The sequence below is a fragment of the Physcomitrium patens genome, chromosome 3 (assembly GCF_059467195.1).
Source record: "Physcomitrium patens ecotype Gransden chromosome 3, ASM5946719v1, whole genome shotgun sequence".
Classification (NCBI taxonomy): domain Eukaryota; kingdom Viridiplantae; phylum Streptophyta; class Bryopsida; order Funariales; family Funariaceae; genus Physcomitrium; species Physcomitrium patens.
The window spans coordinates 14263377-14335465 of NC_143412.1; the positions used below are offsets into that span (position 1 = coordinate 14263377).

Here is a 72089-nt window from a genome sequence, read left to right on the forward strand (position 1 = left end):
GTCAAAATATAAACAAGTAGGTATATTAAAAGGAAACTGGAATGGCTATTGCCACAAGACAAGAAACTAAAGACTCTTGAACCTGGACTAGAAGCAAGAAAGGAGTTGACAAGAGTGAAGAAGCCTTCACTCTTGTCTCTATATATACTATCTAACTAGGGGCTACGTGGCGACGTTCTATAGGACCTCCAATATGTGTTGACTTTGTAGGACACATGCCTTGACTTACAAGGCAAGTTTTTCTATGTGTGGGCCATATAGTTAGCTTGATCTTCAAGCTAACAACATGTGTGGCACATGGCCAACTTGTTGACCACGTTTCTAATCCAAAAAGTCAATTAAAGACACCTATGAAGTCAAAGCAGCGTCTAGGAAGTTTCTAAGAAGCTTCTATATTAAATATTATAGAATTAACTTACTTTTATCTACTTTTACTTACTTCTACCTATTTCTATATGTAATTATTAGCTTACATGATTATGGCCGTGACAATAAAAGTAGGTAAAAGTAAGTTAATTCTATAGTATTTAATATGGAAGCTTCCTAGAGGCTTTATAGACGTTGCTTTGACTTCATAAGTATCTTTAATTGACTTTTTGGATTAGAAACATGGTCAACAAGTTGGCCATGTGCCACACATGTTGTTAGTTTGAAGATCAAGGTAACTATGTGGCCCACATGTAGAAAAACTTGCCTTGTAAGTCAAGGCATGTGTCCTACAAAGTCAACACATATTGGAGGTCCTATAGAACGTCGCCACGTAACCCTAGTTAGATAATATATATAGAGACAAGAGTGAAGCCTTCTTCACTCTTATCAACTCCTTTCTTGCTTCCAATCTAGTTTCAAGGGTCTCTAGTTTTCTTATCTTTTGGCAATAGCCATTCTAGTTTCTCTTTCAATATACATACTTATTTATTTATATTTTGTTACCTTTCTTTGAGTGAAGGCTCACTTGTCTAAATTGCTTTTTTATCGAGTTCTTGTCCTTGACAAAAATCAATCTTCTATAGAATGTGATAACAAACTTCTAATATCTTTTCATAATAATTCAATCATATAATACTCTTATTATATACTCAATATCTCATAAATCAATCTTTGATTTATTCCATAGATTCACTTCACAGTATTCAGAAACTATCCATTATTCATCAACTCCAAAAAAAAAAAAAAAAATAGCACACCAAGCTTACCTCGACTCATGACTATCACAGTCTTGCCCCTCCCATATCTTCTTCAACTTACTTATGCTTTACTTTTGAAATTCCAGATTTTAATTGTTATTCCTTATTTAACCATTTTTCACAACTAATTCAATTATCTGACCTATTGAATTGATAATCCTATGATTGATTTATCTACTTTACCTATATCTTACAAAAACAAATTTCTACCCATTTTACATAGCTCCATTCTTAAATGTACAATATCCTCGTAAATATAGCATTGATATATATCTAAAAAAAAACTACTTAACAAAACTCTACAAAATTGTTATCTCTCTGGCGTCCCAAATTATTCAATTTCCACATTATATATTGTTGGTTCTACCAATTTTGGTTCCAAATGCAAACCCTCATCCTCTTCTAATCCTTCCATTGGCTCCTTCTTCAATTGGGTTGAAAGGTCTTTATTATATTCTCCGAATTCTCGGACTTGAGCCTCAAATTTTAGGATCTGGGCATCTTTCAATTCCAACTAGTTCTGATACTGATTCATTCCTTCTGAAACTTCAAAAACTAGCAACATCAATACTTGGGATTGACCATTATTGACTAAAACATCTGCCAATTTTATCACCTCAGGGTTCAAAGCCTCAATTTCAACCATCAACCGCTCTATTTCACATCTATATTGGTCACTTAATATTGCTTTCTCTTACCCTAATAATTCTACCTTTTTTCATTCTACTTGCAATTGGCACTTAATTTTCTTCCATTCCAAATTCCATATATAGCAATACTAGAGCAATTCTTCCTATTGACCTTCTATAATCTATAAGATGTGTTTTTTTTTTTTTTTTTTGTCCAAGCTTTCCGTTTTTGGAAAAACCTCCACTGCAATGTCAACTTGGACTCTGCATTCTCTTGGATGATCCATTCTTTCTCTGCAATTCTTCGGTTCTGCTCTGATATCACTTTTTTGCTTACTTCCAATTTCTGTTTGTCACTGCCCTCTACATCTAATGCTTGTACCATGTAATGTATTTGTCAAATGTACTTCAATAAAGCATTCTTAAGGTATATGCCTTCCAATAGTTGGCCTTGTAGAAATACCAATTGATTGATATTTAATGAAATTAGAACTTCATTCTCCTCTTCCACCACTAAAAAAATTGGAACTAGTTCTCGTGCAACTTTTGGAATTGCCTCCTATGCCAATGTAGAAATGGATTCTTCAATTTCATGGACTACATCCCCTGAATTGATAGTCAGTACCAATAAATTTTGTTCGCCTTATTGAAGTACTGGCAAGGGTATATTTTTCTCCACTATTGGCATTGCTTAAATTAATGTAAATGCAATCACTGCATATACATAGTTGAAATAGAGCAATGTTGTAAACTTTCCTATTTTGCACTTGGCTCTCATTGTCGCATAAATATAGATTGCTACATAAGTTATCCAATTGAACACCATCCTCTCAAGCGTCCCTACGATTGAAAATAATAACCATCTTGATATATATGTAGTGTGTCGGTACAAGCCTAAATGTCACAGCACAAAGCACAATCATTCCAAGAGCTCTGGAGTAATTACCTCAGCCATCCGCCAATCTTGGTTCTTTTCAAATGACGACATTCTATCTTTGAAAAATCTTCCTGGATTGAAATCGATTGATTCTTTGATCTCTACCGCAAGCTCTCTAATTCAAAGATACAACACTTTTTCTAAGATTTTCTCATCAATACCAATAATGCGCCCTTGTACTATGCTTGATTCATCCTTTGGATCATAGTTTGTAATATATTCTTCTACTAATGCCAAAATTGAAGGCAAGCTATCTAACCTTCACAAAACTTGAAACATTTGCACATTTCAAAAATTTCATATTCTTCTTAGTCTCTAGCAGATCTCCAATTTCATAGGCTCCATATTAGTAACGATTATTATAGATGGTGGTCCCAAATTGTATTTAGCTTTCATATTTCATCCACTTTTTTCTTTGTCCATATTTCTCTTTGCACTTTCAATTGCCATGTTGCACACTCTTCTAAGCTCTAACCATAAATGCTACTCTCCAATACTCCCAAAACATAAGAAATTATAACACACAAAAATAACACCAAAATGCGACACTAGAGAATGACCTTGAATGGTGTCCCACTCCTAATTCTTTACCTAGTAGTGATAACAACATGATATCCATATTGTCTATTTCTTCCACTGTTCCAATTGACCTACTATTAATTATATTTCAACTATCCTTTCAGCTGCCTCTACATTTTAGTCCACCTATACCCATAATTGAAATCCTTTTCAAATTTTTAGTATAATACAGCCTTAAATAATTTTTATTAATACGTTATCTTGTTGTAGTTTGGCTACTATACAAAAATAATGTAATTATGTACTTAATATATAATTTACTAAATAACATGGTGAGAGCCATGTTAGTAGATTTTAGTTGGTTGTAGAATATAATTTGATTATTACCTTGAAAAGACGTTGTTTAAAAAGATTATTATAGAATTTGTATAACTTTAATTTCTTTTGATAGTGGCTTTTAAGATTGGTTTTGGTTGATAGCAACTTCTAAATATTTAGAGTCACCTTTGTTAAACATTGGTGACTTTTGAAAATTTATTTTGGTTCTTTTATTTGGTGTTTAGAGCATAAATTATGTAAATCTTATAAGAAAAAGGATTGAAGAAGGGTTTTGGTAGCAAAAGGAGTAATTAGGGCACCAATATAGATGAATAGAGATGAATGATGAAAATCTCCATTCCTATTGATCAAAAATCATGACCAATAGGCTTTGAGGAGGGTACTTGAGGCCATATTAGAGATTAGGATTAGTTTTTTGGAGCAATTTGAACTTTAAAGGCTAGGATCAACAAGTTTAGGATTTTGGCTATGGTTTTGGTACAAATCTTGTATAATTTGGACTTTGTGTGAAGGAGATATAGGTGCTCAAAGTTAAGGTATTGATTTGGGAGCTACTGTCACTCTTTTTGACATAACGCACGCGTACAAAGGGCAATTGAGGATCGGCGACTGCGACTAGAGAAAGCACTTTTGCAGCTACACTTTTTGTATACTGCTTGCTCGATTTCAAGTTGGAATAAAGGAATTATTGGATTTTGAAGTCAATGCTTGCAATCTAAGAGTAGTAAGTGAGCCGATTTACTTGTGGTTGTGACTTGAGCTATATCTTAAGCAATTTGACAAGGTTTTGGCTCAAAATTTCAGGAAATGTGTAAATTCATGTTAATAAATTTTGTACATAATTTTAATGACATTTAAGTATTGGATTCTTGAGATATTAAGAAAATAGTACTTAGGTGCTTGTAAATTAGGATTTAGAGTATTTACTAGGATTTCTTAGATGCTAAAAGATCAGGAGTGAATTTGCAATTGGTTTTTTTATTAATAAAATTTAAAGGTGAATTCTACTTGCCTTATAATTTTGAAACAAATTGAACGGCTAGATCAAGAGTTATGAATTTCTAAAGTTCAGAACAAGAAAATCCTTCATAGGAAAAATATGTTTTAAAGGGATTTTGTTATATTTTGAGTTTTATGCAAATCAAAGGAGTTTTGGAAGCTAAGACAAGATTCATATAAAGGTTTAAGCTAAAATCTCTATAGCTAGATACCCAACGTATTTCCAGATAGCAAATCATGCCATACGACAGATCTAGTATTGAATTGATGGCCCATAAAATCTTCTAATTGTACTGACCTATTAAAAAATCCTTCAACCACCTAATATAGACCATGCCGTCAGACTTGAAATTTTCCTATAAAATTATTAAAATGGCTATTATAAAGTAAGACCAAATCATTAGGCATAAAGGTCGTAGATCACAGTTTACTATTGTAGTAATTCTTTTGTCGTTTCTGGATAGCTTCCATCGTTAAAAGAGCAGTAGCCCAAATTTCATCCAATTTTTTTAATTTTTTCAATTGATATTATATGGACTCTTTATCACTTAGTCATTCATCTACAGCGATCTATAAACTTTGGACTTCCAGTTCTATAGGTAAGATCTCTTCTTGCCCATAAATCAATTTGAATGTGGTGGAATTAGTTGTCATTTTATACGTTATATGGTATGTCCATAAGGCTACAATTAATTTGGTATCCCAATCCATGCATGCCTCTAATATAGTCTTAGTTAATATCTTGCATAAAATACTGTTGGTCATTTCTGTTTGCCTATTGGCTCTAGAATGATATGAAGTTGTTTTCCTATGCTTAATCTTGTACATGCCCATCAAAGCTGTAATTGTAGAATTAATGAAATAGGTTCTACAATTATAAATCAATTCTTTAGGACATCCAAATCGAGTGATAACATTCTCATATAGAAACGTGGCGATAATGTTAGCATTATCATGTTCTGTAGTAATAGCCTCTGTTCATTTGGTTATATAGTCTATGACAACTAAAATATATAGTTTTTGTTCATGTCTCGACATTGGTGCTATTGGTCCAACAAAATCAATTCTCCATTTCTCAAATGATACTTGGGCCAAAATTAGAACTAATGGCATGGCAGAAGTGTTAGTTGGTCAATCAATTCTTTGACATAGATCACATCAATAAATATATGAATATACATCTAAAAATATTGTTGGCGACTAATATCCGGCCATTAAAGCTTTCTGAGTAGTACTATCATTGATAAAATATCCACCACAACTATCCAAGTAGCAATAGTCTAATATCGATTGTACTTCACTTTGAAAGATACAGCATCATAAAATGCCATCCTATCCTTACTTATATAAAGTATTACCAACCATTGTATAATGTGTACTTTTTAAAATTAAGTGTTTCTTAAGTTTTTCACTAAATGTAAGTGGAAATGTTAAGAATATCAAAAATTGAATTATTTCACTATACTTGGATGAAATCACATCTACAGCAAATAAATCAGTGTTAAGAAGTACATCAAGAACAGGTTCATTATCCAAGATATTGGACAGCCGGTATAAATGGTCAGCATTTGCATGGTTCTTCTCAAGTCTTACGATAATAATAAAATTAAATTTTTATAGTAGTAATATCTATCTGATAATGCATCCACTCAACTGATGCTTATTAATTATGTATTTTAGAGCATCATGATCTACATAAAACATGAATGGATAATCCAACAAATAATGCTAAAATTTTTGAACCAAATATATTATGTCCAAAGCTTCCCGTTCATTAGTAGTGTAATTTTGTTCGGCAACCACCAATAATCGATTGACATAATATATTGAATGATCTAAGTCCTTTTTATCCTTATGACTTAACACAGATCCAATTACAACATTGAATGCATCAACATACACATAAAATGACTTTGTCTAATAAAGAACGACTAATATTGGTACAAATACCAATTTTTGCTTCAATTCTTCAAACGCCATTATACACTCTTTGGTCTAAACTACACTGGTTCCATCTAACAAAGGTTTTTTTGAAAGATTAGTTAGAGGTTGACAAATGACTACAAATGAATGAATAAATCGTCCATAATAACTGACATGGCTGACAAAACCACGAACACTTAGCACTGTCTCTGGTCATAGTATGTTCATTATGTGCTAAACTTTATCTTGATCACTGGCAATACTGCATCTGGAAACTATGTGTTCCAAAAGTTTTTCAAACTAAATACCAAATTGGTATTTATCAGTGTTCAACGATTTTTCATATATAGCACATTGATTCAAACATTTGTCTAGGCATTTCAGATGATCTTATTTTATACTGAAAGTATAAAAGTCATCTAAAAAATATCTCCATAAATATTTGTAAGTAATCCTGAAATACCTGAGTTATCACCCTTTGAAACGTAGCTGAAGCATTACATAACCCAAATGGCATAAAGCAATAAGCAAATGTTCCCCAGTCTGTAATGAAAGTAATCTTTAGCTAACCTTTTTTTATAATTTTAACTTGATTATAACCATAAAATCCATCTAGGAAAGAATAACATTCATGCCCTGCTACTGCATCCAATATACTATCAGTAAAAGATAATGGAAAGTAATCTTTTTTGATAGTCGCATTTAGTTTCCAAAAATCCTGAAAAATTTTGATTTTTCCATTCTTCTTTGGCACCATCACGATTGGAGAAATCCACTCACTGTTTGGTACTAGATAAATAAAATTAACCTTAATAAGCTTGTCTAATTTCTCTTTTATCATAAAAGAATATTTTGGATTAAGTCGATGTTGCCTCTGACGGACAGGTTTAGCATCCTCCTCCAAAATGATCTAATGTTCACAAACGTCTATAGGGATACCTTTCAAATCAGCATAAGTCCAAGCAAAAGTGAATTTACGGTGAATGAAAAATTCTTTCTAACATGTCAATTCCTGATCCTAAATACTTTTGTAAATTTTAATTGTCTGAGGTATTTCAATTGTTGCCAAGTTAATAATTTGACATAAAGATTCAACTGCCTTTTCTTGTTTCAGCTCCCTCATCGATTTTGATCCATTCGTCAAGTCTGACATATTAGAGATACTCAATTATGATTCCAGTGCATTAATCCAATGCACATCATATTTATTCATCCAATCTATAATAACATGATTGAAATTTTCTATATCCAATGGGTATATCAAATATTCTCCTAGTCCTCCACATTGATACACCACCCCATGATACTAAGCTGTCTTGAAGGATGCTTCTTCCTTTGGTACAATGGCATCTTCATGAAAATTGAGCTCATCGTCAGATGTCAATTCAGATGCTCACATTTGAGATTCTCCATGATAGTGTATCAGATACATTTATAATATCATCATGTCTCCGCCTCTCCCAATCGTCAAAGTACCACAACTCCAATTATTCTTGACTTTTGTTTCATAAAGCCAAGGTCGTTCTAATAAAATTAGATATGATAAAGTTGAATGCTCTAATAAAAAATAAAATAGTCTATTTTGTATTCAATACCAGCAATTATGGTTTGAATATTTCTCAAGATATCCATTAGTTTTATCCGGCTATGATCTACCATCCATAATACTAATATCGTGAGTATTAAATGTATTAAGTCTAAAGCATCCATTATATTTGCATTCATTAAATTGATGCTGGAGCCACCATCTATTTGGACTCTAAAAATCATAATATTGTCTATTGATACATCGATGGTTAACACACTTAAGTCAGGGTTCAAAGTAACCTCAAGAACTTTATTATTGCATTGCAATTCTTTCTTTTCATTTGTGTTTGCTTTATTCTTTGAGGTAATATATTTTTTTCTCATAGACTCGGACTTTGAACAACTAGAGGAGCTTTCTTAGAATGTCCGTCTATGAGAAGATCTTTTAATAGATAAGATGTCTCTTGGAACTACACAAAGGATGGAATTGGTTTAGGCTGAGTAAAGACCTTAGTAGTTGGGATCTCATTGGTTTACGTAGACATGCCAAGTTTCATCATTGATAAGATGCCCGAAACTAAATTTGACATTCTCATAATTGGATTGAATTGGTCCTTTGCAATTGGTTCACCCAAGTATTGAATTAGTCCTTTCTCCTTTTGTTGACTCTTGGTAAATATTACTTAGATACATTCTATCCAATTATTCAAGGAATCTTAAGAATCTTGATTAATATCTTTAATCTTACTTTATAGTGGGATCTCTTAATCACGGTTCTTGAATTTCAACGTAGCATTATACTACTAATATATATGCCCTGACTGTTTATAATTTCGACAGACTGGAGCATAATCATCACTAGCTCTTGGATTAGGATATTCACTAGCATAATGACCAATCTACCTGCAACAATAACAATGAAGTAGTCTACTTCTACCTCCATCAGGCATATTGGATATCTCTACTTGTATATATCGAGTGAGCTTGATCTAAGTTGAATTGATAAATGATCTTGATTGTCCTATTGGTATAGAGGTAACTAGAATCGATAGCAATGATGAAAAATATTGGTGATATCGCAATTATTCCTTCATATAGTTATCGGAGTTTGATGTAGAATTCGGATTATAATTTGTACCTTTAAAGTTATTAAAGGTTCAATTTTGCCTATTTGAACGATATCCGTTCTAACCAAAAGTATTTCTTATTTGAACTTGATTGACATCCCACTGAGTAGGTAGGATCATGGTCTGATTACCAAACTATTATTACTTTTTTCAATTCCAATAATTAGCTGTCAAATGCTTTCCTCCACAAAATGTACATTGTACCATCATTTGTGGAGGAGAGGGGCATTCTGTCACAAAATGACCTTGGCCCTTACAATTACTTTACCATATATTAAGCCTAGTATTGCTAGATTTTTGCCTCTTCTCTTTATGCTTTGCCACATTGATTGCCATTTCTTTCATTTTCTTAGTCAAATTTAACAAGAAGATTTCATTAAAATCCTTCGGAGCTGATACTATTGGCAACTCTATTGTAGTCAACAATTGTTATTGATAAGAGAAGTATGGAGACTGAAATGTTGCCATGTTTGTTAGTATAGCTTACAATGGGATGATATTAATTGTTCCATGTGTATTAGCACTTGAATTGATACATGTATTGAACATTCTGGGATAACTAACTATTGCTCCATTCCATGCCAAGATTTCATAACCTCCTTGAACTGGAATTATAGTGGCTTCCATAGTTAAAAATTGGTCATAATGGCATTCTTTCTAAACCTTTGATCGATTAAGAGATGTAGTTACCATATTTGGTTGAGCCTCTTTTACAAACATTTTTAGTTCGGGTAGGTGCAATTCGTTGATTAATATAGATAATATAATAGCCTTTGGCATTTGATAATTTAGCTACTTGTGGAGTATATCTGCTACACGGCCATAGTACAATTCTATTACCTCTCTTCGATTCATTTTATTATTCATTAATCTTTCTCAAAATCAATCCTCAAAACCAATTAAGCAAAAATAGATTAAAAATATATTCTTTAATACCTCCCAATTAGAAAATTGATCCATGAGTTGGCAGTTATACCATTCAAATGCCATGTCTTTCAAGGTCATTGGTAGCCATCACAACCAAATATCTTTAATTCTACCATTATTGGCTACACATGCGGTCAAGAACTGAGACAAGTCTTGATCTAGATCTACACTTGGCAAGTCCCTTAAAGTAAGTAATGGAGCCACGCTAGTTGTTCAATTACCCATGTCTTCTATTTAGATTGCTATTGGAACTGCTAGACCACTCGTTGTCATTGAAGAGGACAATGTACTACTTAATTTCTTATTAAAATAACCACTGCCTTGTCCAAATGTCTTTTTTAAACTTTCTAACCTCCTCAATTTGCTATTATTATTCCTGAATAAGTATATTGATTGAATTGGAGGTAAAAACCACAGATTTTGAAACATGTTGAATTGACCTTTATTGGCAAGAAATTTATGCCATTCTATAGAATTAGTTTTTGCTATTGAGAAAGTATCCAATGGAATACCCAATTCTTCTATGTCTCCTCCACTTTGAGTTAATGACCTCAAGAGGTACGTTGCGCTATTGATAAAAAATTTTACAAATGCTCTTAGTAAATTTCTTAATAATATATATATGTCTAAAATATTAGAGGCCAATCAGCTTTTGGATATGCTCGGATATGCCGATAGGCATGCAACCATGGCTTAATCTAACTTTGTTGATGCTTCTTTTTTAACTTGTATTCTTGCTCAACTTGCAACAATTTTCTTACTTGCGCTCTCTCTTGTCTTTCTTTTGACTTGCATGTTTTGTTTATTGTAATGTTCTCATTCTTAATAATCATAATCTTTCAGTATATACTATTGAATTTGCTTCCTAACTCCCATTCAACTACTCTTTCTCTTCACTTTCGAATCAATTTCAATTTTATAACTTCTTCGTGCAACATCCAAAACTACTTGTTCGGTAGCTAATTCCTAATACTCAATACTATTATCGATCCTCTACAGCAATGTCAAAATGTGGTTGTCGTTTTACTTATTCTACATATTTCTTTCAAAATAAACTTATAAAGGAAGATTCAAACACAAGGAAATACTATCTACACGAGCTTACATATTAGGGTCACACAATTAATTGTATTCCAAACCACTAAAATACCAAAGAATACTACAATGCTTTCTCTCACTAATAATACTCCTTCACAAATTGATAACAACAATGTACAATCCTGTACTCTCAAAAGACTGCTCAAAATACACAAATTCGATCCAATATTGGAAATAATAGTCTTCCACTCCAACCAATCTCGCTTCACAAAATTTTTGTAATCACAAACTTCTTCTGTCGAAACACACATAACTCTCAATTAACAACAATTATAATCTTCCATACAAAATCAATCTTCGATAGAATGTGATAACAAACTTCTAATATCTTTTCATAATAATTTAATTATACAATATTCCAATTATATACTCAATATCTCATAAATCAAACTTTGATTTATTCCATAGATTCACTTCATAGTATTCAGAAACTATCCATTATTATTCAACTACAAAAAAAATAAAGAGGTAGCACCAAGCTTACCTCGGCTCATGACTATCACAGTCTGGCCCCTCCCATATCTTCTTCAACTTACTTATGCTTTACTTCTGAAATTCCAGATTTTAATTGTTATTCTTTATTTAACCTTTTTTATAACTAATTCAATTATCCAACCTATTGAATTGACAACCCTAGGAATAAATTAATCTACTTTATCCATATCTTACAAAACGAATTTCTATCCATTTTACAAAATAATTCTTTATTTTTCAATTTTTATTCCATATTTATATTAAGTTTATTATTTATGCACATTAAAATAGATGAAAGTTTTCATCTTTACATATCAAATTTTTAGAACAATGAAATGATGTATCTTCTTTAGTAAGGCTATAGTTTGTGACTCAAATATTTAATTTTACTTTTAAGGGAGAGTTTTGCATGACTTAACTTTGTTATGTCAAAGGTGTTTGGCATGTATTCAGTAATTTGGTTTTTTTTTGCTTCAATATTTCTAATTGAAAAAAAAAAAAAAACATATATAAAAGTACTATGATATATTTTTTTTATTTTCTATCAAATGATATAAGTTAGAATCAACCATGCTTTTAATTAATCTGCATAAGAGTAAAAAAGAATCAATTTGTGAATATCAAGTTTAAGGTGCTTATTTCAATTCACAAAGCACTCACACAAATTTAACCATTTTTTTTTATTAATTCTTTATCAAATTTGGTTGATAATCTATTTTAAAAAATAAAGTATCAAATTAATAAAGTCTTTATCATTTTTAAGTAGTTAATCTTAATATAATTTGAATTATATTCTAATATAAAATAAGTACAAATATATCAAAGAAATCTTATCATTATATTTATTAATAATCTCATATATATATACATATATGTCTTTTTTTTATTAAAATCCATTTAGCATAAACTAATTTCTTTCTTGAGAAAATATTTCAAGACATCTATTTTTTTTTTTTTCCATTTATGAGTTTTTTTTTTTTATTATATATTTACATTTCATTCAAGTCCAAAATTTCTTCTTCAAAGATAAAAGACTATTTACATACTTTGATAATAAAGACACAATAGAATTTAAATTTGCTTGAAAATCTTTTGTTTCTAATAGAACACTATTTTGGTATTAAAGATTTTGAATCAATAGTTTTTTCTTTATTTTATTTTTTATTTTTATTTTTATTTTTATTTTTTAAAATATTTTCTTCATAAAACTTGATTTTCAAAGAAATTTTTTCATAAGTTTGTATAAATTGGATTCACCTATGAAAATTTTAATTTTAAATTGATGGATTTTAATGACACACTTATAATTTTAGATTTTGATAAAGGATCTTTTATAAGTAAAGAATATGAGATAAATTTATTTTTTATTTTTTTCATTAGAAAAAATTTAATTGATCAATAAATTTCATTCATTATTTTTATTAAAGGAAAATATTGGATCCTCTAATATGCCAATTGATAGTATATAGATTCATCTTATTTTGATTTGATTCCAAATGTCATCTCTACTAATTATTATTTTTTTCTTAATATATTAAATAGTCTAAATATTTATTATTTTAGTTATATTTCTATTTAAAGATATTTTATTCCTACTTTTTTATTCTTTTTTATTCTTTTTATAGAAAATATTTAAAGTAAAACAACCAAAGACTTTCAAAAAAACTTATTTTAAGTTTTTTTTTCATGTAATTTTCTTCAAGTATGATTCTAAAATTTTCTATATTTAAACTTTAGTTGATCAAAGAGTTTGAAATTTATTGCTCCACTTTATAAATGTCTTGGTATACTTTATCTTAGGATATCATATTGCGTATATGTTCAATTATGCTGAGATATCTTTTCTAATGCACACTCATTCGCTTTTGAGTTATCAATCTTAGAATTCCACATATATTACAATAGTTCTTAAATTTAATTAATATAAATTCTATTCTTTAATCTATTCTAATTTTATATATATATATATATATATATATATATATATATATATATATTTCTTACTCAATAATATCCTTTAAGTGATTAAAATTTCTTTAAAGTATTTAATTTTTTTTACAAAAAATAATTCATGATTTTCTATAGAAATCATTAAAATTTCTATAAAATATTATAATTTTTTTAATAATATAAAAAAAATAGACCAAAAAGATTAGAATATATTAATTTTTAAGACCCTCTTAGCTTGATAAGATGTACTTTTTTGGAATTATTCTATATGATGTTATTTTGTAAGACATATGTGACAAATGTCTTTCAATGGTTATAATCCAAGTAATTCTCATGCTCTATATTTTCTTAAAAATATAATAAATTCATATAATTTAATTTGTCAAAATAAAAGTGCAATATTTTTATTGATTCTTTAAATTCAAAAAAAATTACAAAAGAATTCATAGTATAAAGTTTATAAAGTCCATTGCAAGGATTAAACTTCTCAATAGCTAAAGTGTTTTTTTAATCTACATTATTATTTAACAACCAACAATGTTTACGTGTGATTTTAATAACATGTCTAGAGTTGATACAACAACCAACTGATATCAAATTTTATTTTAAATTTGGCACAAAGAGCACTTAAAAAAGATTTATTTTACTAATGAAATATATATATATATATATATATATATAGCGAGAGAGAGAGAGAGAGAGAGAGAGAGAGAGATTAATGTTTCCAATGCCAATGATTCTATAAGATTTTGTTTAAAAAAATTATACATTTTCTTTAGGAACTATATTAACTGATTAAATTTGTCTTAATTTGCAATAATATGGCATGTAGTGCTTAAGTCCAAAATTAAGGTTCTTTTTATTTAAATGACTCAAACATTTAAGTAAGGCCTATTTCAGCAACTTTGTCATTGCTCTTCATCAACATTGCAGACTTTCATCCTTTTTTAAATGCAATAATTTTAAAATTAACTTCAAATAAAAAATTGACATTTTTTACATTTTGATCTTATGTTGGTCAGTTTTTAAAGTGTTGTTGATAATAAGAGACTATATAATTGTGTCATTTATATTATAATATCAAAATTGGATGAAATATAGATGTTTCTAATATTGAATTATGTTTTGTCATGTACACTTGATAAACCTTCTTTGGCTCTTGTAAGATTTTATTCAATAGTTTTTTGGTCATCTTCTAAAATTTTGTCAATCTCTTCTTTTTTTAATATAGAATTAATTGAATTGGATTAATAATGCTTTTTTATCAATAAGTTGCTTGTTTCTAAGTTCTATTTTGTGTATAATTTTTAGGAGTTTGGAAAATACAAATGTGAATTTTGACAATATATTAATTGTTAAAATTGATTGAATTATACCTTCAAAGCTGTACGTATAAAATAACTCTTTAATTAAGATTTTCTTGTAATTGGTGGTGTGAAGTGAAGTAAGCAATTGGCAAAAAACCAAAGAAGAAAAACCACAATACAAGTGAAAGAAATGAAATCAAATAATTATAATACTCAAAACTAAGTCACAATCTGTTTACTATATTTTCACCTAATAAAAAGTAAAAGTAAAAGACTAAAAATATATATTTTTAAATAAATAATTTTTTTTTATCTTTCCAATGACATAAAAATCATATAATTCCAAGTTACTATGAATAAGTTATGATAGATTAAAGATAAAATGTAAATAATAGAAAAGTTAAGTGAATAATTTTTACCTAAAGGATAATTTGCTTAAGAAATCAGGAATTCGAGCTTCACCAAGGCTCACAAGTAGTACATATGGATTGTCTTAAGAGGCTTTGAAGCCTTAGTCTTATCCTCCTACCTACATCTAAGGTACTACAATCCATATGGGAATTGTGCACCTCTCTTCCTACAAGGACTATACTAGCTGCTAGTCCTCCTATTTTCTATTAGTAAAACTAATGTTTTTGCATCTTTGACTTCACCATGGTGTTAAAAAATCACCTAATTAGCCTAGAAACCTTCTATAGCCTTCAAATCTTGCTTCATTTTTTCATAATGGCTCTCAAGGTGGTAAAACTCAATTTTATCAAAGTCTTAAAATTTTCTCTAAAAATTCATAAAAATTCTAAATAAATTCTAAATAAATTCTAAAAAATCCTATAATCTTTCTATAATATTAATAACCACATAAAGCTATATTTTACTATCTTTTTGATTTTTTATAGTAATAAAATCAATTTAAATCCACTAAAAATCCTATTTTCTATATAATTAATTAAAAAGACATGAAGTTCTTTTTTCATGCTTCTTTGAACTATTAATTAATCATTGATAGGATTTTATAAGTAATACATATAGATAGAGAGCCAATAAAGACATTGGTCTCAATAATTAACTCTTAATACTTAACAATAAGAAAAATAATAAACTAACTAAGATAATTGCATCTAAGTCTTACTAAGATTCCATTTTTATAACTTTCCTTCTAATAAAACTTTTGTAACTTATAAATACTTCTAAATTATAATAAATACTTAGATAGTAAAAAAGAATCTCTAATCTTAATATTTTTATAATTAAATAACTTAAACTATATTTTTAATTAATCCACCAATTAAAATCAATTTATAGGACTCACAAAAGCTTTAGAATAATCTATTGAAAACTAATTAAATTAGTATTGTAGCAACATATAATTGCTTAAAATTAGTTAGAAAATTCTTTATGTCACAAGCATTCTTTAGGTTATTTTTTACTGATCTTTCCTTTGATAATCTTATATCATGTAATGAGATAGAGAACTACAAGACTTTAGATATATTATCTTATTAGAATTTGCTTTACAATGCAATCCAAGCATCTATTGGATCATTTTATTTAATTATAATATCTATTATATTATTTTTACTAATAAAATTGGTATCTTTAATGCCTTATTTTTTAATTATTTGAGTTGGAAAACTTATATATTATATTGTATTCTTGGTATATTGTATTCTAATTTGAATTAGAAGTGTAATAAGTAGAATTTTCATTTCTATTATCTCTTGCATGTTCCTACATCTTAGAAAGACCTTGATTTTTAATCTCCATACCTTGTATTTTTTTTTTTGCTTCTAGTTAATTTTTTTTCTTAGAAATACATTTTATTACTTTACCACTATTTTTTCAAATTTTAATTCTTAGAATTTCTTTTAAGACTACTTGAACAACAAAAAATTTCACTCTTTTGTATTCTAAAATTTATAAAAAATACTAATAACTAGGTATATTTACAAGCTTTCATTGCATTGGAAGTATAACTCATAATATGATCATTTAAGTGAATCATGTCTATTTTATATTATGTTAAAGTAAATTTTTCAATATATAAAATCAAGACAAAGAATATATTCAACTTAAAGGACTTGATTAGTACAACAATTAGAAGTGTTTATGTATATTTTTTATTTAAATAAAATTAAAAAATCATAAAATTAAAATTAAGTATAATTAGGCTCAAAGCAATAAGTATAACACAAGGCTCTGCACATTGGTTAATATCTAATTGAGCCACATCAAAACCAATAAAGTGACTTTCATATCATTAGTATTGAATTTCTTAATAAAGTATAGATACGTGTATTTCATTCAACATTATTTTCTAAGGTATATAATATTAAATAAGATGAATCTAGTCACCATATTTTAATTTTTGAATTAAACAAAAAAATATAATTTGTTTTTCATAAATTTGAGAAAATAATTTATCATCTAAATGGCTTTAAATCAAATTGATTGGATGTATTTCATATTGATTGGAAAAAAAAAAAAATGCCAACTTATAGATACAATATAATCAAGAATAATAAAATATAGTGAATTTGGAATACTATTCCACATTTTCTAGATACAAGAAAGATTATTCTTTGTACTCATTACAATTCTAATTCTAATAAAAGTAAAAAATAAATAAGGCAAATAGTTAAAATATCTCAATGAGTTTTTAACTAGTTTAATTTTTATATTTTACAAAGATGCATCACATTAACTAAATTATCTTTTGTAGAAATTATGTGAATATTTTAAGAATTATATTTTTTTTTTCAAAAATTATAGAATTTATTTACAAGTTTTTATAGGTAGTGGTTATGTGATTTTTCACAAAGTTGAATATATAGAAGAGATCTACATTAAAAAGGATAACTAGTTTGAATAAAGAGTGACTAGAAATTGTACAAGAACTGGCAAGCATACTTATAAGTATAAGAAATTAGATAATTTTTGGTCCACCCTCTTCTAGTAACAATAATCATGATGAAATTTTCAAAAAATAAAATCAATTGAAACGATGGTGTGAGGCATTGAAAGACTCAGACTTGAGGTCCACCCAGAGAGAACATGCTCAACCACGATACCCTTTTCGGAAAGCGTCGCCCGACGTCGGGAGGACATGAGGCGCGGTGCTTGTGCGCGCCTTATCCGACGAGCTCCGGCGACGATGAAGTGCTCCTGGCCGCTGGCCATGGACATGATTCCCACCAGCTCCGCCTCAACCCTCAGCTCTGCCCTGCACAATTGTATCTTGCGTGGTTTCGAGGAGCCTCTGCAGCTCTGCAGCATCATGGCGACCTCATGCGGACCCGCCTTCACAGGCACAACGAAAGTGGACTCTCGGCTAGTGAGTTTCTTCGTCGCCCGAACCACAGGGTTTTCGTCATCGTCATGTGGAGTACACAATGGCGCTTTCAAAGCTGTGGAGATGCGGGGCGTCTCAACGCCGCTGCGCAAGGCCCTGCAAGTCTTTGCTATGGCCTCACCCAAGCCCGGGAAAGCCAAGAAAGGTATTGGGGTCAATCATGAGGTTGTGGGTTTGTGGGTTTTTGGCACTCTGAATGCGGCGAATTGTGGTGAACTAGGGTATGATTGACTTGGTTTTTTAAGTTTATCTTGGGTGAATTCAGCGATTTTTCGGTTTCGTGTTTGCTGTTGGAGATTGATGGAGTTGAATGATGTGGAGGATCGCAGTGGTTGGGCTTGTGAAGCTGGCATTAGAGGCTGGAAAGGCTACCCCTGCGCCACCTGTAGGTCCAGCTCTCGGGTCGAAAGGAGTCAACATTATGGCTTTTTGCAAGGAGTACAATGCAAAGACCGCAGACAAGCCTGGTTATATTATTCCCGTTGATATCACAGTTTATGATGTACGAGATTCATCATTCTATTAGATTTCTCATGAATATTTTAAGTCGTTAATGTATATTGTAATCCAAATACCGAGCTTGGATTTTGCTTGAATTTGTCTCTCAAATGAAAACTTAGCTTCAAACATAAATTTATGCCTGGTAAAGAGGATAACAAACTGAAGTTTCTCTTGCAATTTTGTAATGCAGGACAGAAGTTTCACGTTCATTTTGAAGACACCCCCAGCATCAGTTCTACTATTGAAAGCAGCTGGTAGGCTTCCTTTGTCTTCATTATATGGTGGTACTACAGGCTTTGCTGATGTAGCTTTCATCGTTGCCCCTAATATGCACTGCCACGGTATCCCAGACAGAATGTTCGAGTATATTTTCAATTTTATCGAATTAGAAATAGGCGTTAAGGTCATAAGAGTTTTAAGAAAGATGTATCATCTGCACACAACATGGACACATAAAATCAGATATTCTCCTTGTACAGCCGATTTAGCTTCAGAATAGTTTACTGACACGATTTTAGGTTGCATCCGCCTTTTGAATTTGTTCATTGAATATGGTGGTCAACTTTGTTAAGGTTATCATTACACTCGCGATTAGCTTTCTATCTGTGATCTTTGAATCAAAGGCCTAACAATCTCTGAATTGCTGTTGTCCTCTGGAGCTGGCTTAGATATCTGTACTAATTCGGAAAGTTGAGGAAGATATCTGTACGCTTCTGAATCAAAAGCGTAACAGTTTAGGAAGAAGGGGCTGAGGTTTGAGGGTTCATCTACTTCTCTAGAAAAGCTTGCATTTTGGTAAGGGCTCGTCTATGTCGGTCATACCTTAAGCTTGTAAATAACAAACGTCTTGTGGATTTGCAGGCGCGGAGAAGGGATCAACCGACCCCCAAAAAGTGAAGGTTGGCAAGGTCACCCAGGACCAGCTCAAGACGATCGCACAAGAGAAGTTGCCAGATTTGAACTGTACAACAATCGAGTCTGCCATGAGGATTGTTGCCGGAACAGCTGCTAACATGGGAATTGACGTTGACCCACCTCTGCTAATGAAGAAGCAGAAGGTTTTGTTCTAGATAGTTAGTGTAGGAAGTTAGCCATTCCTTTCGATCAGAATTTTTTGAATTTGTACAATGAGTTATCGAAGGTGTCCGATGCAGAGTCACCAAAGAGGTTAATTTACTTAAGGTTCTGTCCAGCCATCTAGTCTGTACCCACACCTCTTGCCTCTGTTTGGGTTTGCAGACTAGCCCATGATTCTATGCCCTTCCTTGTTTTACTCTTGCTATGTCTGCTGGAGTTGGTTCTGTTATGTGGAGCTCCTGCCGATCTATGTAACTCTTGATCCGACGAAATCAACGTTTTACGTATTGGAAATTAAAGGTTATTCTTTCAGTCTGTTCTCTATGGTGGATAATGCTGCCGAGCTTCATGAACCTTTGCTGCCGTTTATCCTGGGGATGTGGACGTTCTCCTTCTGGAAATGTGTCTGCGCGATTACTGCATTTTTATCTCTCATTCGTTCCGGTTAGGGTTTGTGAATCTTGTATTGAAAATATATCAATTATATAAATCCGGACTAATCTCAACAAGCCAGTCAACTTGGAGATGAAACCCGAAGCGAAATTCCCCGAGTGAAAGCAGCATCTTTCATGATGAAAGTTATGCTAATCTGTCGAGTTCGTCTTCCTCTAAACATGATAATGGATAATCAATTGAAGCTTTCTTGTGGATTGTTGAAATACTTGTCAACTACCATTACACCTTTTCCATCTACCTTATATAAATGTTCTTAATGTTGAGGATTTACAACCATGATTCATTACGCAGTCCCTATGATATCTTACTCATTACCAATTTCATCCAAAATAATCACTTCAAATTTCTCAACTGGTAAATTGGTATGACTGCTTGATTCTACTTTTTGTTTTCCTTCGTCCTCTTCTCTGATTTCCGTCGTAATTCCATATTACTTTGACATCAGATTTGAGAAAGATTTCTTGGGAAATTATGTTTGGAGTCTGTACTGGAGTGTCAAATTTGGCCTCCACTCAGGGATCCTGGATGATGAACATCTTCATTGTGCGGCGCGACAGACATGAATTAGAAGTCTGCATTGTAAACGCGGTGCAATGCATTCGTGTGTCTTGTACAGACGTGGTTCAGAAGTGGGAGTTCGTGGATGGTTCGAAATTTGGGAAATTTTCAACGATCCTCCTTTTTTCTAGGATTGAAGTCAAAGAACAAGCTCCCAATTCGCGCCTGGAAGGTGCTTGGAATTTCATCGACTGGATTCGCATCTTCCTATTACAGTTCTTCAGTATTGACCGATGCAGTGGAAGTAGCTATGGACATACCTCTTCCTCTTAAGCTCTCTGCATCTTGGCTTGTGACATCCTCCGTGAGATTGTTGTGCCGAGTTGGGCGAGGTGGGTATTCTTTGAAATATGAAGCGGCAATCATGAGCAAGCCGAAGAAGCGCTGATGATTTCGTCTTTGGACTGAAGGCCCGTTTTCATTGCTTGAAGGTGGTGGAGGACTGAGTAAGCAATGAGTCTTGTTCATGGCGAAAGTATGCTAGTTTGTCCGAAGCTCGAGATCCGAGTATCTGCGAAATTGGAGCAACGTGCAGATTAACTTGAGGGTTACGTTTCGGGAGGGGTGACTGTCGGTACGAACGAAGAACTTCGGCAATCACCCATGAAAACGGTATGACCCCTGCTTCGAGGGCGCGTTCAATTCACTTCCACTCCACATTCAAGCCCCCTTGCAAAATTTGTCTGTATTCTTACCGATTCGGCTACATGCTCACTAATGTTCATTAGTTAGATAGCACACTTAGGCTTTGTTTCGGGATTTTTCTGTGCTGTGCGGACTGAACATCGAGTGTGAACTGACCAGTGACTGGCTACACAACATTTTGAATATCTTGTTATGCTGCTAGACAATCCGAGAGGGACTTGAGTGTATTTTGTCAAATGCCTGCAAACTTATCTGCATAATTCACCTATATTATGCTCATCGTCTTCACTTCGAATGGTTTCAGGGTTTAGAGGAACACAACTTTTTAAAGCGGGTCTGAATAGGGGAAACACAGTTTGCACACATGCCGAGAGGAAGTATTGACAAAGTTCCCATCCTGCGCGACGTCCATCCAAGTCAAGAGGATGAGAGTGAGCGTGATATTGAGCAGCAGATGGTGGTATATGCGAAACAACTGAGCGATAACAATGCTGTGGTAGTAGGCGATGTTGGAGCTCATGAGGCTGGAAGAGGAAGAAAGCCTGAGCTGGAATCTGGGCATGATCATAGATATCTACTCATGTCGGGGCCTTTGGGCATGTGCAATGACCCCTTTTGTACATCTTGTCCCTATTCTAATGTTGGAAACAAGAGAGATCTTCCTCGAAACAAGTCGATTCGATCCCAGGTACATCTAATTTTCCAATGTGATGTGTGCAAGGTCGAAACATAGCATAGTAACGAAATCGCGGAGGGTCTTTACTTGAACTTCAACAAAAATAATGCTCAATAGTCCTGGATCTACGTGCTCAGAAACTTCTTGAACAGGCCATAGTTTTTCGGATTCTACAGGGAATGATAGACAAAGTAGGAGCAGAGCAATACTTACGGTTTGTCAGGTGAATGGAAATATAAATCCTAAGTAAATGGTTTATCTCTGATCATGGCCATTGCAGGAACGAGAGAAAAGTTGGAAATTTTGGAAGTATGAAGGGGTTTTGAATCCTCATTCCAAGTCAATTCAGACATGGAACAAGGTTTTTGTTGTCTCTTGTTTGCTTGGGATCTTCTTGGACCCTCTGTTTTTCTTCCCACTCTCAGTTGATGAGGTACTTGTACTCGCATCTTGAACTTTTTGGCTTTTGTATTTGAAAGGAGCTCTGGTTCCACACTTAAATGCCACATGCTTGGCAAATAACTTTGTTACTGCGATTATGCTGTGGATCTTTTGTTCAGAACAACAAGTGTATTGTACTGGACTACGGTTTTGCTTCCACTCTTACGGCATTCAGAAGTGTTATAGACTTTCTCTACATTTGCCATATTATTCTTCAGGTGAGTTTGTAAGTTTCATGTGTGCAAGTTTGTCAAGTTCTGTTCTAATCAATGCATCTTTAACGTGTAATAAGTATAATTCTTACTCCTGTCGATAGTAGCTTGATTACATTGACTTTGAGCTGAACTTCACCTGTCTAATCGGAAGTGATAATAGAAAAAATTATTTGGTGTAAAGTGTGAGTCCTACGGAAGGTTCAAGTGCAGATTGTTCTGGAAGGAAGGGTTGGAACCTCGTCATTACTTCTGCCGAATCTAAAACCTGCGTGCATGTTTCACAAAACATACATAAAATGATTAGACTTATTGTTGGACCACTTCTGTGCAGTTCAGGTTAGCGTACAAGGATGAGGATTCAGGAGAAATTGTGGATGATCCTGCGCGTTGTAAGACTCGGTATCTGAGGGGATGGTTTGGGTTCGATGTTCTTGCCGCATTACCCTTGCCTCAGGTGATATTCTTTCTAGAGTGAATCAAGGTCAAGGATTTCTTGAGGGCGGAATCTTATACACTATCTGAACAACGCATTGTTGTCATTAATGTGTTCGGTGGACTGTGGACCTTAAATTTTATCTCCATTTCACAACCATTTACCTCAGAGACGAGGAACGTTTTTTCCAGTGTCTGATACTTAAATCTCACATATATTGCGACCTGATTCCCTGCAGATCATGGTAATGCTGGTGATACCCAATTTGAAGACTAAAGCAACCGGGGCTGCAGGTAACTTCAGAGACTTGTTTAGAGTCACACTTCTTTTGCAGAATATTCCAAGGTTGATTAAGTTCGTCGTCCTCGTTTTCGGGCGTTCACCAACTGGCATCGTGTTCGAGACCGCTTGGGCAAATTTCGTCCTCAATTTATTCCTCTATGTTCTCGCGGCCCATGTCGTGGGATCCAGTTGGTATCTTTTCGGAGTTCAGGTACCGAGTTCCTGTCCAACACACACCCTAAGTTTCTGTCAATGTAGTACTAGCAAAATATATTTTCACGAAATTAGTGATGTTTAGGGTGCTCAATGCCTATCCTTCCGCTTATAAACATTTGCTGAAGTGTGTCATTGTACGTGGATGGCTGCAGCGTGTAATGACATGCCTTCAAGAGGTTTGCCTAGAAGAAAAATCGACTTTGGGCTGTAGGGACACTTTTCTTGACTGTGGATTTGGTGCCCCAAAAGCGCCTTACCGCGACGCCCGCGGGCAATGGATCAAATCAACAAACGCAAGCGGGTCATGTCTAATACAAACCTCGCCATATGAATTTGGCATATACCAACCGATGGGCATGCAGGTCTTGACAATTCATCCGACCTTCATTTGCTCGCACTTTCTTAAAGTATGTTGCAGAGTTTTTCATAACTTCTTAATCATTTTACTTTTTAAGCCTCTTATTTGACTGAAACTCACCACCACATCTGGGATATTCTGGTGCAATGTTCGCTGTAGTGAAGTTATGCCTTGAATCTGTAGTATTTGATCTCTCGATTGGCATTGCAGATTGCGCAACGTCATTCAGTTGTCATAAAATACATATACTCTTTATATTGGGGATTTCTGGTACGCGAGTTATGTGCACGTATTGTTGTTATTTTGTCCATGTTAGAGCAGTCAGAATGCTCCTAAATTTCCTTTGAATACTTTTAAAAGTTGTACAAATGTACTGCTGGAAATGTAATTAACTGACGATGCATTCCGATTCCCTTGAAATTATAACGCTGGATCCAAATATATTGTAATTGTATGGATCTCTGCTCGATCTTGTCACTCGCAGCAAATCAGCACCTTAGGAGGCAACCTTGTGCCAAGCTTGTATCCCTGGGAGGTGCTTTTTACCATGGGTATTGGAGCACTGGGTTTGCTTATGTTCGCATCACTTATTGGCAGTATGCAAAATTTCCTACAAAGCCTTGGTCGCAGGTACGACGACTACTGAACCGCTCATCAGATGTAATACCGTAGCTAGTGGGAGTTGGCATTGTATTCAGATTTGTATTATGTAATCCTGGTACTAGGTTTTGTGCAGAAGCGTGATCCAACTTCGTTTCTATTATGTGGATGTAAATCATCATATGGAGTATTTTACGATCAAAGCTTTCTTAGTAGCTTGTTTCGTTTTCACTTGAAAAATAGGACATATAATTTCAAACTTGTAGAGTGCTGCGTATGTAACAAAATTTGTGCAATGTAGTCCTAAATTCTCTTGAAGTATGCCATCAAAACCTATTTGACTACGCTGAATAAGCTTAAAAAAGAACTTGAAACGCTTTAAATGTGTATTGTCAATGATTCCTTAGGAAACAAGAGATGCAAATGCGACGTCGTGATGTTGAGAACTTTATGGAACGACGACGACTACCACTTAAGATCAGAAAGTAAGATGCTTCTTGCAAGTTTCAGTGTTATTAATGTCATCGATCCTCTAATGTTCCACCCAGATATCACACCTTAACACTTTTGGCGCTGCTATGCTCGTCATTGTTTGTTGTTACTTTTCTGGGGCCTGTTGTAACAACCTGTCACTTACAAATAGTGTTGTACATGGTGTTTCATTTTTTTCATCATTTTTTTTAAGCACGACTTGGATGTGAGTGGCTTTGTAGAAAGGTGCGGCAAGCTGAGCGCTTTAATTGGGTATCAACTCAGGGTGTGGAGGATGAAGAAATACTTAGGCAGCTGCCAGAAGATTTGCAGATGACGATCAAATGTCATGTTTGTGAAAATCTTCTGAAGGAGGTAGATCCCTTCTTGCCTTGCTGTCTGGTATTCGTAGGACTAGAATTTGCAAACTGGTTATTCCTTAAGCATGTTGAGAGCTTTCGAAAGATGTTCAAACTATTTCATTCCTGTTGCATATATTTCCAGCTTTCCTTTATTATTAAAATTTCTTCGTTATATTAATGCAAGTTGGACACCATCTATATGAAATCAATAATAATAAAAAGAAAAAAAAAAAAAAAAAAAAGCTTATCGACAACTTGTGACCATAATGTACGTCTTGGAAATTATGCACAATCGCACTAAAATTGTATTACGAGTATTGACGCTTTCGTTTCGGCAGGTCCGCTTATTCAAACACATGGACCCAGAAGTGCGAGCCGCCATTTTTGAGCGTTTGCGGGAAAAAGTTTACGTGACCGGCAGCACGCTTTTGCGAAAGGGTTCTCCTACAAAGCGGATGTATTTTATTGCGCGTGGTAGCTTGTCTTGTGTTGGTCATAATGGCTTTATGACCAATATTGGTGCTGGTAAATTTTGCGGTGAAGAGCTCTTGCTCTGGCACCTCGAACAAGGCTCTAAAAATTCCGGTATGCTATGGCTCTTTTTTGTGTTATTGATTCAGTTGTTCGAGTAGTGCAGTTGACGCAATTATTCTTGCCATTCACCAGGAGTTCTTTCCATTCTTATAAATTTGTATTCGTGGTGGACTAGACTGTGCTTGATATTAAACAACTATATTTAACAACTGTTCAGCTGCCAATTCGAGGTCTAATTCATTTTGGACAATTAGACAAAATACGATGGCCAGTCAAGACGTAGAATGCCTGGAGAATGTGAATGCTTTTGTTTTGGAGGTAGATGATGTCGCTTACATCGCCAATCATTTCGGTCGACTCCTACGTACACCACGAATTCAAGGAATCCTCAGGTTTTGTTTCGACTCCAATATGATGAATCGTTCTTACTTACCGCAGTGAATGATCACAGCTGGTTTTTCAGGTTGCATTTTATGTATTCCTAGCATGTAACAAGAGTATATCTCACAATTGAACTCTCCAACTTAAATTCCTTCAACTAAAATAGAAGCCTGAAGTGTTTGACCCAAAAGCAACTGACTCATGCTCAGTGATCATTTTGACTCTGAAACCTAGTTGAATACTTGAGCAGTCGCTTTTGGTATGCAAACATTTCTTTGGTGCTTCCACCTTAATTCAGTACTAATCCCATTTGGGATTAGTAAAAAGCATGAAAGCATGTATGGAAATCTAAAATGAAAACGTGACCATCCGTGTACCTGGTCGTAAAAAGTCCTCCCTTGATACAACAGATTTTCTACAATCGATTCTAAAAAGAAGATACCGTAAATGTGGGTGCAGGAATGACTCAACAGCATATCGGTTATGGGCCGCTGTACGCATTCAAACAGCTTGGAGATTCAGGGCGAAAATCCGGAAACGACGTGCAGCTCGGGAAGCAGCATTTCGCCGTCAAGAGCTTCAACGACAGTCCAACAGATTTAGATAGTGAAGTTGAATTTAGTGGAAAATTGATCCCATTTGTCAGAACGTGGGTTGTAAAATGAGCAGCACACTTCAACAAACTACCACCCGATGACTTTCACCAAAAAAAACACATTTCAGATTATTGACCCGAATTCCCGTCCGTTGCACCCATTTACATGGTTAAGGGTTATGTTGGGTACTTAGAGCTTCGAATACACGTGAATTCTGTTGGAGTCATAGTTCTAGCAACAGATCAGTTGACCCAGGTTACACAAAAACCAGGTGTAAATTCCTTTCACGCAAAATGAATCTACACCTATTTGTAAATTCACGCAAAAGGAATGTTAAGAGACAACACTATTGATCCCACGCAGAAAGAATGTGCAACCACTTGATCTTTGTTCTCTCCTACCCACTTGGTTGATATTCCTAAATATAAAACTAACCAAGCAATGCTTCTTTACTTCTAACCCTTCAGAAACCCTAAAAATTGGAGCCTCTTGCCCTCTCCTTGAAGGGTGAAGAATCCTTAAGAATCGATAAAGAGACATGTGAAGATTGTTTTAGTATTCAATTTACTCTGCCTGTAGAAGCATCGATACATAACAGGCATAGGACCCTGAACGGACATAGGGCGGGTCGCGGAGACAGGGCGTTCCACCTGCCAACACCGTGGTCAAACACAAGAAGAAGAGGGGGTTGGGGCTGAGGTGGAGAGCGGGCCGGGTGTGGTCCCAGTGCGGGTGGACCGGGCCCAGCCCGGGGCGGCCCTTATCCAACAACGTCGGGGGATCGCAACGTCGGGAGCCTCGCAGCAACCAGCACTACCGGCACAGCGCTGGACCATGTCGCCGCACCCAATTGCCACCACAGTCACGCCGTGGATTTGCAGCAGCGCTCGCGAGGATTCACGCACACCCAACAAGGTGGAGCTGCGCCTGCTTCCGTAATGGTGCGTCCTCCTTGTGTCTTGTTACCACTCCTTTTTTGCTAGTCCAGTGCGCAGACAGGACAACGAGCTTGGGTCTTGGTCATGTCTTGAGGTTGAACGCGAGTGAGTAAGCGTCATAGGTTCCCAAATTTGGGAGGGCGGGTGAGTGGTGCTTCGATTCAGGCTTCGGTGACGATGCCTCAATAGCTGTCGCTAGCTGGGCGCTTCTCATTGTGGAGCTGGGTGTCGTGTTTTTATATCCGAGGCGTTTGAATTTAGTCCGTTGTGATAAAATTGGTTGGATTGAATACAGGTTTTAGATCACATTGGAATGTTTTGCTTTTTGTGTGGGTTGTGGGTGATGTGAATTGGGCTCGCTCTGAAGATGGTGTGATGGGGTGCAGGCTTCGGCCGCGTGTATCGCTAGCAAAGTCATTCCCGTGTCGCAAATTTCCTCTCTTAGTAACTCGATTCATTCGAAGTTGAATCCTAATTCGTCGAAGACAAGGTGCATTGATCCCAGACGGGGTTCTTGCCTCGAGGTTCGCTCCCTTTCGAATGGTGCGAGAGATGTGGATTTTCCTGTGAAGATTGGGGCGTTCTTGCGGGCTACGGGGTTCGCCACCGCGGATGGGCCTTCCAATCCCAAGCATAGGACCTCCGATGCTGCAGCCGATGTGAATCTTTGGCAGAAACAAGGAGGCCGGGTCTTTGCACTGTTGTTGGCAACATTGCAAGCGGTGGCACCGATTCCCGTCGATGGACTTGTCGACGAATGGTGCATCAGTCCAGCGGAGGCAGTGCTTTACTCTCCGGATACCAAGGTTCCTCGGTCAGCCGAGGTGGCTCTGCGGAGGGCAATTCCGGCTGTCAATGTTTCTATGAAGAAAATGCAGGAGTCTTTGGAGGACATCTTCTACCTGCTCCGCATCCCCCAGCGCAAACCGTATGGTAAGTGAACGCCTCACCGTGCAACTAAACTTTTCCTGAGTTAAATCATTTAGGTTATGTAGGGTTGTGAATGATAGCCAGTGGCAATGTCCAGCTATTGCGGGATGATGTGCAAGTGAATGGGTCTGAGTCAGTGGCACAAATATATGTACAGACGAGACTAGCGATTGTTTTCTTGAAGAGCTTCGAATCATAAATTGGTTAGCTTTTGCCTTGCAGCCATGGCCGTTGGTGATCATGTAGGGTCGGGAAAGGGGTAGCTCTCATCGCTTCAGTTCTACGAGACCAAAAGTGGGATTGATAACATTGTAAATTGTCTAGGTTCCATGGACAGCGATGTGAAGAAGGCGCTCAAATTAGCCACGGATGACAAGGATGCCATTCTAGCTGCTCTACCAGCTGACCAGAAAGAGAAAGGCACACAGCTCTACAATGATTTGATGACTGCAAAGTCGGGTTTCCCGGGCCTTTTAGATGCTATTGAAGCAAAAGACGCAGATAAAGTGTCAATCCGTCTGGCCTCCTCGCTTGACACCATTGCTCAATTGGAAGTGATGCAAGCTACGGGGCTGGCATTTCTACTCCCTAAAGAGTATCAGGGCTATCCCCATCTTACAGGACGCGCAGTTGCCGAGTTCACCTTGGAGAAAGGTGATGGGTCAACATTCACTGTGGCCGCAGGTGGTGGTCCTCAGCCAGTCGGAATGCTTGAAGTTGTGCTGGACGGTTACTCTGCTCCCTTAACCGCAGGTAAGGATCCATCAGAAAACTCCCCTCTGATGTCAATCGACTCATTTCTCAGCATGATTTGGAGAGAACCATACTGACAAGAAACCATGTGCCTGCTTATTATATTCTTCTTTTACAGGGAACGTTGCAGATATGATCCAGAGAGGTGTGTACAACGGAGTGAAGCTGAGAACCACAGAACAAGCAATCCTATCCGACACAGCGGATCTGAGCGGAGCTGGGCGAGAGCTGCCCATTGAGATCCTGCCCTCGGGCGAGTTCCAACCTCTGTACAGGACCACTCTCAACGTCCAAGACGGCGAGCTGCCAGTGCTGCCACTCTCTGTATACGGCGCTGTGGCCATGGCACACAACAAGACCTCAGAAGATTTCTCCTCACCTTCGCAGTTCTTCTTCTACCTCTACGATCGGCGCAACTCTGGACTAGGTGGGCTGTCCTTCGAGGAAGGCCAGTTCTCTGTGTTTGGCTATGTCACCAAAGGCAGAGAGCTTCTCTCACAACTGAAAACTGGGGATGTCATAAAGGAGGCAAAACTAGTATCAGGAACGGATCGTCTTGTTCAATGACATCAACACGAGTAGGGCTCATTCTTGCAGCTTTGGCTGCTCCTTTTTCTGCCCATTTTGTATCTCTTCATGCGCATGAGACTTCATGTGGTGTCTCAACTTACTTACCCAGTTGGGCTAGTTCACCGCATGGCTTGTGTTTTCTGTGTCTTTGTTTGCTGGTTTTTGGCTCATGCGTCACGGTGAAGGATCACATCCTTTTTGTTGTGGCTTTTGTCACCATGTTTTTATGTCGAGAATGACTGGGTTGTTCCCTAGATGGAGCCCGTATTGGTTATCCCTTTTGCCAGATCTTAGTAATTGTTGAAATAGTTTTGACTAACTTTGACGTATCTCATTAAAGAGCAACTTTTAAATAAGTGAACAGATTAATAATCACACGTAAGATTTTATTGTAGTCTTAAAAAAAATAAAAATAAATAAATAACTTGTATTTTGTATTGTAGAATTTTCTTTATTAGTATTTTTAGGATTGAGGATCTTGATCTTGTAATATTTATTGTGGGCTTGAAAATAAACAAAAACATTTATATAACTTTGACAAATTTTTACTGAACTTTTTTCTTTGAACTCACAAATGCATTTGTGTTTTTTTTTTATAAATTAAACATGTACAATGAAATGGGTTATTCAGTATGTTGTGGTATACAGTAGAGAACGACAAAGCAAAATTATATTTAGCATCATATTCAAGAGTAATTGTAGAATTTGAACAATTAAAAGTCCTATATTATGATAGTTAAACATATGTTTTGCTGAAGGAAGATGTTTTGCTGATACAATGATTATGTTGAAAGAATTATATCACATTACAAGATCTAGACCACTACAAAATAACCTATCCCTTCACACGTCATCTCAACAACGGTAGAGAATGCGATGTGTTAACATGTTTTTATTTTAGATTCATTCATAACCGTACATATTTCAAAATATTGCTAATTAATCTTCTACACAAGAATGCTAAATAAAGAAAACAATAGCAATTGCCAAGGCCAACATTATGTACAGTTATTGAGAAAAATGTAGCACTCGAAAAAACTTAGAATTATAAAAAAATATTATTACAATTAGTGGTAGCAAATTGATGTTATAACATCAATACATGTATGGTTTCCACGTAAACACCCAATTTCGAACATCAATACTCATTTGCTAACCAAAGTGGATACAATGCTTGACAACGGTAATAGAACAGGACCGTTAGGATGACCTCTACAAGCAAACATCTCCGACATTTCATTCATATACTACCGTAAAATTGGTCCTTCAACAGATTGATGATCTATCTCTCGAATTACCATGGACACTGAGTTGAAGGGTTATTACTGTCAGCAGCGTGACTTTGCAAGAGGTCCTTAGTAAGCAGTGCAAGTATCAGGATACTCGCACTTGATACTGCACTTGAAAAAGTTTAAGGCTCACCTGGAAGATAAAAGGGAGCATCACAAAAACAAATCTTAAAAGATAACAATTTCCTGGTACCTCCGTCGTATAAAATGCAATTACGTTACTCATGATGCCGCAATTTGTATATCCAGCAACTAAAGCTCAAAGCAGGCTAGCAATCAGAAATAGTCAGTTGCTGCACAAGTCAAATGCACGGAGGCATTATATCAAATTATAAAAATAATATAACACCTTATGAAGAGATTTTCTTTCAGAAACTATCCTTCAACCTTGTCTACAATACAAAGACTAATTACAGACAAGAAAACACATGGAAGTGAACAGTAGGATTTCATGCAAAGTCGGTTGCAACACCAAGCGTCACACGCAGCTTTACAAAACAGCGTTAAAAAACACTGCTACCGAGAGGTCAGAAGGCTTCTATTTGCTTTAGTACGAGTTCTAGAATCAATCCCAAGAGCTTTTCCTCCTTGAAGCTCAACGTCATGCCTGCATTCCAGATACCACCGAAGTACTGTGACGACTAAAACTCAAAACTATGTCAATCACAACCACCACAAAAAGCTATCCCACGAACAGAAGTATGATGTAAAACGGAAATATTGCAGCTGATATGCACATGTTTCCACTTCCTAAGCCATTAATAGGTTGTTCTTCATGCAGCATAAAGCTTTAAAATGCACATGCGTAGTATCAAGCTCAATATACCAAAGCTCAATTATGAAAAAGAGTAACGTACTGGAAAACGAAGTCTGGAATGGTCAACTGCTCCCGAGGAACATATCTGAACAGATCCGCTAACTTATCTACATATACAACCTTCTTCCAAACCTGATAAACAATAGGCGAAATGGGCTGGTTTCAGTCCAGAATCACTCGGCAAAAAAATCCATAAGCAAAATAATGGGAGTGAAGTAATCATGTTGAAAGAGCAGAAATAACAGGTAAATCGAAGTAGTCCATGTCAGAAGCATTGTTGATATCCTACCTCAGGTTCCACCAATAAACTCAAGGCCATCACTGTAGTTTTCAAACCAATAGTTGGATGCAATATATAGATTGCCTGCCATATGCACAAATTATGAATTAACTACAAATAATTGCTCATTCTAACCTTTTACAGATCAAATTTGACCTAGTATGTAAATAAGCATGCCATAACAAGCAGGGCAATAAGAAAAGAAATGGCGGCCACCAATTCTAACGCCCTCACAGGATTATGAACCATTTTGAATAAAGCATGTGTGTACATACATGTAGATTATGTTTATGTCTCCGGCCTAAAATCTGATGAAGGCGCTTCACCCATCCCAAATCAGGTTGTCTGTAATCAGGTTGAACAACGTGCAGGTTTTGCACAATTCACATCAACAAATGTAAAAGAACAGAACATGCGCTCATTAAAGCTAATACAAGCCGCATTAGTTTACAAACCAAACAGGTGCTTCAGTCATGCCACAAGCGAGGTACTTCAGCAAAAAAACTAGTCTAAATGCGAGTTAACTTACATTGAGAGTGCTGCGGCTGAATGGAAGTACACCATCGAGTAAGGCCTATTAATGAGTGGTTCCATCTCCTGAAATACAGAACATAAACAGAAAATGATATTGAATGCATCCTAACGTTAGACACTAACGAATCCACCTAGCCAGGAAAACTAGGCCAAGCAACTTGCAATGCTTGAATTCCTACATCTCCAACTGAAACACCCTTGAAAGGTAGACTACATCAATATATTGCTTAAACACCAAGATCCAGCTGCATATTCAATAATAATCAAGTAGGAATACCAAAATCACAGGGCCCTTTTCGATGCCAATATCCATGATAAAATCATGCCGGGTAGTATGAACTCACCTTCACAACGTACAGTACAAAACGCTCCAGGTCAAGACAACGGAGAAGAAAATGAGCTCCAACAACCACCATGATTGGTCGCCCATCCACATCTACTCCACCCCGGTACCTACAGTACATTAAGCATTGATTTCAAACACATAACAATGCCCCACTACATGCCCGTTATATCCATGACAAACAAACATGCGAAACATTTACATGACAAAGATGGGTTGGAGCAAGTACAAAATCTTCATCTCTGCAACCTCTGTAAGGTTCACAGCATTTGCCCTGGCAAGAAATCGCCCATGAAGAGAATCCTGTTCAGTAGAAGAGAGGGCAGGAGCCCCTAAACCTCCAAGACCTAACCATCTGCCCCATGCCCATCCTGCCTGGGATTGTGCAGCTTTCTCCCACTGCTCTTTCCGTCTCTGGTCAGGATCTCGTGTCATTGACATGAAGGCTGGGTCAACCAACCCGTCGATTGAGTCATTCCTACACACAAAGAAGTACCAAAAGAATGAGAGATTTCAAAACTAAAATTCAAGAGCCTCCACAGGGGAAATATGAAGAGAAAGGAACTGAACATCATTCATGAAGAAAATTACGAGAGGGTCAAGTCCATAGATGATCGCATTCATGGCTACGAAATTAAGGAATGAGTATAATACACACAGTATCATAGTAACTAGTCCTGTAATATAAAATTGATCCCACATCACACAGATTGTGAGGCTCGTCACGTTCTAAGTTATGTGCCCCAAAGATCCACCTTTTGATAGCAGTTGATCGATAAGTAGGGGTAACATCTCCTGAGACGGGTATTATGCTTGTCGGAGAGCCATCTATCCCAGGCAATGCGGATATTCTAATCTTGCGTTCAGAAATGACTGTTTCTCCATTTTCATCTCCTACATCACTTGGCAGCTTAGTAGCGGCAATCTCCTCCTCATGCTTATCTCTTGGGAAATACAATGGTAGCAATCTGCCCAACAGCCATGCCAGATGAAATAATGAAGCTACCACTTTTTTTTGGATGTAGAATACGATCATAAAAAACGAGTACTAGGAACATCCTGTGATGAAAACCTCTTGTCAAGGTTTCCAACATATAAGATCCTTCTCAGAGCTCGAGCATACTCTGTCCAATAAGAATGATGAATCAGCTGACCTTTTATAAATGTCTGTATCAGTAGAATTAGAGGTGCAAAAGACTACAGCAGTAATCTTGTCCTTGTGCTTCTCCAAGAAACGCCTCACGGTCCCTGTTTGAAGAGGTACATCAGTTGCAGAGGGAATCTGAAGATCCTTTCAAGATACATTAAGCCTTAGACTGCAAACGATAATATCATGAAGTTGATTTTCTCTCTCAAACTTACGTATAGCAACATGCCCAGCAGGCTCTCTTGGATAACCTTTTGCTTCTGTGTAGATGCAAGGAAATGCAATGCTGATGAAACAACCAGCACAAATTTTAGCAACAAGAAGAGATCGACAAGTTAAAAAAAAATGGACAGAACGCACCCGCAAAGTCTAAATAAGGTAAGGTCTACATGAATCCTAAAAACAAGCACCATCAGTACATGCTGTGCAGTGTGACGACATGAAATTAAAACCAAAAGTGAACCTCATTGAAGGAAACGATGATCCTCTAAGCCGCATAGTCAACTGAAGAGAATATTGTCCATTAAAATGTGTCAAGAATCTAACCTTGAAAGCTCCTGCTCGATTAGAAGTTCCAGACATGATCGATAGCAATGACTAAGGGCGTTTTCGGCTGCGGTATGGTACCGTACTGCATACCTAGGCCCTACTGTGTGAATTACACGCCTGCAAATTAACCAAGACAAACCTCAATTTATACTGCCTTCATCTGAATTGTAAATACGAATGATTACTAAAGTTTTATCGATGTAGACTCCACAGCGATAGATGTATGTATGTGTGTGTGTGTATATATATATATATATATAGATGAACACCTCTGAAGCAATGAAGCAGTTCTAAATTAGGAACACACCTTGCAGGTAGATCATAGCCACTCGTGACTTTGGCCAATCCGGTTCGGCACCCTCCCTGTCCATGAGCGTCAGCTTATCCTTACCACCGTAAAAAACTTATAATACAGATACAGTAATTGTCAAGGGGCACTCCTAATTATAGGTTTAACACACATCCATATAGCACCAGAATGAATACGAATAAAAAAATCGCATAGATTGCGTTTAAGACTGGATGCCAAGAAGACATGGTACACTTCAAGAATATACTTTGCTTTGTCTAGATCACACCGAAGTAGAGACCGCAAGATTATGTTATCTAAAACACCTAGATTTTAATAGAGACACAGGCGCAGTGTACAAACGAATGGTTCATTCACTATTGACAATTCGCAAGCAACAATGCAGATAACCCTCGCAAATTATGACATCAGCCATGGCAAAACACATACTAGCAAGGGGTCTCAAAAGCTTACCAGAGCAGCGCACTCCTCCGCAAGCCCAGGTCCAGCCGCCGGGTGCAAGCCAGGACTGCTGTGTGCTTCATCCAGGTTCTGTTCACCATATTCCGGAGTTTCAGCAGTACAACACAGTTAGATGAGAGTAGTAATGAGGTGTACTACATTTTCTTCCACTTGACTGCTGCAGCTTTGAATCGTTTACCAACATCAGGATAAAATAATGCACAATTTACCTCGTTAGAAGAATTGACAACTGCATCAACTTCTAACACCCACGGGGTACCCCGCCAAAGATAGAGCTTTGCATTGATGTCATGATCAACATGAAACTTGGAAGTTGCTGCATAAGTTGTTCCTCCATTCTCAGAACCTGGCACCAGGAACAAACATTATCACCAACTGCCGTAGGCGTAATCTGCGTATCTCTCTTCATCTACCACCATTGATGGCCACCGGGGAAATGCATTTTCTAGTACTTAGGCCGCTGCCAGACACTACACATCTATCGTACTGAAGGTATCTACAATGTACATGCTTTTGCAGAATCCACGAACTATATCGAACAAGCTGTGAATGCCTGCAATTTAGCATGGACAGATGACGAAGATGGAAGGGTAAAGTAGCTAGGAAGCATGCAGAGAGCGCAATAGGGAAGAAAAGGAGCAGTTCGTTAAATATTTACACTCGTCATCACCAGAGCACGAATAACTGAAGCTACGAGAAGCGAAAAGAGGAATTATAAAAGGCCTCTGCACCGACAATCCGAACACAACTAGTACACTAGAGTCGCCTCGATAAAGACATCACAAGCTTGAACAAACCGAAAACAAACTAACGTTCCAGAAGAAGTGGCACTAGTATAAGATTAAATAATAACTTCCACATTTTATACAATGGTAATTCTTCAGTTAATACTAATTAGATCAAATTTCCACTTTTCTCGTTACAAACAGAAAGAAAATTAAATGACAAGGATTCACGATATCCAAAGGAGGCAAAGCAAACGTCCCGCTTGACTGTCAAACTCACACGCTTTTACCGAGGTACAATAACAATCGTGCATGTTCTTGGAAAAACAACTAGACACTGAGTAGTCAAACAGGCGCGTGCCATTGACCTAATTCAGCTCCATATTCAGATCGCAGACCTTTGGCCAACCTCCGAAAACCCTTCACTTCTAAGAAGATCAAGTCAAAACTTCTTGGGGAGTAATATAAGGCCGACGCACAACCATAATTACCTGCTAGCGACGTAGTGAGAGGATCAACGAAGCCCCGATCAGAGGTTTCATTTTCGCTGTGACTTGCGGACGGCGAGAGAGGCTCTTGCTCGATCCACCGGGGCACCTGCTCTAGCCTCACTACATGCTGCTCAGGTGGCCCACTCCGAGTGCTCAACCTGCCATACATCCTTGCACGCTCCTGCACCCCTATCGTCCTCTCTTCCCCACCTCTACTGCCCCCAATTCTACATTCCCAACCCGATGCACTAAGAAATTCCGCCTTCCATAACACTCCCTCCCTACCAACTAAAACCTGCTGATCCTCAAACGGCCACCACAGCCTCAATCCACGCTCTCCACCACGATCCCTGGAAAGCACCCCAGCAACTTCAAAAGACAACCAAAATCCGGCGTCGGAGATCTGAAGATTCACGGCAACGCCAGTATCCAATGGAATCCTAAGCCCGCACTCTCACAGCATGTGGCAGAAGAAGCAAAAACCTCGCAGATTAGAAACCAAAACCCTAAGCCGAGGTTGAACTACGCAAGGGAGAGCACGATGCGCAGAACCAAAAGTTGGCGATAAAGTTCGCAGCAAGGGGAATGTACAAGATCCACTCCTCCGCTACCAGAAACGCAGCGGGGGAGATGCGCAACTGGGGCTTGCATGGCCACGTTGCCTGCCTGCGTGCAAGCGAGCGAGATGGGACCCTAACGCCCTCCAATACGTTATGTTTTTTCTGTATGTCTCGCTGTGTGAGAGAGAGAGAGTGGGTTTTTTTTCGCTCGCTCCGGCTTTCCAGTCACGGCGGGGAAGATGAGCTCCTTGCGGAAGTTGTGCTGCTGATACGGGTGAACGTCATTCATCCATTCTCGCTTTAGCATTCATCGCTAGAGTACAAAATATCCTCGCCACGTCATAGACATGGGATATCGATGCTTTTCTCTCTTAGATGCCATGCCCTTCGGATACCCAGGTGCTACTCAGGTGTTACTTAGGTCTCGATACCTAGGTGTAAAACCCGGAATCCTGGAGTCCGCAGGTTTTCTTGCATTTACCATGCATGTTACAACTGAAATCTAATCTGGAATTAGATTGTATTCGGTTCAAAACATGTTTGTTTAAGGGTTTTATTTAAGGCTTTTGAAAGAATAGATTTTTGTAATTATTATGGTTACTGTAAAAAACTCATGTGTGCACTTGTTGCATGTTGTTTTATATTCTAGTATAAATGTAGGGAAATGATAAAGCAACCCAAATTTTTACTAGATCGACCCACATGCCCTGTTTCCAACAATTCCCCTATTCCCAACCATCACCCCCATTTCCAACCTCTGGCCCCATTCCTAACAACAGTTGGAAATAGGGAATGGTTGGGAACAGAGATGTGGGCTCCAAGGGTGCAATGATGCTTAGAGATAGAATGGATCACTTTAGTAAAATTTGGATCACTTTATTATTCCTCTAAATATATATGTATATGTATAATATGCCCCTTTCTCTTTATTTTTCTCCAACATGTGTGGATTTTCAAATTTTAACATATTCAATAAATCAAAATTTCAAAAATCAAAAGGACAAGACATATCAATCTCAATTAAGTATCTAAATTAGATTATAAATCTCTTCATATATATATATATATATATATATCAATATGTGCAATAATATTGTAAGCAATTTTATTGAAAACATGGTTCATATCACATTACAATAACATAATTTGACAAGGTTGGCAACACCATGTCACCTTATATGTCATTGCATTCTAGAGAAACATCTCATCTACATTTGTAGGCTTTCTTGCCTTAATTTCCTAATAAAATCAAAAGCCAAAAATTAGATGGTACCCTTCTAAAAGCCAATAAGAATCATATATTTACATCTATGAAGTACAAAGCCTAAAAGTAAGTATGGTTCCCAAGAATTTTGCAACTCTCTACACTAATTTGTGCTCAGTTCAAGCAAAACAACTAAATCAATAAATCTGCTCGTGGGAGTGTGCATAAACTAAAATCACATAGAAGCTTAGAATTTCGGGGCTGTCCCTTTTTGGACTCTAACTTCACAGCACGAATTCCTTGCCTGAGCTCAGTTACAGGTAAGCAAGATTGGCCAACCATATCATCTCGCATAAATTTGTCATGCTCCCCAACTTCCAATCTGAGTATTGCAAGCTCTGGAACTGAAACCACAGTTTTGGTTGCACCATTACACCTCCATTTCAGCTCATAAGTAAACACCAGAGACAATTGTGTTTGATTTTATCTACTTTTGCAAGGACAATCAATACATGGACCCAGTCTTAAATTCTCAACATGGAAAGAACTAGGACCTTACCTCTAAGTGGAAATACAAACACCTCACTCCAATGAGGTTCACTACACCTTTTTTTCACCTCTGTCCGTTTCTTCACTTCATCATCATGAAAACCATGGATTGCAACCTAATCACACAAACATCAAAGTCATCACAACTATCAGCAACTGGGGGAGTAGTGTGTATCCTGGATCAATTTTAGTGTTTTTGACTTATATTCCTGATGCGTACAGGCCTCACAAATTTATTCTCTTTAAGTATCAGAGTCCAATTGTGTTAAACATAGCCACTCAGGATTGAGTTATTCAATGATCAAATGCCCATAACTTCTGCAGACAACAAAAACCAACAAAATCTGTACCTTCACAAAATAGTCTGGTTTCTTGAAGATGTCATAGTGTCTATGCCAGTCTGTTCCCAAGAGGACTTTCACCTGCCAAAGTAGGCCAACAATTAATGGCTCAATCTTATCATGCTCTTAAAAGAAGAAATTTACAAAAAAATTCTCACTCTAGTTGCTGTGTGTGCATGTAGTGCACTTTGATGGGCCTCTTAGCATATTCAGTTGAAAGGTGATGAACTTTTGTGCATTGCCCTGGGATAAAAAATTGCAAGAAGTAAACAATGAAAAATTGAAAGCTATACTGGATGTACTAGCTGGATGGAAGCCAAATATGAACATTGAAACAGACTTCAAGAGTAGCTTTTCAATATGACAGAAATTCAAGAAAGGATCTTTCCCTTTTCTAACTCAGAAGCAATAAATAAAATATCCCATACAAGTTTTGAGTGAACTCTTCACTATCAAACATGAAAAAATAAATCAATTCAAATCAAATAAATTGGGCCATGTAAGGCTTACAGTCAATTCAAGCTTTGGCTGCAGACTTTTGAAGTCTACTGTTGATCCAGGTAGCAGAAAATCAGGCTTCTTGACATAGCCACAACCACCATTCCTCTTAAAAAATGCTTGTGATATCCATACAGGCCTGTCATGTCCCTGCATGTTGATAGCTGCAACTTGAAGCCCATGACTCCATGCATCAGTAGGATTTGCATTTGATGAGTCAATCCTAAGTCCAAATGGATACACTCTACCCAGATTGGTTTTTGAGAACCTGCTCAATCAGTTCAGGACCACATGTGTTCCACATAAGTAGAATTCAAAAAGAGTATATCTTCTAGGTACAATTTTTTTCTCTTTCCAAAAAGCTGAGTCACCAAATAGTAGTGATATATGAGCACACCAACACCACAATGGGGAATGGGGTGGTAACCAAATGCCAATCCAAATGAACCAGGTATAGCTATTTGTGTGAAATAAAATTCCTTACTCTGTCAAAGAAGATGGATGTTCTTTAATGAGACGATAGAGTTGAGGTTCAGCCAAGTTGGCCATAATTGCACGATCACCAGCAACAAGTGGGCCGCCTTTCACTTGCCGTGCCTCCATCTCTTTAGGCTTCTGACAGTAGATATATAATAGCTCCTCGAACTCGTGGATTTTGGCAATGCTTGGATTTTCATCGTCTTTACATCGCATTGAGGCCACTTTCAATGCCACATTCTTAGCAATTTTACTTTGACGTCTTTGCATCTTTCTCTCCCACTTTGCTTGCACATCTTCCTCTGAATCTGAATCATCTGTCCTCGGAATGGATTTACTACCCAAATTGTCTAAAGTTTCGGGTTCCTCTTTAATCTGCAAAGTAACAATGATGAAAATCACAAAACTAGGATGAAAAGCTCAAAACTCGAGAATCCGTCACCCAAACTTCAGAATAAGGCTATTTTAATACGCACGAGAATCAGCTGCAACTATCATTTTGCATCGAACGAAGTTTACTTCATTGCAGAATAGTGTAGGCGTACAGATAGACAAATTCTGCACCTGACAAGCAACTGATTCACCCGGGGGTTTATCAGATATGATAATACGATTCTTAAGCTCCTCAGGTGATAGAAAGGCGATGGGTGGTCGATGCTCAGGAGAAGGTATGAACATCATATCGCCTAATATTTCTTTCAACAACTGCATTCACAGTGACCAGGGGTATTGATTTGTCAAGATTGACAAATTGGTCTGAATCAAAGGACACTGAAATCCATTTACATTCAAGAAAAAAGCCATTGCATAATCAATTATCGATATGGAACTTACCATAGCTGCTCGCTTCTGGTGCTCTTGATCCAAGTGACTTTCGATAGTGAGAATAACGGGATAGTCCGACGCTGTAAAGGCATGTTTTTTTATTTCCTTAATGCAGTCCTCAAAGTCAACTGGCTTTGTCAAGGTTCTGCCAAGCCAGAATGAATATTGGGGTTAGCGTGACAAAAGCCTGTGTGCTTCTGATCAGATCACATAAAATCTTCGGCACAATCTCGAACAACCAACAAAGTCCCACGATGAACTCACTCAGTGCAGAAACATTATAAAACTAGTATTAAGTTGTAGATTGGATGCATACCCGCCATGAAGAACTTTGATTTTGCCATCCTTGCCATCATGACAATCAAGCTCGATGACTCGACATCCGTTGAGAAGTGCTTTAACAATGGGCCGAGTGCTGCACTTCGACACCAGCTGGTTGCCCGTCAAATACGTATTGTGACTAGCGAAGATGTAGTAATGAGATAACGGTGCTGTCATGTCATCCGTTGGCTGTTTTTTCAGGCCCTTCCAATACAAAATCCAACACAGATCATCAATTACCAAGTAGGATTTAAGTCATCGCCCAAGTTTCACTCCTTTTCTCTTAGTCTATATTTCCTAATTTTCAAGAGCTGAAATGTCAATGCAAAGAACAACGTATACTCCTTGTCACTGCCAGAACACCATGCTGAGGTACTTAACAAGAACTGCGAGTGGATTACAAGTATACGCGATTGCAGATTCGGCGGAAAACTTTAATTGACTTGTATAACCTAAAATTTGTGAAACAAACTACCATAATTTTGAAGTTGGTGAAAAAAGGTTCCCATTCTCCTCACCAACCAGGTTGGCTGGTAGGGAGAGCACCACGTGACTACAGACGAAGAAATATCAAGAAGCTGCGCAAAATTCAACGTAGAAGGAAACATTACTAGTTTAGGAGGACGATAAATGAGTTCTACAAGAAAAGATTAAGGACATACCTTATTGAAAAATTTTTGGTGCCCGTTAGACTCAGGATTAAGGAGAAACTTCACAAACGCGGATATGTCGAGAGTAGCAGGTTGTTGCCTGCCCGAAAGTTCACGTTTAGAGTGTCTTTGGCTCATTCCCGGAAATTTGTGTCGGCCGCTGTGCGCCCTCACGGCCAGAAAGCTTCGTATCTGTATATTAGCTTCCTCATCCGTCACGCCTTCTTCGCCCTGATTCTCCCTCAAAAAAATTGCCAAAGCATGGCTATCCATCAAGGCATTCCCCCCCGTGGCCTTTTTAAATTCTTCCTGGACTAAGTCTGGCGCACGGCAATCGCTAAAGGGAGACACCGCGTGGGGTGCTAAACAGTAACATCCCATAGTATCTTTCGTGCCCATTGTGCAGATTCTACGCTAGCCTAGAGTACGCCCGAAAAGTGACAACAATACTCAGGAGTCCCGATACTCGGCCCGAAGACGGACAATTTTTCATCGGCAAGCCTGAAGAAACACAACCGCAATCATTCAACCCGGACTAATCGTCATTATTTTTTGACCTCTTCTATGCCACTCTGCTTTTAGGAGCAAGGACCAGACGAATCCGCAAGTGAGCACTTGCTGCGCTACGCCCAACTCCCTCGACTATCTACAGCCCAATTCTAGCAAAAGCAGATAATGTAAGAAGCTCACTGCTGCACACTACAATGGAGCGACCTCATGATCCTACTTGATAGAATCATGTCTCTCACACACTTCATCACTTGTCGTTTCTCGCAACGGACACTTGACAACAACCGTGTGCTCAAACTCCACGAGCGCGAAAGGGGTTTCATTATAAGCTCACAACAGCGTTACAACCGCACCCACACCGGACATTTCTACCGATAAGGAAAGACAATCATCCCAGTGGCCAGTGGGCATATCATGGCTCCTTCCTACCTTCAAGGCTCGAAATCCAGCTATTGCGTCTCACCGTTCACGGTGTCTGTCTGCGCTCATTGCACGCCAATGCAACTTGCGACTTCCGAGTTGCGTCGACTTTCAACGAAAAATATGTATTTATACATACATACATACATACATACATGCATGCGTATAGTAGGATCCAGAGTGGGATGCATCGGAGCGAAGCGAAACGCAAAAGTGCGATTGAAAATTTGGAAGCACCGGAGGCAATAATGCGGAACAGAGGCTTTTGAGTTACCGCCGGGATTGACTTTCGACAGTAAGGTGCCGCATGCGACCTCTTGCGCACGTGACCTAAATACCTTCCAGTGCCACGTCTGCGTCCCACCCTTCGCCTTCTCTGACATTTGCCTTGGCAATCTTTCTGGAACCTGGCCCCATCAGATCGCCGCCACGTAGATCCTTCCACTTTATGGGTCCACTTGGACACCCCCGCTCTCTCCCTTGTGTTTTTAAATATTGGTGTATAATACATTTTAAAAAGCACCTTTCTAGTGATTTATTCTTATTTTTATTTTATTTTCTCACTATACTTTACCTTTTGTCACATAATTCTCCCTTTTCTTCAATTGGACTTTGTTGGGTGTTTTCTATGATTTTTCTTTGTCCTTGACTTTGGGTACTTGAGATTCCGTGGGCTTGAGATTTTGCGGATGCTGCAACTAGATATAATTTCTTTTTTGGGCGTATATATGGTCCGGGATCCTTCTTTTTAGGACTTACAGTTGTTTATCCACTGTTCCATTCTTTTTTATTTACCACTTCCAAACAATAATGTCTTATATAAAGGAATCATTTATTGTACATTATTTAAGTGGCAATTTTGGTAGAGATTGCTGTGCTATGGAGTTGTATAATTTTGAGATACGTTTGAATTGCAAAATAAAACTACTGTACAAATTAATACAAAATTAATTATCATACAAAATGATCATACAAAACAAATTTTACACTCATTTTTTTAAATTCAACTTTTTAATATACTAAATTAAAATAATATTTAATTCTAGAAAATTTAATAGATAATACAAATAATTATAATGTCAATATCTAATGTACTTATAATCATCATCTAAATGTTAAATTTCTCGTCAGATAGAAAATTAGTCATAAAACTCCAAATTATCAAGTGTATAGTTGTGTTGCAAATTATAATAATAAAATAGATTGCATTTCTATTATATAACAAACCAATCTCTCTCTCTCTCTCTCTCTCTCTCTCTCTCTATATATATATATATATAGATATATATTCACACAATAACTATGTTGTTAAAAAAAATAACTCAAAATTTTAAAAATAAAAACATTTCATATGCATATGCATATATATATATATATATATATGCAATCATTATGATCTATAATAATACTTATGTATCTATTGATCACTTTGTTTAATAAACTGTATTAATATTTTACTTTTCATTTATTACAGTTTATTAGCTAATTCATATGAAAAAAATTAATTAATTTTTAAAGATACAAAATAAACTTAGCAAGGTCATTATTAATAACTACTAAATATTTTATTGAATTGTGTAGAAAAATGTTTATGATATTTATAAAAATAAAATAAAACATAATTTATTGTATATGACTTGTGCAAATACTAAAGTCAAATGAAATACTTTTAAATTAAAATATTTAATGATAAATATTTTAAAATATAAATTCATAATAATAATAGTATTTACTTATTTAAATTTAATAAGTATAAAATAAGATATCATATTTTACATCATAAATGATATTAATGTAAATGAATAAAAAAACTAAGGATGAACTTATAATAAAAACATAATTTAGAAGCATTAAAAATTTAAACTATAAAAAATCAAATTAAATTAAAAATAAAATCTCTGAGTCAAACACTTTGAAACTTTATTTTCAGTTATAATTTGAATCTCATGATAATATCAAAATTTCAGATGTATAATTTTGTAATTTTTATATATTAGGTCTTATTTTTAATGTAAATATATGATTATTTAATAATTTCTTTTTTTAAAGAAATTATTACATAGAATAATTTTATAAAGTAGTTTCTATTAATATTAAGTTTAATTTTTTTTATTAATCTATTGATAAATTCAATATCATGTATAAATTTCAGAATTTCTTTTGGAACTTTATAAAATTAATTCTTTTTAATATATATAATAATATTTTTTTATTAATTTATTATCCATAACTAATAAAAATTGATTTTTTAAAATTAATTTTATAATAAAAATATATTTATGTAAGTATTAAACATATAATTTCTTCAAATTTTTTTTGATAAATCAAAATATTAATTTTTAGTTGTATATGTTATAAATTATAAAATTTAATAAATATTAAGATAATAAAAATAAAAATATATAATAAAAAATTATTATTTATATAATAAAAAAATTAAAAACTAAATAATTATTTTTATTAAATTATTTGAATTTCAATAATTTAAACCATCTATATTTAATTATATTAATTTTAAAATAATATACATATTTAAGAATTTAAAATCTAATCCTAAAAAATTCTTAATTTAATATTTAAATAAAAAGTCTTTACACAAACAACTTATAACTCAAATATAATGTCAAGGACATGATTCTCAAAGAACTAAGATCAATCTATTCTTGTGTCACTTTAAAAGACTAGAAAAACACTTTAAGATGGTATAAGTTTAAACTAAATTAACTATTGTTAATGACAAAAAGACTAAAAAGTCTTGAAAGAAGACCAAAGAGTAGAAAGACGTTGACAATAGTGAAGAAGACTTCACTCTTGCCTCCATATATACTATCTAATTAAAAGCTACATCGCGATGTTCTATAAGACCTTCAAAATGTGTCCAATTTGCGAGACATGTCTCTAACATACAAAATAAGTTTTATATATGTTTGCTACATATTTAGCTTGTATTACAAGCTACTAATTTGTGTGACAAGTGTCTAACTTGTTGGCCAATTTTTTTATCTATTAATCAACTACAAACACGTATAGAGTCAAATTTGTATCTATGAAGCTTCTAAGAAGCTATGCTTAAGATAATATCAAATATATCTACATTTATCTTTTATTTAATAATTTTTATCTTGGTAATTATGTATGTCCTAGACAATGATGACGACTCCTTATGGAACTCATTCATAAAAAGAGGAATTCCTCCTTTTATGAATGAGTTCCATAAGGAGTCGTCATCATATGTTGAAGATGTCAAAGATACAAAAAATTATATTTGTCACATAATTTGATCTTTATTTTCTTTAAAAGTGGTTGATAGGTCCTCTTTGCCATTAATAATATGTCATACTAAGGCAAAAAGTCCATCTCGTTATTTGATCATTGTTGAAGCTTTTAATACTCCTTTCAAAAAAAACATTTGTAACACCATTATGAGTTATTCTCACTTCTAGTAAAATCACTAAACTTGGAGAATCTCTTCCAAGGTTGTGATATCAAATGCTTTATACTTCACCATCTATTCAAGAAAGAACATGTTGTTCTTGAAGAACTTCATCTCTATTACATCATCTTGAAGGTTGTAATAGTTGCAATGTGTCATTTGATAAATTAGCAAATAATAGTTCTTGAATTGAATTTGCTGATTGTTGATTCTCTATTTTCTTAGTGCCACAAATATACAAAAACTACAAATAAAGATAGAAAGTAGAACACAATCTTCATAAATTATATTTCTTTTATTGCAAAGATTTATTCTTGATCTTTATTTTGATAGATATCATCGAAGAAAAGCATCAATCTTTTTTACTATATTTATAAGATTCTTCATTGACTCCCACATACATTCATTAATATTATATTTGTACCAAAGAACAAGATATTCCAACCTATTTTTGCATTATTTTGAGTCTAAAACTTCTTTGACTTCAAATTCTTTATTAGTATCTATTTCTATAGAAAGAGGTGGTATTTGTCTTCTTTCTTGTATATCTATTGTCTTGTATAGTTCAAAAAGAGATGCATAGAATATAAGATGGATCTTCATAGTTTGCATCTAAAACTTGTATTAATTAGATTAATATTAAGATTTTGAGAGATTTTCAAAGTTAGTAATATACTAGGTGGATTTAGACTTTTAAATTTAAAAATAAGTTTACAAATTTGAGGATTTTATAAATTTTTTAATATATTTACAAGTAATTTTTTTTGCAATTTGTGATTGTACTTGTTATAAATTTTTGTGAGAAATTTGACATTAATTGAGTAGATAGATTGAAGAGTATGAGAGTTTTTGTGGATTATGGTCTTAGATAATTGAAACTAGGATTAGTGAAAGATTTTGTGATTTGATAATATTTGCTTATTTAATTAAAGCAAAAATTAGTGAAAGCAATTTAGACTTAAATATCTACAAATAATCTAATTTTTGGAGCAATTGAACAATTCAACAAGGATAAATCTTTGTTGAGAGATCAACATTCAAATTAAAGAAAGAGGGTGGCCAACAATCAAAAGATTTTGAGAGCTTTTCTTTGAATTAGTAAGTCCGATTTTTTTCAAATTTTTTATGCTTATTAATTATTTATTGATTGAAATCTAAGTAAAATTTTAGTTAAGATCTATGGTTCAACTAATATTTATTGAGATTTCAAACATCTATAGTAATTAATTAAGATTTATTTAGAATTTACTAAAGATTGATTTAAAATTTAGGATTTGATTAGGATTTAATTAGAATTTAAGATTTTATTAGGATTTGATTAAAATTTGATTATAATTTAAGGTTTCATTAGGATTTGATTAAGGTTCATTAAGATTTTAATTAAGATTAAATAAAGATTAGAATTAGGATTTATTTAGGATTTATATAAATTTTCTATTTTAAATATATTTTTAGAATTTGTTTTTATTTCTTAATTTTTTTTATTTTTAATATTTCTTTAAGATTATTGTTATTTATTTAATATTTTATTTTTATATTTCTTGAAAATTTCTTTAGTATTTTTCTTACAGATTAATTTAAGACTTTTTTGTGTTTTTTTTGTATCTTCTTTTAAATTTACTTTGGATTGGTTAAAATTTAATTTGGATTATTAAAGATTACTTAGAGTTTATTTAAGATTCTATTAGAATTAGTAGGATTGTTATTGTATTTATACTTACTTTCCACAACTAGATGCTCAATGCATTCTTAAGCAAGAATTTACATAATATGATAACGTGCATTAGCTTTTATACAAGAATCAAAGCAAAAGAATCATGGCAATATCCCATTGACTTGCAAACATTGTCACTAAATACACTCAAGAGGATGTTAGTAGAATCTAGCTAATTTTAAAAATTACCTAACATATACTTGAGGCAAAATAACTCTATCAATTGTAGAAATGGCAAAAGAAATTAAATACAATTTGTTTCAACAACAACACAATGACCAATTAAATACATAACCAACTCAAATAGGTCCATGTTTTGGATGTGGAAATAATCACCAAATTGGTGATTACATTCATGTGCAATAACAATGGATAAAATACCAAAATCAACTAACCAATGTTAAAGTAAAATAACCATCATTTGTAAAAAAAAGAACTCCATTTATTGACAATATTATATAAGCATTTGAGCTAATCAGCCTTAATAGAAAACACTTGACAAAATGGAATGGAAATCCTATAATTCATATATTTTAAAACATTGGGAGTTGTTTAAAAAGATTTGTGAGTAAGTACAACAAGAAATATGCACAAACCAAGCTTTAAAACCAACTAATATCAGCTTTGGCCAAAATATAATTACAAATATATTTAACAATAATGTAGATACTATTACATTAACTTAGTTATTCAAACTCAATTTTACAATACTATCTTATTTAAAATACAGGGTCCACTATTGTATGGTAATATAACTATATAGTTAAAGAGGAAAGAAAAGCTTATATTGTAGAGGAGCTTAAATGAAAATAATTCAAAAAATTATCTTAAAATATAGATAATAGATAAGGAGGTAGTAAAAATTAATAAATGTTAATGTTGCCTTCTTGAAAAAGAGACTTCTACTTACTTTGTAGATGCATAAGTGAGTCAAATTCAAGTAATTGAGATAAATAATTAATATAAATACTTTTAAAAGAAAATTAAGAATAGATTTAAGCAAAAATCGCCTTGAAATATAAAGAATTGATACTCAAAGAGGACTGACTGAGAATTGTGAATTATACAATTAACTCACTAGTTGTTTTAATACAAAAAAGATACTTATCGTGCCTAAAGTTACTAATTAGAGAATTGATGTAGAAATCAGAGATAAAATAACAATTAATAGGATGTAGTGGCTAGAATAGGTCTTTTGCAAAAAAAATTGAAAAAGAATTTTAAAAAAAAAAGTAATTACTTCTTTAATTTAGCTGATATAGATTTACAACATTTTTTTTTAGTAGATTTACTCCATTAAAAACTTAATTGGATTGGGAGTGAAATGTGAACTTGAAGTGGCTAATTCAAAAAGAATTAAAAGAAAATAGAAAAAGAAAAAAAATAAAGGATAGGAGAAGTAGAAGAGAGTAGGGAGAGAAAAGTAAAAATGGAAGCAAAAGTAGAAAAAGAAAGAAAAGATTAGGAAAAAAAGAGGAGAAGAAAAAGAAAAGAAAACGGAAGAAGGATTGGAAGGCTAGAGGCTGCCTCCAAATTTCGGTAATCTCCCTATCGATAGGGGTCAGGGCTGCCCCGGATCCACTTTCTGTTGGTTTTTTTTTTCCCTTCTCCTGCATGAGCTTCGTTTTTGACGGATCTCTCTTCCTGTTTTGATCTTTTTTGCTTTTTGAGCTCCAGAAGTTTTTGCTTAGATCAAATTGGATGAAAATTTTGTATTGGATGAAAATTTTGTATTGGATGAAAATTTTGTATTGGATGAAAATTTTGTATTGGATGAAAATTTTGTATTGGATGAAAATTTTGTATTGGATGAAAATTTTGTATTGGATGAAAATTTTGTATTGGATGAAAATTTTGTATTGGATGAAAATTTTGTATTGGATGAAAATTTTGTATTGGATGAAAATTTTGTATTGGATGAAAATTAATACCATATAAGGAAAACAATAAAAATAAAAATCATTCCAAAAATCAAAGAAGGATCATATAAAAATCTCTCTTTTTGATTTTTGGGATACTTAAAGGATCATACTTAAAGTATGTGGTCTTTTGAATCCTTAAAGTAGGCTTATATGGTGGAGAAGGTTGTTAAGTTTGAATTTGATTAATTAGTGAGGTTGATTTCTCCTAACAAGAAATAAGAAGAATTTTTAATTAATCAATCTATAAGTTAAGTAGTAGTGTGAATTAGAATAAATCACCTATTAGAATGATTTATTTTAGCTCATATTAAAAGTGTTATAGGACTTCTTGAACACTTAATCAAACACTAATAGGAACTTATTTAAAAAAATTGATAGTTAAAATTGTAGTAAATTAGGATAGACTTTCAATTAGTAAGCGTTTATTAATTTGAACCAAAGTAGAAATCAGACCATGAGGTACAAAGCCATGCACCTACAACAACTTTAGGATTTTTTGGTTAATCAAAGAGTAGGATTTGAGAGCAAACTTATAAGAAGATTTTTAAAAGTTGATTTTATGTGATATAATGGCATATTGAGATTTTGAGGGCTTTTCAAAGTGAGAGATGTATTTAGCGGATTTGGATTTTAATAAATAAAAAAAATCACAATTTTAAGGATTTTTTGAGTGTTGTAATATATTTATAAGTAAAATTTTATTAGTATATCATTGTATTTGTCTCAAATATGTTTGAAAAATTTAATGTTAATCAAGTGGTTAGATTGATGTTTATGAGAGTTGTTGTGGATTATCATCTTGGATAATTAAAATTTAGAATTAGTAAGGGTTTTTGCAATCTTGCAATATCTACCAATTTGATTTAAGCAAAAATTGGTGAAAGTTATTTGAGCTAAGAATTCTAAACACTAGCAAATTTTTAAAGAAATTAAATAACTCAATAAGAAGAAATTGCTATTGGAATATCAACGTTTGGATTGGAGAAGGAGAGTAGTCAACATTTGAGCAATTTAGGAGCTTTTTCTTTTGAATAGATAAGTCAAATTTTCTCAAAATTTATATGCTTATTACTTGCTTGTGGATTGAAATGTAAATAAAATTTTCATTAAATTCAATAATTCAATTAATATTTATTGAGGTTTTAAAATAATTATAGAAATTCATGAAGATTTACTTAGGATTTTTTTGGAGTTATTTAGGATTTGATTAGAATTTGGTTTGGATTTAGAATTTGATTAGGATTTGATTAAGTTTTTTTTTAGGATTTAGGGTTTAATTAGAATTTAATCTAAGATTTCATTAGAATTTAGTTAGGATGTAGGATTTAATTAGGATTTGATATAGGATTTGGTTAGGATTTAATTATGATTTTTTCTAAAGTTTGATTAGAATTTAATTGGGGCTATACTAAGTTTGATTAAGATTTATCTAAGATTTATTTAAGATTCATATTTTTAGTATTTTTAAAGAATATTTATTATTTTTAATTATTTCTATTTTAATATTTTATAAAAAATATTGTCATTTTTTTAAGTTTTTTATTTTTTATTTCTTAATAATTTTTTTTATTTTTTTCTTTGAAATATATATATATATATATATATATATATATATATTTATTATAGTTTTTTTTAAAATTTCTTTTAAAATTTGATTAGGATTTTTAAGGATTACTAAGAATTTATTTAAGATTCTATTAAACATGGTAAGATCTTATTGTTCAATAGCTAGGTGCCTGGTGCATTCTCAAGCAAAAATTCACATTATACAATATATTTGGTGAATTTGATGTAAAAAAGTTGAAGTGGAAGGTATTTGGATTTTTTGGTTTATTTGAATAATAAAAAAAGAAAGCAAGAAAATAGGAGGAATTTTGGGTGGTATTTCAATTAGTGCTTTAAGTATTGGAAGTGAAGTTACAAGTGGAAGGCGAAGTATATATTTTGATCCTAACTTTAAAAGTATATTTGAGGTTTTTTTTATTTTTTTTATTTTTTTATTTTTATTTATTCAATAGAAATAAGTGAAAGATTGCAAAGAAGATATGACAAATATGACTTTATAAGAATTTGACAATAAAATTGATTAATTAAAAAAAAGATATTATAAGATATTTAAGGTATTATATTAAAAAAATAGAATTGAAGCATATTTTTGAAAAGAATATTTTTGTGTAGATTGAAATACCTAAAAAAGATCTTCAAGTTATAGAATTATTGAGAAAATTTAAAAGTAAATATTCTAATTTATCAAAGAAGGAGAAGTAATTACTACATTCAATCAAAGTGGAGCTTTTTCTTCAAGCAATTGATAAAGAATTGCAAGAGAAGTTGAAAATTTTGTTTGAAGATAAAGAAGAAGAAGAAGAAGAAGAAGAAGAAGAAGGATTGAAAATAAATTGAAAGGAAGTGGAAGAGGCAATAGGATTGCTTACAAAAAGAAAAAAGAAAAAAGACAACATAGGTAATCTAAAACTATTGCAAATATCTAAGACAAAAATGCCTATTAATCATTTATTTCTATGATTAAAATTTTAATAGTTACATCAAAAGAAGAAGAAATGAATATTAATGAAATTATATGTAAATGAGAGATTTGCAAATAAAATTTACAAAACTTGAGGGGAAGAATCAAACATTAAGAATATTAATAAGACAAAAATCAAGATCAATAGAAGGATAGTGTATAGATACATGTGATGTGATAGCATAGATCATTTAAGAAGGAAGTGTGAGGATTTTACATAAGCACTACTCTAAGGAGTTGTTTTTTTCAAAGATGGTATGATATACTTAAAGGAGAGTGGAAAAAAATTGGAGACAAACTTTGATAAAGGAAGAATGAAGGTACTTATAAGAGAAGCATTTAAAGTTTCAAGGAATAAAGCATCAACATATTGTATAAAAATAAATCCAAGCAAATGTCTAAGCATAAATTTTGAATTTTCAAAAGAATCTAGTTCTTTGTGGTCAAGTGTAATAAATTATGCTGATTTATTGTTTTACAAAAAATAATTTAAAATATTTTTGAAAAAATATTTTTCAAATTATTAGATAGAATAATTCAATAGATAATTTATCTACTCATGCACATATTGCAAGAAGTCATTATGAAGTGTTAATAGAGTAAAAACAAAAGAAAGATGAAAATAATGAAAGGCCATCAAAAAAGACTATAAGGAAGAGAAAGCACGACAACAAAAAAATCCTATGCATAAAGAGATAATAGAAAATGTTTGTACAAAGGAAAGAAATTTTGTTTAAATAAAAACGAGAAAATCCCCTACTTATAAATTATAATTGGATATTGAAGCTACTATAGATTTGAAGGAGATATTAAAAGAATATATTTTAATTGAAAAGAATGAATTTATAATTAGTGAAATTCTAAGAATTGCAAAGCATGAATTTCATGAAATTATTATTAATACAATAAAGAAAAAAAGATAATCTATAGGAGATATTATGATATCAAATACTTAAGGAACAAAAGCAATGAGAAGCAATGTAGATGAAGAGGTTGAAATGAAATTTTTGGAGATGTTTCACAAGTTAGATTTACAAAAGAAAAAGATGAGATTTAAGCTTCTAATCATTATTTTTAAAATCATTGAATAAGAAATAATATGAAAATTTGATAAATTAGAAGAGTTAGAAGAATCAATTGTAGCATTAATTAATCATAGTTTTGAAATCAATTTGATGTCAAAAGAGCTATATATGTAAAAAAAATATGATAAGATCAACAAATAATTTAAAAAGAGATTTATATGAATTTTATCCAAATAATAAGGTAATGATAGAGATGTTATTTATAATTTTTTTTTATATAAGATATATCTACATATGCTATTATATTAAAACAAACATATATTATTGCCACATGAATGGAGACAAAGATTATGGATGATGGTGTAGCCTATATAAGAATAAGAAACCAAGATGGAAAGAAAGTAATTTAATTTTTAACTATTTGTGCCAATCATGAAAGATATTACTATAAATTGAGAGAGAAGCCATTATCAAATATGTTTTTTGAAGAACTTGAGGATTTTTACTATACATCATTGCAAAGCAAAATTGCAATGGATTAGAGAAAAAAATACTTTCGCTTAATTTAAAAAAAAGATATTATTTACTAGACTTATTAGATTGATATAAGATTATTTATTATTATTTAAGAATATTGACAAGATAAAAAATAATGAAAAAATATTACATTAAAAATATTAAAAAAAACTTGAAAAAAAATTAAAAATTGATTGAAAATAAATTTATTTCAAGAGCATTTGAAGAAGTAGATTTAAAAAATATTATAAAAAAATTAAAATTATTAATTTTTATTCTAAAGAAATTTATGATAAAATTTAAAGATTTATAGAAAATTTAAGTCACAAAGAAGTATATGTTGAAACTAAATATAAATAAATACAAAAAAATATTAAATTAGTAATTTTGCTACTACCATTAAATTATAAAAAAAAGAAGTAAATAGAGCATCTACACAATTAAATTTAAGGGATCCTAAGAAAATAGGTATAGAATAGATATTAGTTCATTTTTGTAAGATATTGGTAAAATAGATTAATAGTCCATAGAATAGTCAGTTTAGGAGGATGGATGATTGATTCAGTTATTATAGGATTACGGTTAGAATTTGAAAATCAATAGAAATTATATAAGAGTTGTAGAAGTTTGTCGAGGGGCCAGATTGTGATAGTCATGAGCCGGGGTTAAGCTTGGTGCTTCCTCTTTGTTTCTTTTGTTTTCTTTGTTGTTGAAGAATAATAGATAGTTTCTGAATACTAAGAAGTGAGTCTGTGGAATAAATCAGAGATTGATTTATGAGTTATTGATTATGTAATTGGAGTATTCAGTAATTTAATTATATGAGAAGTTATTGGAAGATTCATTATGAATGGAAGATTATGATTGTTGTTTATTGAAAGTTGTGTGTGTGTGTTTCAACAGAGGAAGTCTGAGATTACAGGAATTTTGTGAATTCAGATTGGTTGGAGTGAAGTCTGTTATTCGTGGTGTTGGATGGAATTTATTGAGTTTTGAGTGGTCTTTTGAGAGTGCAGGGTTGTACATTGTGGTTATCAGTTGATGAAGGAGTATTGTTACTGGGAAGAAGCATTGTAGTGTTTCTTAGTATTTTAGTGGTTCGAAATACAATTAATTGTATGACCTTGGCAAGTCAAATTCATACGCTTAGTCTTTCCCTATGTTTGAATTTTCCTATACAGGTTTATTCTAGAAAGAATTGTAGAATAAGTAAAATGACAATCACATTTTTGGCGCCGCTGTCGAGGATTGACAATAGCTTTGAGTGTTAGGAATTAATTGCCGGATGAGTAGATGGGAAATAGGAAGCACATTCAGTAGTATATAATGAAAGATTATGGTTATTAAGAATGAGAACATTGCAGTAAAGAAAATACGCCAGTTGAAAGAAAGACAAGAGAGAGCAGAAGCAAGAAAATCATTGTAAAACGAGCAAGAATGCAAGTTAAAAGGAAGCATTGACAAAGTTGGATTAAGCCATGGTTGCATGCCTGTTGGCATATCCGAGCATATCCAAAAACTGACCGTTCTTTAATATTTCAGACATATATATCATTAAGAAAATTGCCAAGAGCACTCGCAAGAAATTTTGTCAACAGTCCAGGGTATCTCTTGAGCTCGTTAACTGCAAGTAGAAGAAACACAGAAGAATTGGATACTTCGTTGGGTACCTTCCCAATAGTAGAAACTGCCAATTCTATAAAAACTGGTTCCATAGAATGGCATAAATTGCTTGTCAATAAGGGCCAATTCAACATATTTCAAAATCCATCATTTTTACCTCCAATTCAACTAATAAACTTATTTAAGAATAATAATAGTAAATTGAGAAGGTTGGAAAGTCTGAAAAAGATAATTGGAGAAGGCAGTGGTAATTTTAATAAGAGATTAAGCAGCACATTGTTCTCTTCAATGGCGACAAGTGGTCCAACGGTTCCAATAATAGTACAAATAGGTGACGTGAGTGATCGCACAATGAACGTGGCTCCATTATCTACTTTTAGGGGCTTTTCGGATGCAGATCCCAATCAACATTTGTCTCAGTTTCTGATAACATGTGTAGCGAATAATGAAAGAACTGAAGGTATTTGATTACGATGGTTGCCAACAACCTTAAAGGATACGACGTTTGAATGGTACAACCACCAACCAGTGGGTCAATTTCTGAATTAGGAAGCATTAAAGAATGCATTTTTAACCCATTTTTTATCAATAGGTTTTGAGGATTGTCTTCGAGAGAGGTTAATGAATAGCAAAATGATCCTAGGAGAGTCAGTGGAATCTTATTATGGCCGGGTGGCTAATATACTCAGTAAGTGGCTGAATCACCAAATGCTGGATGTATTTATCTTATCCATATTAATCAATAGTTTGCAACCACCAGAGTTAAAAATATTTATGAAGGAAGTTCAACCCGTTACGGTGTTTGCATCCCTTAATAGAGCCAAGGTTTGGGAGGAATGCCATTATGATCAGTTTTTAACTGCGGAAACTACGTTTATTCCAATTCAAGGCAGTAATCAAAATTTGACTTGGAACGGATCAGTGGATGCTTATCCACAAATGTTAGATACAAGGACCAATTCCGGTTCCAATATTCAAGGGCCAGTTAATGTCACCCCATTGCAAGCTATACCATCGAATGTAATAACAATATATGCTCCTTATTTTCTGTATCAACAATAAGTGTTAACTGCAGCAGAGTTATCAATAATACTAACTCCAAAAGATTCCAATGAAGCCTTGTTGTTGAACCTGACGAAGAAAATGGAGGAAATGGCCATCAATATGACCAAGGATAAGGAGAAGAGGCAAAAGCCTACCAATACTAGAACCAATGTTTGGTGTAGTAATTATAAGGGCCATGGTCATTTGGTAATAGAATGCTCTTCATCCTCAGAAATGATGGATCAATGTACATTTTATGGAGGAAAGTACTTAACAGCTAATTTTTGGAATTTGCAAAGGCAACAATAATTTAATAATTAGATCATGATTCCACCAACTCACTAGGACGTCAATCAATTTCAATCGAGAAATATATTTGGATGGAATGAAAATCGATTTAATTGACAAAATCGAGCATTCAATAACTTTTAAAGTTCCAATTTTAATCAGGGGTCTACATCAAACCTCCAGAACCACGGAAAGGAGCAACAGAAGTATCAACAATATGCTCCATTGGCATCATCGAACCAAGTTCCTTCCGTTCTAATGGAACAATCAGGATCATTTTCTAACCCTACATGGAATAAGCCTAGTAGGTATATACCAATGGAGACACTCAATATGCCGGATAGGGGTGCAAGAAGTCTACTTCATTATTTTTGTTATAGACAGATTGGCCATTATGCTAATGAATGTCCCAATCCCAGAGCTAGTGACGATTATGCACCAATTTGTGGAAATTGCAAGCAGTTGGGCATACTTATTAGCAATGTAATGCTCCATTCAATTTCAATAATCGGGATCAGCAGATCCAAAATCAAGGAAAAATAGAGGAGATAAATCAAGGGCCTCAAGATTTTTCGATAAATCGGGTGGAATGTCTCCAAGCCGTTCTTACCAAGAGTCAGCAAAAAAAAAAGGATCAATTCAACATTTGGGTGATCTTGAAGCAAAGGGCCAATTTGACCCAATTATTGGGACATCCAATCCAGGTCCTATTACAGGCCTCTTATCCAGTATGTGACCTACCTCGATTGGGTTATCCAATGAGGTACTATTTACAGAGGCTTCGGATCCATTTCAAGCTGTTCTGTTCTTGATGCCATTTCAAAAATCGTCCTATCTATTGAAAGATCCTCTGGGAGGCTTCAATTTCAAGGAAGCTCCGTCTGCTGTTTCAATTCCGAGTCCAGGGCGAAAGAATATCTTATCTCATGGAATTAAACTCAAACCAATGAAAAGAAAGAGGGCATTAGGTATTATCCTAAATATGGAATCCTATGACATATTGAAGGATCTCGATGCTATTCGACCTTCTATTTCTATGAAGCAACTTCTAGCAGTTGCACCAGAGTGCTCTTCTATATTGAATTCATCGTTAACATGGCATAGGCAACGTAATAAGGAAGTTTGTGAAGTCAGTTTGAATCCTGACCCAAGGGCACCAACCATTGATGTTTCGATTGACAGTGTTAAGATCTCGGGTGTTCAAGTGGATGGTAGTTCCAGTGTCAATTTAATGAACTCTGATACAATGGATGTTTTAGATTTGGAATATTAAGTACCCACGACATTGATATTACGGATGACAGATCATAGCTAGGTTAAACCAAGGGATATTTTACAGAGTGTTCAAACTATAATTGCTGGTATTGCATATGCAATTAACTATATCATCTTTTGGCTACAACATTTGACTTTATCGTATCCAATTTTATTGAGACAACCGTGGCTTTATCAAGCGAAGGTTAAGAATGATTGAGATCAGGGTACTTTGATAATTGGCAAGGGTGGTGATAAAATGGTATTACAAATATACCTAGTACGCTATCATAGGGAGTCTCAATTGCTAGCATCTGAATTGATGTCAGACAATGAGCCTAGCTCCGATGATGATGTAGTCGCACCAATTGCAGAGGCATCCATGGAGGCAGTGCAACACTTTGGCATAGTGTACAAATGTAGAGGTCCAGAGGAGTACTTGATATATCCGATGGATTTAGAAAACTCTGAGTATATAAGTATTGATTGGATGACCAAATATAATGTACACCATGTTAGTGCCATGGACACAAGACTCAGTACTTCACACATGTCGGACTTGTCGACTGATTTTCAACCAACGCGGGAGTTGAAACAGAACATCGCCATTGCACCTTTATGTCAAACTATTAATTTGGCGACCACAGCAAAGTGCCAGATAATTAAGGTCTATGAAGGTACTAAGGACCAAGAGTTGACCTATTGGACAGAATTTTTCTTACATCATAAGTCTGCTTTTGCTTGGACTTATGCTGATTTAAAGGGTATTCCCGCTGACATCTCTGAGCATCGTATCATTTTAGAGGAGAACGCTAAACCGGTACGGCAAAGGTAACATCGCCTTTATCCTAAATATTCCCTCATAGTGAAGGAGGAATTGTACAAGCTTCTTGCGGTTGGTTTCATTTATCTGGTGCTGAATAGTGAGTGGATTTTTTCAATCATCATGGTACTGAAAAAGAATGGAAAAATCCACAGTTGTCAAGATTTCCGAAAACTTAATACGGCCACTAAGAAGGATTACTTTCAGTTGCCTTTCACAGATAGTATATTGGACGCCGTAGCCGGTCATGAATATTATTTATTCTTCGATGGATTTTTTGGATATAATCAAGTTCAAATTGCAACAGAAGACCAACTTAAGACAACCTTTACTACGGATTGGGGCACATTTGCTTATTACATGATACCTTTTGAGTTATGTAACGCCCTAGCCACGTTTTAGAGAGTGATGACTCAAGCCTTCCAAGACTATCTTTGGCTATTTATGGAGATATTTTTAGATGACTTTTGTGCATTGAGTACAAAATAGGATCATCTTAATTATCTAGATAAATGTTTGGCTTAGTGCGTTAAGTTTGGAATATCGTTGAACTCAAAGAAGTGTCAATTTGGTGTTCTGTCCAATACATTATTAGAACATATCGTCTCCAATCGTGGTATTGCTACGGATCCTGATAAAGTGCAGCATATCATGAACTTGCCCCGCCCAGAGATAGTCTCCAGTGTTCGTGGGTTTGTGGACAATGTTAGTTATTATCAAAGATTCATTCATTCATTCGCAGTTATTTATCAACCTTTAACGAACTTACTGAAGAAACCTCTGTCAGATGGGACTAGTCCCATTTGGACCATGGAGTGTACCATGGCCTTTGAAGCATTGAAGTCAAAATTGGTCTCTGCACCAATATTGGTGGCTCCTCGTTGGACGGAGCCCTTTCATGTGTATATTGATGCTTTCAATGTGGCTATTGGATCAGTGTTAAGTCAGAAGAATGACAAGGGTTTGGATCATCCTATCTATTATGCCAATCGGCAATTGGTGGTTGTCGAATGCAATTACACTACTACTGAGCGAGAAACGTTGCGTATGATATACTATGTTCAGAAATTTTGGCACTATTTGCTTAGGTATCCGTTTGTTTTTTATGTGGATCATGATGCCCTCAAATACATAATTAATAAGCCTCAATTGAGTGGACGCATTGCCCGATGGATCTTACTCTTACAAGAGTTCAATTTTTCGATTGTTGTATGACCTAAGAAGAAACATGCCAATAGTGATCATTTATCTCGGTTGTCTAATATTCTCGGCAACAAGCCTATTCCTGATGCTCTTTTCGACACCGAATTATTTGTGGTGGATGTGATTTTTCCCAAGTATAGTGAAATCATTCAGTTTTTGACCTTCCACATCTTTCCGCCGACTTTCACCGAGAACTTAAGAAGCGACTCATTCTGAAGAGTGCTCCGTACACAATGATTTGTGATGCTTTGTATAAAGAAGGCAAAGATGGTATTTTATGGCGCTGTATCTTTCCAAATGAAGTACAGTTGATCTTTGAAGGTTGCCATTTGGATACTTGTAGTAGTCATTTTGCAGGAGATAGTATTGCTCACAATACTTTAATGGCCAGATATTGGTGGCCCACAATCTTTTTTGATGCGAACCAATTTGTTCGTCGTTGTAATCCCTGTCAACAAATTGGTTGATCCACAAGCACTTCCGCCATGCCGTTAGTTCCAATCTTGGCATAGGCACCGTTCAAAAAATGGGGTATTAATTTTGTCGGTCCTATCGCACCAACATCAAAACCTATGATGATGCCAGTACGATGGCTACTTTTCTATATGAGAATATTATAATTTGATTTAGGTGTCCGAAGAAATTGGTTAGCGATCGCGGCACCCATTTCCTAAATGCTACCATAGCTACCTTGACGAACACATATAAGCTTAAGCATCGAAAAACCACTCCATATCATCCTCGTGATAATGGGTAAATAGAAAAGACCAACGAAATTTTGTGCAAGGTCTTGACTAAGATAATTTCAGGGGCAGGTACCGATTGGGAGACCAAACTCTTTGCAACTTTGTGGGCATATTGCACCGCATATAAAGTAACTACCAACTCTACTCCATTTCAACTAATTTATGGTCAGGAGATAATTTTACTCATCGAGTTGGAGGTTCAAAGTTTACGGATTGCCTTAGATGAACGACTCAGTGACAAAGAGTCATTACATTCTCGGTTGGCGAAATTGAAAGAATTGGACGAAATACGGGCTACAATTCTTTTTCACATGGAAACAATTCAAAAACGGAGGAAGAGTTACTATGATAGTAAACTACGTCTGAAGATTTTTATGCCCAATAATTTGGTATTACTGTATGATAGTTGGTTTAATCATTTTTCGAGAAAATTTCAAGTTCGTTGGCATGGGCCATATCGAGTGATTGAAGGTTTTTCCAATAGGTTTGTTCAATTGGAGAATTTCAAGGGCCATCGCTTCAGTACTCGTATTAACGGGAACCAATTACGGTTATATAATACATAAAATATGGGACGAGTTTTTATTTTTTTGGAAGGGTGACTTTGAATGGACACAAGGTAGATCTAAGTATGGTATAAGTGCGTTAGGGTGTAGAGGCGGCTGAAAAGATAGTTAATAATTATTAATGTGTCAAATGGGATAGAGGTGAGAAACGGACAGTATGGATAACATGTTGTCATGATCACCTGTAGTAAGAGAATAGGAGTGGGGCACCAGTTAGAGGTCATTCTGTGTTGTCGTTCTTGATTGTTTTCTGAGATTGCTATTTCTTGTGTTTCTTATATTTTTGAGCATAGTAGTTCCAGTTAAGAATTTGAGAGAGGGAGCGTCATGGCAATTGAAAGTGCAAAGCGAGCTACAGATAAAGAAGACAGTGGCCGAAATGTGAAAGCTAGATGCGCATCAAAACCACCTTTTGTGATAATCATTACTAATATAGAGCCGATGAAATTGGATATCTGCTGGACGTCAAAAAGAATCAAAGACTTTCGGAATGTGTAATTGTTCTAGTTTTTGTACCTGCAAGATTGCTTGCCATCAATTAATGTGTCATTAGTGGAGGAATATATTGTGAATTACGACCTAGAGGATGGATCGAGTGTAGTACAAGGACGAATTATCGAGATTGATGGAACAATCCTGGAAAAGGTGCCGTATCTTCCCATTGGAGAAATTACGGTAGAAGCTCATGGCTGAAGCAACTTCAGTCCAGGAAGATATTTCAAGGGAGGTATGTCGGCCTTTGAGAGGAGCCAAGGTTGGCGGACTGGTGAGGCAATTTCACCAGAACTCGTGGAATGGTTCCATTTTGTGGTGAAGTGGTTAGGATTGTACTGACATCCCACATATATGTCCAAACGATTATTGTATGCAGCGGTAGGGACATTGGAAGGGATGGTGTTCAACTGGGTAGCATGCGTAGCCACTCGTATTCATGTGGAGATAGGAGCCAAGTGGAAATTGGAGAAATTCACTTATTTGCTTTGTTCCAATTATGTATATGCTATGATTGCGCACATATTGCATCAAATAATGTCAGTAGAGGAAAGTCTTGTACCAGTGCTAGTGCCTCCGCAGAGAGAATGAAATTTGTTGGCATAGAATATCAATACAGTGGATGTAATACACGAAATTGGAGAGTCAAGTCGTACAATGGCACAAGGGGTCGTTCTATTTATTGAATCAAAATGGGTTTCAATTCGTTTAGCGGTAGAGGAGGAGAATGAAACCCCAATTTTGATGGATATTAATTAGTTGGCATTTTGATAAGGTTGATTGCCCGAAGGAATATCTCTTAAGAATGCTTTGTTGAAGCACATTTCACAAATACATTGTATGGTGCGAGCATTGGATATAGAAGGCAATAGCAAACGAGATTTAGAAGACAGTAAGAAGGTGATATCAGAGCAAAACCAAAGAATTGAAGAGCAAGAACGGACGATAAATGAAATTGGAAAATTCAAGCTGGTATTGGAGTGGAAATGGATTCACCAATATGAATCTTGGATAAAAGAAAAAGCACACATCTTACGGATTGTAGAAGGACAATGAGACAAATTGATCCAAAATTACAAGACATGAGATTTGGAACGGGAGAAACTCAAATGCTAGTTGTAGGTGGAAGGAGACAAGACAAAGTTATTGACAAAAGAGAAAGAAGTATTGAGTGACCAATTCAGATGTGAAACGGAGAAGTTGAAGGCCAAAATCGAAGTTTTACAAGCTGAGGTGATAAATTTGACGAAAGAGTTAACAATGAGAAGCTAGACTCAAGTGTCAATTGAAGATGTTCTAGAATAGATGAGTCAACAACAACATCAGTTGGAACTCCGTGATGCCCAGATCTTGAAACTGGAGGCTCAAGTCCGTGAATTGGGTGAGTGTAATGAAGATCTATCAAACCAGTTGAGGAAGGAGTCGATGGACGGATTAGAGGAGGAAAAAAATTTGAATTTAGAACCACAATCGATAGAATCTACAATAGGGCATGGATTTATGTAAGTTATATTAGATAGATTAAAGATTGGATGTAATGGATTTTGACAAAATGTGAAGAAAAATATTTTAGAAACATGCTTTTATGACATAGAAAGGCTTTTGCATTTGAAGCATATGAAATTGGATGTATGGATCCAAATATGATAGCACTTATGGTTATTTTTACTATTCCTCATGAACCATAGAATTTACAACCAATTCTAGTACCAAAAGCATATTTATCCAAGTTAATAGATTTACTCAATGAAATAATTAAAATTGGGATTTTAAAACCAAGTATAGTATCTTATTTTAATCAATGATTTATAATAGTAAATAAATAAATAAATAAATTATATAAGATATGCAACTTGTGAATAAGGTGACTATTAAAAATATAGATTGAAGTCTAATTATGGATGAATTTATAAAAGAATTTGTTAGAAGAACAATCTATTTAATAAGTGACTTTGTTGGATATTAAGTCTATGTTTGAAATAAATGAGATACTTATTATTAGCTATATATATAAATCACATAGATGAAAGCCAAGTATTGAAAAGATTGGTATTAGACAAGGAAGTAATAAAAATTAAAAAGTGCTAATACTATCTTTTTATAGAAGATACTTCTATTTATTTTATAAGAATATAAATAAATCAAATCAAAGTAAATGAGATAAATAATTAATATAAGTATCTTTAAAAAAGAGTTAAGAATAGATTTTAGCAAAAATTACCTTAAAATACTAAGAATTGATATTGAGTGATGAATAATTGTGAATCAAGGTCAAATCCAAATCCCAATGTATAAAAATACACACCTATAATGACTTTAGGATTTTTAGATTGATTGAAGAGTGAGATTTGAAAAAAAACTTATGAAAAAAAATTCAGAGTATATTTCATGTGATTTAAAGATATATTGAGATTTTGATGGCTTTTTAAAGTGAAAGATGTATTATGTAGATTTGAATTTTGAAAAATAAAAAGAGGTTCATAAATTTATTATGTTACTTGCAACATCTGCCAATTTAATTGAATCATAAATTAATGAGAGAAATTTACACCTTAAAACCTATATACTATTTTATTTTTGAAGGAATTTAATAATTTAGAAAAAAAAAATACTATTAGAAGATCAACATTCAAGTTGAAGAAAGACAATAGCTAATATCCAAGAGGTTTTGGAAGCTTTTTTTTCGATTGGTGACTTCAATTCTCTTCAAATTTTGTATTCTTATTAATTTCTTGTAGATAAAAATGTGAATGAATTTTAAATTAAGATCAATAATTTAATTAATATTTATTGAGATTTATTTTAGGATTTTTTTTTTATTATTTAGGATTTGTTTAAGATTTGATTTAGGATTTAAAATTTTATTAGGATTTTATTAGAATTTGATTTAGAATTTAGGATTTAATTAGGATTTGATTAAAATTTAGTCTAAGATTTTATTAAGATTTTATTAAAATTTATTTTAGGATTTGATTAGGATTTGATTATGATTTTATTAAGATTTCATTAAGATTTAATTTAATTTTTTTTTAGGATTTGGTTAAGATTTAATTAAGATTTATTTAAGATTTTTAGAATTTTACTAGGATTTGATTAGATGTCAAAGATATAAACGTCAAAGAATTAAAATGTCAATAGAATCTTATGTACTTCAAAAAGATTACAAAATCTCTTGAAGATGATATAATATTAAATTAAAATTTCTATTGCTAAAGATAAGAAGACTAAAAAGTCTTGAAACAAGACTAAGGATTAAAAAAGAATTAACAAGAGTGAAGAAGGCTTTATTCTTGCCTCTATATATACTCTTAACTAGAAGCTATATAGTAATATCTTATAGAACCTTGAAAACGTGTAGACTTTACAAGACACATATTTTAACTTGAAAGGTAAGTTTTTTATATGTGCACTATATAATTAATTTGTTCTACAAGAAATCAAAATGTGATTAACTTCTTGACCAAGTTTTTAACCTATCAATCAATTACAAATACATGTAAAGTTAAAATAGCATCTATGAAGCTTCTAGAAAATCTTTTAAAAAAATATTATGAAATAAATTTATTTTTATTTACTTCTACTTAATTATATAGATAAATATTAGAATAAATATGTATATCCATAAAATGATCCCTTCTTCTAAGGGTGAGTTGCATGAGGAGTGATCATTATATGTTGAAAGAATTTAAGATGCAACAAATTATATTTGCAACATACTCTGATTTTTGTTCTCTTTGAATATGGTTTATAGGTCCTCTCAACCATCAATAGTATCCCATATCAAGGCAAAAAGACTATCCTATTATTTGATCATTCTTGAGGCCTTCATAACTTCTTTCAAATAAAATATTTGAAACACCATCAAGAGTCATTTTTATTTCTAATAAAATCACCAAACATTGAGAGTCTCTTCTAAGGTCATGGTATCAAATATGTTATATATCTTGCCATCTATTTGAGAAAAGATATGCTGTTCTTAAGGATCTTCATCTGAATTACGTCATCTTGAAGGTTGTGAAAATTGTAATGTCTCTTCTAGTAAGTTATCAAGTAAAAGCTCTTAAATTGAATTTGCTGGTTGTTGATTTTCCATCTCTTTAACATCAAAAATACACAAAAGTTACAAATAAGAGTAAAAAAAAAATACATATCTTTCTTAAATCTTATTTTATTTATAACAAAGATTTGCTATTCTTTATCTTAGCTTTGATAGATGTCGTCAATGAAAAGCCTCAACCTTCTTTGTTGTATTTGCAAGATTTTTTTATTGATTCCTGTGTGTATTTATTAATATCATATTCATACCAATGAATAAGATATTATAATCTATTTTGATAATACTTCCAATCTAAGACTTTTTCTACCTCAAATTCTTGATTATTATTCACTTTTATACAAGGATGTGGCATTTGTCTTCAGTTTGAAATATTCACTATCTTATATGGCTCAAAAAGAGATAAGTGGAATATGAGATGGATCTTCATAGATTTTGGTAGATGAAATGATAAGCAACAGGATTGACTTATTTATAAATAAGAAAAGGTCCAAGCCTACAATACTCTAACTTACCTAAATATCAAGTAGTCTTGATATTGTGACAAAGTAACCATACCTTATCACCTATAGTGAATTTTGGTTGTTCCTTGTGATAGGCATCCGTATTGATCTTTTGTTGTTCTTGAGCTTCTTTTAATTGTGCCTTCATTGTTGCATGTAGCTATGACAAACAATCTGTCAAATCTTTTGCCAAAAGATTATTAACTTTTAAAAAGTCAAAAATATTAAGTTATGGATGATAATCATAATTGGTAAAGAAAAATATTTTTTAAGTAGAAGAATGTACTAAATTATTGTATATATACTCTATCAATAGCAAAAAAAAAATTCAATCATTTTAATGATAATTGATGTTATATCTCAAATATTGTTCCAAAACTTGATTCATCTATTTTTTGTGCCCATCAATTTGAGGATGAAAGTCTAAAAAGAGTTTTATATCTACTTTTAGAATCTTAAAAAATATTCTTCAAAACCTTGATATAAATTGAGTCCCTCTATTCAATACAATACCTTTGTATAATCCATAGTAGTAATAGATGTTGTCAAAAAAAGCTTAGGCATTTCTTTACTTGTAATAGATTTTGTACATAGTACAAAATATGCCATCTTGGTAAAATGACCTACTATCATAAATATAAAATCATAAAAATTTAAGATTGAAAGATCTATAATAAAATTTATAGAAATAAAAGACCACACTTATTTTAGAATAAGTAGTAATTAAAGAAGTCAATAAGGTCAATGACGAGGATTTTGAATCTTGAATAAATATCACATGATTATACAAAGTCTTTAAATGCCTTTTATATTTGAGGCTATCAAAAATTTCTAGATATTAGTTCTAAAATCTTATTATAACCAAAACGTTTAGTTACTAAAAAGTCATAATAAGCTTAAAGAATACGTAATTATACATTACTTTTTAAAATATATAATTTTCTTTCAAAGTAAAGTAGATTATTCTTGAACTTAAACTTAAAAGTATTATGAGACTTAGAAGAAGTATACTTAATATTATGAATAAGAAGATTAAAAGATCTACTTGATTGAATTTGCTTGACAAAGGTTGAATCAATAATTAATGTTGATTTTATTGCTTAAAGATGAAAATGCTTTAGTTTCAAGAGGATCATTGTTTATTGATCAAAAGCTACATCTCTTTCTTTTGGTGCAAGATAAGAATGTCCAAAAAGGGCATTTGACAAACCTTATTATTTTTTGAATTAATAAGTAATCTTAAAATCAAATATTAATAAAGACATACTCCAATGGACTTGATAATGATTCAAAACATGTGTTGATATAAAGTACTTAAGGTTCTTGTGATTTATATACATGGTGATTAGACTAAAAGCATCTTTTAGATAATGATGCTATTCTTGAAATAAATCTACAATTGTAAGAAGTTCTTTGTCTTAGATATATAATTAATCTTAGTTGCTAAATTTTTTTTAGAATAAAAAGCTACTGAGTAAAGCTTGTCATCTACTTCTATTTGTGACAAAATAAGACTAATAGAAAAGTTTGATGCATTTTTTTCTATAAAAAATGCCCTAAAAAAAATTGACACGATACAAAATTGACATAGAAATAAATATTGTCTTCAAAGCTTCAAAAAATGTTTGAACTTCTTTACTCTATTCAAATTTGTCTTTATATGTTAGATATGTAAGAGGGGCCGCAACTTGAAACAAGTTCTTGATGAAGATTTGGTAATAATTAGCAAATTTTAAAGTACATTATACATCTTTAATTATTTTTAGATCGTTCGAATTTATAATAGTTTGAATCTTTTTAGAATCCATCATTAATATTTTGTTCAAAATGATATATTCTAAGAAATAAACTTGAGTAATGTAAAATACATACTTAACCATTTTTGCATATAATCCTATATCTTTAAATTTTTGTAATATAAAACAAACATGAAGATCATGTTCTTTTGAATTTTTAGAATAGCTCAAAATATTGTTTAAATAATAGACAAAAAAATTATCAAGGTACTCACAAAAAATATCATTTATGAAATATTGAAAAGTAGCTAGTATATTCGTGAGTCAAAAGGCATGATATTATATTCAAAATATCCATATCTAGTTTGAAAAGCAATCTTTTACTCATTTCTTTCTTTGATGCAGATTAGGTTGTATGCTTCTTATAGATCTATTTTTGTGTAGATCTTTGCTTGATTGACTTGGTCAAGAAGTCCTAAAATCAAAAGTAGGGGGTACTTATTTTTGATGGTTATTCTATTAAGTCTTCAATAGTCTATACATATCTATAGAGATTCATCTTTTTTTTTTTTTTTTTTTTCACAAATTAGATAAGAGCTCCTATTGGAGATTTTAAGTGGTATATAAAGTTCTTAGCTAAGTTCTTGTCAATGTATTTTTTTAGTATAGCCAATTCATTTTTTGATAAGCTATTGATTGATCCAAATGATAGTTGAGCTCTTTCTTATAGATCAATTGAATAATTATACGAATAATATTTTGGGAGAATATTTGTATTTTTTTTTCAAAAAAATCGTAAAAATCTTCATAATGACTAGAAATATCATTTAACATCTATTTACTATCAGAAATGGGTGTGTCATATATAACAAAAGATATTCCTTCTTTTGCTACATGGATGAAAGCTCTTGTACTTATTTATAAGGATTTGGATGTACTAGGCTTACCTATTTGTATTTCACTATCAAAATTTTAGATTAAATTATAAAAAAAATTAGATTATAAAAAATCCAATCTATTTGAGGATTATATTTTTTTAACCATGATAATCCTAAAATAATTGAATTAAAAAGAAATATTATCTCATTAAATATTATTATATTATTATAATTTTTAATTGCTACATCTAAATAAATATTCTTATAAATAATATCTCCAAAAGATAGAAAACGACTATCTATGACTTCTACAAGTATGAGTTTAGATTTCTTGATTAAAAGTATTTCTTCTTTTTAATAAAATCTTTGTCTATAAAAACAAGTTGAGGCTCCTAAATCTAATAATATAAAGATTTTGTGATTTTTAGTTCCTAAATACTTCAAAAATGAGATTAAAGTTAGCTCACAAATTCCAATTGCCAATCTTCAAATGCCTCCTTACTTTGCCCTAGGTAGCTATTTTAATAGCTAAAGGTTTGATTTTGACCTTGTTCTACAAATGGTCAACCTCTGGATATCAATCCAATCTATCCTAGGAATGTTTTAACTTGATCCTACTCTCAACTTAACTCTAGTATCAACCATACTAATTATTTACCTCTTCAATCTTATTTTTACTAATTTATGGCCTTTTTAAGGTACTAAAAGAAATTTTATAGTCTAAAAGATAAAATTACTAACCAACCTTCAATCTATTAGCTATTAAGATAAGAAAATAAACTAAGAGGCTTTTATAAAAGCCATATTTAAATATCTTGAATTACTATTGAACCAAGATAATTAAATATTAATAAAAAATTTATTTTTTATTATATTTTTATAATACAATTATATTAAAATATGAAAATATCAATTTTTGCATTAATAAAATGTATTGATATTTGGATTATATAAATATAAAGACGAGGTGATTTTGCTTAATGGTTAGAGTAGAATCTTTATAAAAAAGAAGATATTTATATTTGATTTATAGAGTTTGAAGCTTCATCCTCAAGCATTATTATTGATCAAAGATTGGATACTTCTTAATCTTTGAAAGAACAATTAGATCATTTAGAAAGAGTAAATAAGATTCAAAGATCTGTAGCTCAATACATAGAAACTACTCAGAAGAGAAGAAAGGAGATTTTTGATAAAAAGATTAAAAAACATCTTCTTATTGTAGGGATGTGGATGATGGTTTAAGATGCTAAAAAACTAGAATTTCTTGCCAAGTTTGATGTACTTTGAATCAAGCATTATATTATCAAAAAAAATCCTTGATAATAATTTAATTCAATTTATAATATTAGATAGAAAAGTTATTCTTATACAAACTAATAAAAGCCATTATAAAAATATAAGATATAAATATTGGCTCTAATACCAATTTTCATTAATATTTATATTTATATTTATATTTTTTAAGTATTTCTAAATCAAATCTATAGATTATCTATATTTTTAATATATAGTGATTTTAGATTCAAGGAAAAGGCAAAAAACTTGGTTAAGTATTTTTTCTTGAGTCATAGTCACCATTTATATAATCTATAGAACTCAATTTTATTATTATGAATTGATAATCATATAATCTCTATTTCAAATCTCAATAAAAACATAAGTACTATCAATTATTGTGCTAATAACAAAGTAAAAAGTTGCTACATATAGAAATATGTTGAGTCTAAACCAAACAATTGTTTTTTTTTTGTTCTTAGATCAATATCTAAGTAATTTTTATTAAAAATTCTACTTCTTCTATTAGCTAATAATATCTATTTTTATATATTTTTTATTTTTTATTTTTTTCATAGAACATATTAAAATCAAGAATTGAATTTTTTCTATTCTTACAAATAGTTCTAAATGGTCGCCATATATGAATCCCATCAATGCATCTTAATTAGAGGATTGGTTAAAAATATAGTTTTAAGTCATTTAATTATATAAATATTAAGATTAGAGAGTCTTTTTGACTCTTTAAGTATTTATTAGAATTTAGAAGTATTTATAAGTTACAAAGTCTTATTGAAAGAAAATTCATAAAAATGGAGTCTTAGTAAGTCTTGGAAGAAATTATCTTAGTCGATTTAATATTTGTACTTATTTTTAA

General features: G+C 33.3%; 5 protein-coding genes across 6 annotated transcripts; 3 read left to right on the plus strand and 2 right to left on the minus strand.

The window, feature by feature from the left end:
• Positions 1 to 18073: 18073 nt before the first annotated feature.
• Positions 18074 to 20147, plus strand: LOC112280018 (50S ribosomal protein L11, chloroplastic-like). The gene is made up of 4 exons (NM_001378763.1): positions 18074 to 18437; positions 18622 to 18794; positions 18984 to 19047; positions 19655 to 20147. Exons 1-4 carry the CDS (start codon positions 18095 to 18097, stop codon positions 19861 to 19863), a joined length of 789 nt encoding a protein of 262 aa, NP_001365692.1. The 5' UTR covers positions 18074 to 18094; the 3' UTR covers positions 19864 to 20147.
• An 870-nt stretch (positions 20148 to 21017) lies between these two features.
• On the plus strand, positions 21018 to 27452 carry LOC112280015 (putative cyclic nucleotide-gated ion channel 20, chloroplastic). Of its 2 annotated transcripts, none has more exons than XR_002969180.3 (14): positions 21018 to 21496; positions 21834 to 22217; positions 22486 to 22638; positions 22766 to 22864; positions 23193 to 23315; positions 23533 to 23787; positions 23945 to 24154; positions 24361 to 24420; positions 24635 to 24780; positions 25158 to 25235; positions 25464 to 25596; positions 25922 to 26168; positions 26372 to 26509; positions 26958 to 27452. XR_002969180.3 is itself a non-coding variant. In XM_024514919.3 (14 exons), exons 2-14 carry the CDS (start codon positions 21894 to 21896, stop codon positions 27103 to 27105), a joined length of 2151 nt encoding a protein of 716 aa, XP_024370687.1. In that variant the 5' UTR covers positions 21110 to 21496; positions 21834 to 21893; the 3' UTR covers positions 27106 to 27452. The 2 variants fall into 2 exon arrangements, 1 of the variants encoding a protein (XP_024370687.1); XM_024514919.3 differs by having other exon boundaries at positions 21110 to 21496; positions 26335 to 26509.
• Positions 27453 to 27897: 445 nt separating this feature from the next.
• LOC112280017 (peptidyl-prolyl cis-trans isomerase CYP37, chloroplastic) lies at positions 27898 to 30559 on the plus strand. Its single transcript, XM_024514921.3, has 4 exons — positions 27898 to 28035; positions 28419 to 28965; positions 29287 to 29715; positions 29834 to 30559. Exons 1-4 carry the CDS (start codon positions 28033 to 28035, stop codon positions 30280 to 30282), a joined length of 1428 nt encoding a protein of 475 aa, XP_024370689.1. The 5' UTR covers positions 27898 to 28032; the 3' UTR covers positions 30283 to 30559.
• Positions 30560 to 31868: 1309 nt separating this feature from the next.
• LOC112280016 (uncharacterized) lies at positions 31869 to 38011 on the minus strand. The gene is made up of 15 exons (XM_024514920.3): positions 37233 to 38011; positions 36226 to 36362; positions 36008 to 36085; positions 35552 to 35607; positions 35242 to 35361; positions 34911 to 34981; positions 34703 to 34796; positions 34304 to 34516; positions 33778 to 34026; positions 33550 to 33658; positions 33201 to 33268; positions 32947 to 33016; positions 32681 to 32755; positions 32432 to 32523; positions 31869 to 32181 (listed from the first exon to the last, which is right to left on the minus strand). Exons 1-15 carry the CDS (start codon positions 37399 to 37401, stop codon positions 32091 to 32093), a joined length of 1692 nt encoding a protein of 563 aa, XP_024370688.1. The 5' UTR covers positions 37402 to 38011; the 3' UTR covers positions 31869 to 32090.
• Positions 38012 to 38873: 862 nt separating this feature from the next.
• Positions 38874 to 43796, minus strand: LOC112280448 (phosphoinositide phospholipase C 2). Its single transcript, XM_024515963.3, has 9 exons — positions 42670 to 43796; positions 42003 to 42211; positions 41696 to 41831; positions 41426 to 41566; positions 40869 to 41236; positions 40397 to 40652; positions 39896 to 39967; positions 39556 to 39661; positions 38874 to 39400 (listed from the first exon to the last, which is right to left on the minus strand). Exons 1-9 carry the CDS (start codon positions 43054 to 43056, stop codon positions 39189 to 39191), a joined length of 1887 nt encoding a protein of 628 aa, XP_024371731.1. The 5' UTR covers positions 43057 to 43796; the 3' UTR covers positions 38874 to 39188.
• Positions 43797 to 72089: the final 28293 nt, after the last annotated feature.

Excerpts from the sequence above, each read along its gene's own strand:
- LOC112280018 (NM_001378763.1), top strand. The coding sequence starts at position 18,095 with ATGAAGTGCTCCTGGCCGCTGGCCATGGACATGATTCCCACCAGCTCC. Across the intron at positions 18,438-18,621 it reads GCCCGGGAAAGCCAAGAAAG|TGGTTGGGCTTGTGAAGCTG; the intron begins GTATTGGGGTCA and ends GGAGGATCGCAG. Across the intron at positions 19,048-19,654 it reads TCTACTATTGAAAGCAGCTG|GCGCGGAGAAGGGATCAACC; the intron begins GTAGGCTTCCTT and ends GTGGATTTGCAG.
- LOC112280016 (XM_024514920.3), bottom strand. The coding sequence starts at position 37,401 with ATGTATGGCAGGTTGAGCACTCGGAGTGGGCCACCTGAGCAGCATGTA. Across the intron at positions 34,982-35,241 it reads ATCGAGCAGGAGCTTTCAAG|CATTGCATTTCCTTGCATCT; the intron begins GTTAGATTCTTG and ends TTGTTTCATCAG. Across the intron at positions 34,797-34,910 it reads TGCTGGGCATGTTGCTATAC|GGACCGTGAGGCGTTTCTTG; the intron begins GTAAGTTTGAGA and ends CTCTTCAAACAG.
- LOC112280015 (XM_024514919.3), top strand. The coding sequence starts at position 21,894 with ATGCCGAGAGGAAGTATTGACAAAGTTCCCATCCTGCGCGACGTCCAT. Across the intron at positions 22,639-22,765 it reads TCCCACTCTCAGTTGATGAG|AACAACAAGTGTATTGTACT; the intron begins GTACTTGTACTC and ends TCTTTTGTTCAG. Across the intron at positions 25,597-25,921 it reads GTGAAAATCTTCTGAAGGAG|GTCCGCTTATTCAAACACAT; the intron begins GTAGATCCCTTC and ends TCGTTTCGGCAG.
- LOC112280448 (XM_024515963.3), bottom strand. The coding sequence starts at position 43,056 with ATGGGCACGAAAGATACTATGGGATGTTACTGTTTAGCACCCCACGCG. Across the intron at positions 41,237-41,425 it reads GTGAATCAGTTGCTTGTCAG|ATTAAAGAGGAACCCGAAAC; the intron begins GTGCAGAATTTG and ends GTTACTTTGCAG. Across the intron at positions 39,401-39,555 it reads GTTTGTATTTCCACTTAGAG|TTCCAGAGCTTGCAATACTC; the intron begins GTAAGGTCCTAG and ends CTGTGGTTTCAG.
- LOC112280017 (XM_024514921.3), top strand. Across the intron at positions 28,966-29,286 it reads CCCCCAGCGCAAACCGTATG|GTTCCATGGACAGCGATGTG; the intron begins GTAAGTGAACGC and ends TAAATTGTCTAG. Across the intron at positions 29,716-29,833 it reads CTCTGCTCCCTTAACCGCAG|GGAACGTTGCAGATATGATC; the intron begins GTAAGGATCCAT and ends CTTCTTTTACAG.